The following is a 63,583-nucleotide window of genomic DNA, read 5'->3' on the forward strand; positions in this document are numbered from 1 at the left end:
GTGTTGCAATTTTCATCTCCAAGTTGGTGGCTTGTTTTTTTCTCATTCTATATGAAGTCTCTGGAAAACCAGAAGGTTTTTTTAATATTTATTTGGTGCTCCAGGTCTTAGTTATGATACTCAGGATCTTCCATCTTCTTTGCTGCGTGCAGGGTCTTTAGTTGCAACATGCAGGATCTAGTTCCCAGACCAGGGGTCAATCCTGGGTTCCCTGCATTGGGAGTGCACAGTCTTAGCCCCTGGATCCCCAGGGAAATCCCCAGAAATTCTTAATTTACCTATTTTGTTGTTGTTTTTAAAGGTAAATGCTTTTTTTATACCTTATTTAAGAACTCCTCTATCCTGAGGGCCTAAAATTATTATTCTATATTGTGTTCTAATTTTTGTTATAGTTTTATCATTCATATTTGTGTTTAATCTACCCTGAATTGATTTTTATGTAGGACATGAAGAAGGAATTAATCTTTTTCTGTATGGATAACCAGCTGTGTCAGTATCATTTGTTTTAGTCCATCCTTTTCCTTGTAAATCTTTAACATCTGTTCTGCTATAAATCCAGTTTCCATATATGTCTGTGTGTGTTTCTGGGCTCTCTCATCTGTTTCATCAGACTGTTGGTCTATTCCTGCACCGATACCACCTGTTTTGGTTAGCTTTATCCTGATATCTGGTAGGGCACATCCTTCCTTCTTGTTCTTCCTCAGGAGTAACTTAGGTTTCATGGTCCTGTAGCCGTGCACACAGATTTTGGAGTCAGCTTGTTAGTTTCCTTGAAGCTGTCTATGATGGACTTGGTTCAGTGCTGTGTCAAATGGCTTAGCTGGTCCCCGTGGAAAGTGGTGTTGAATTCAGGGCTCAGTGTTTATCTTTGTGGTCAGCAAGCTGGACTCTCACAGGGGCTGTAGGCAGAGCAGCCATGGTGAGTGGGGATCTCTATTGCTGAGCCCACGCCTCACCTCCATCACTCCCACCCATGGCTATTTTTCCATGAGGGCTGGGGTGGGGGAAGTGTGCTGGGGGAAAAGGCCAAATGATGCCTGTAGAATGGGCTTTCCTCCTTGCTGATGTTGGAGCCCTCTTCTGCTGAGCCACCCCCACGCAAATACGCTCATTTGGAGAGATCTTCTCACACCCCTATATCTTTGTTGCACACTATCCCATCTTATTATTTCAAAGTCCCTGCCCATCCAGCCAAACTGTCAGCTTCTATGAATAAACATAGTATCTATACCACTGGCCCAGTGTGAGAAAGGGGAGGCACGAGAGACTGGGAGAATCCCCTGATTGTAGGACAGTCTGAGAAACTACCACACCTTGCCACCATGACTGTGAAATATGAGTTTGTGGAAAGGCTGTGAACAACTACTTTTACACAACCTCAGAGTGGTAGCTTGTTGAGACATTTTGACGCCATCTCCGACCACCACAAACTTCTGGAAAAAAGTGGCTAATGTTTCAGTTATTTCACCTTATATCTCTTCCACCTTCCAATCTTGTTCAAATTTCTCTCACTGGCAAACTCTAACCTGGGGCCATATTGGGAAAAGTAATTCTCTGACTTACAAGAAGTGAGGATGGTGGAGCAGACCATTTTGCCTCAATTGTATATATTTATGTGGCTTGCAGTAATTTCCATATATAAGTAAGGGATCACTAGCCATCCTGGCTTAGGAATGGCTTCCAGGGATAATAAATACTACTGTTCACTGTGTCGGTTCACCTGGAATTGTGGCATAAGGTGCAGGGGCCAGACATCATACCATGACCAGTCTTACAGTGTTCAGTATTAGAAGTGTGAACTCCGAGAACTCCAGGTGAACTCTGGGAGTTGGTGATGGACAGGGAGGCCTGGCGTGCTGCAGTTCATGGGGTCGCAAAGAGTCAGACACGACTGAGCAACTGAACTGAACTGAACTGATTAGAAGTGTGTGAATACTGAAGGAGAAATGAGGTTCGAAATGCCTGGTACCAGAAGCTAGTCTTTTCAAAAGTATGATAGGGATGTGTTTGACAGTTAATGTTAAAAAGTCATTACATCTGTGTTTAAAGCAATCAATTTCTCTTTGTTTATCCTTTGAATGAAGAGTCTTAAAATGACACTGCAACCTATAACAACATAATTCTGTTCAAAAATGTTCCATTGCATAAGAAGCAATAAGGTAAATTATTAACAGAAGTACCTTCTAGTGCACCAGTCATCTCTTCAGCTGCATTTAATTTGCTATTTAACTCATCCATTGGGTTTTTAATTTCAGTGACTTTCTGTATTTCTCTAGCAGTTCAAGTTAGATATTTTCCAGATATGTTTGTTTGATCCAAATATGTCTGTAAGATCCAAAGGACAGGACCAGAGGACTTCTTTTTCTGTCTTCTTATAACTACAGGAATAGATAATTTATGGAAAACACAGATAAGTAAACAAATGATATCAGTTAGAAATCACCTTAACCAGCACTAAACTACCAGAGACTTAAATGATTTTATGTCTCTGGTCTGAGTCCTCCTCTGTAAAACCTATCCCCCCAATTCATTTCACAAATATCTTTCTCTTTCCTTTCTAACATTCCTTCCTTTACATTGTTAATTATTCAAGATATACTTAGTTTGTAGACTGTGTGTTGTTTGTTCTAGTGGTTAAAGTCTTGGTGATGGCCTGGGTAGAGTGGGGATCAAACCCTATTGCTTATTTTGTCTGAATCTTGCTCACTCATCTTGTGATTTTGGATTATAAGCTCATCTTACTGCAGCATTCTATCTGTGAGAATTATGTGCAGCCTTGGTTGAGGGTGTCCTCTCTTGAGCGGTTTCCTATTTGTTACTGTCAGGAATCCAAGGGGTATCACTGTCCTGAGACTAATGTTACCATGTTACCTTACCATTCTGGGAGTTTCTAGACTACTGGGGTAGGGTTCCTCCCACACAGCTACAGCATTAACTAAAAACTTTATTCCTTTGATATTTAGTCCCCTTTCAATTTCAGCTCCTGAGGAATTTCTTCCTTGAGAACTTGGCTCTTTATTTCAAAGGATGCCTGTTTTACTTTATCCACAGTTTCTAAGTGTTTATTAGTGGGAGGAGCTTCAGGTTATTTAGCAAACCATATTTCCAAAATTGTAAGGCTTACGATTTGTTTTTGTTAATTGTTGTGGCCCTTTTGCCTATCATAATGCCTGGGGAAAAGATAGTAAATAAGTATTCTTTTGTTCTTTATTTGTGTCCCCTGGTAACCGGGATCCTTAAGCCTTTGCCCTTCCCTCAGTGCCCAGCACAGAGCCTGGCGCACAGAAGGCACTCAGGAAACGTTTGTGGAATGAATTGGGAGGACATGTTTTACAAATGAGGACTCTGAGACCAGAGACAAAATGACTTACGTCTCTGGCAGTTCAGTGCTGGTTGAGGTGATTTCTAGCTGATATCATTCATTCATTCACATATCTGTATTTTCCATAAATTATCCATTCCTGTAGTTACCAGAAGACAGAAATCCTTTGGTCCTGCCCTTTGAATCTCATTTTATTGGAGAATATGGTCCTCCCATTCCCTTCTCCAGGATTCAAGACATCAATATGTTTGCCTAAGGGGCTCAAGTCTGATGATCTTGGAGGACTTCTGGATAATAGTGGCTGACACTGTGAGAGATAAAGTGGGGAAGCTGGAGAGGGTGGCCAACCCCCTCTGGCCCCTGTGTGCTTCCACTGCTTCATCTCTGGCCCATGTGCCATTGTTGATTTCCGTTCTCCTCTCCCCAACCTCCCCTCCCTCCACTGGGTTTTTTTCTGTGTGTGTGAAATTTGAACTCTTGGTAAGAGGCCAGTTGTCTTAGCTAAAAATGATTCTCTTGATTTATTCTTCTTGGTGTCAAAGAAAATCAAACTTTGCCGTAACATGAGCCCTCCCTGGCTGGCCGAGAGCGGCAGTTACCCTGGGCAGCATGAGGGTGGTTGTGGAGAGACCCCCCCAAGCCAAAAGTCCAAAGCCCTTAGTTCTTGGACCATCATCACCCCTGTGTGACCTGGGGCAACTCACTTGCCCTCTCTGCACTCAGTTTTATGATCTAAAAAATTGAGAGGATGATTTTTAAAATCCTCTCCAGCTATGACATCTTGAGATTACAAAAGCAAGTAAGGTACTAAAAAAGGGTTTAGGTGCTAGAATACTGGTCTGTGTATTAGGGGTGCCTGACAAAAATCCCCGAGCGTCAGTCTCCATCTCTGCCCTTGGCTCAGGCCTGATAACAAAGTTGCTTGATCATGCAGGCAAACATAGGGGCAAGGGGCTTGACATTAGTGCCACGAGTTTAGAATCAAGGGCCCTATCCCCTAGTATGTAGGTGACACCTTGTGGAGACCTCGAACAAAACCGAGGTTCTGTCGTCAGGAAGAGTTGGCGATGGGGGTTCATAGCGCTGTCCCAAAGTGGGTCTGTTCGTGTCATTGACTTTGATGTGACCATTACGAACAGCATTTTCAGGGCCTTTCTAAAAACACAGCCAACTGGTTGTGCTATAATGGTGAGTGAAAGCACACAGGGCACAGATTTATAGATTCAGAATAAACAAAGCCAGATACGAATGAAGCAGAAAAGACTAGAGGTAGAATAACGGGTGATTTCTCTCTCTCTGGGGAGGCTAGTTTGCTCTGCTCATGGCGTGTGTGTGCTTCCTACTGTGAAACTGTGCCACGCTTATAATGGTAAACGAACTGTATTAAAATAATATTTTAAAGAGTGTTCCGTGTTGTGCTGGAGGGAGATGGGAGAGCTGGTTGACCCCATGTTCACATCTGGACCCACCAGGGACATCAGTGCTGGCGGGCGTCCAGGAAGGGTGTTGGTGATAGTGGGGGAGTTGCACAGCTGACCTCAGGGAGCAGCTGTCAAACGGAGGCTGTGTTGCTTAGAAAAATAAGGACGAGGTCATGATCATGCCCTGAGATGGTCCCAGAGAAAGGGAATTAGACACTGTTGGAGGGGATGAAGAGGGCGGAAGCCGTATGACTGGGGGAAACCCCAGGCTTGCAGGGACCCACCCGGCTTTAGGCTTAATAGAAGTAAGAGTGGCTGGCTTTGGGAATTGTCCAAGCTTAGCACCAACAGCCTTGGGAGGTGGTGAGCCCAGCCTCACTGGGAGGGTTGATGGAGGCTGCTGCCCATGGTCAGGGACACTGCGGTGAGCTTTCCTGCAGTGCCGGGAAACTGGAGAAGAGGCGCTCAAAGTCCCCTTCCATCTGACAAAGGAGAAGGAAAAAGTTGGAAGGAGAGAAATAATTACCATCATGGTTAGGAGAGGGGACCTCCCAAGTGAGTTCAGATCCTGAATCTACTAATTGTCTGTGTGATCTTGGATTAATTTACCGAACCTCTTTGTATCTCAGTCTTCTCATCTGCGAAATGGACATAAAGTCAGAGTCACTGTGGTAGATGCATGAGAGAGTATAAAGGGCTTGGTGCAGGGCCTTCTATACAGTGAGCACTCAATCAATGAGCTGGATGGCAGCAGGTTATTTTTCGGGCCCCCTGCAACTTGCTCAGCACCCAGGTCACTCACTTCCTCACGTGTCAGCCATACCGTGTTTGGCATCAGCCTCTGTGGGTCAAATGTCATGTTCTGTGTTTGGCTGAACTAATTTTATCCCAGATTATTTCTGACAGAGTCAACATTCTTCCCTCTCCCGCCTCCGAATCCCCTCAAAAGGTACACATTCTCTGGGCAGGCTGCTCTCTGAGCTTGGTTTCCTTGGCCTCTCTCCCCACGTCGGTGCCCAGAATGTAATAACGAACCCCGTCTCCCAGCCAGGAGCTGGGTGCCCAGGAATTCCGGCCCCGCTCGGCCAGGTCTGTTTGCCAGCGCATCTGTTTCTAATCAGCACCGTGCGGTGCATTCTTTCTGCCGAGCGGAGCGAGCGTGCAGGCCCGGAGCCTGGGGACTGCGCTAATTGATTGCTAAATGGATCCTGTCATTTCCAAAAGAGGCCTCTGGACTTGCCCTTCACTCTGCCTCTGCTCCCCCTGGGCTGGAGTTAAGACTTAACTCGTCCGGTGCTTTTGGAAGAGAGGCACTGCCAATCTTGAACCTCAGTTGGAGGAATTCAGGAGAAGCCTTAGAAAAGCCCCCACTCTCTGTAAAGAGATTTTCAGCTTAAAAAGCTCTTCCGTGAACATGATCCTCTTTCGTTCTCCCAGCAGCTCCCTGGAGTTGGCCCAATGGTGTTGGAGACATGAGAAATATCCAGGTTTAGGCTGTGAGTTGAGTGGCCCTAGGTCACATAGAGTTAGCGGCAGGGAAGAGACTGTCTTGAACCCGACTTGTGCTGGGTCCAGGTTCTTCCCCGAAGCTCAGCCCATCAGCAGTGTCTGGCCAGGGTTTGTCACTGAGGTTGCCAGGGAGAAATGGGGACAGCCCAGAGTCTGCTGACCGGGCTGCCTGGGACGTCCTGACATCCCAGACAGCCCAGAAGTGCTGTGGGTGTGTCTGGATGGCTGTCCAGGGTGAGGAAGGTGCACATTCAGGGGTGAAGGACAGCTACCTCCCCCCAGAGAGGTCACAGTCTTCCTCCCCCCACAATAGCCGCCTCTCCTCCCACGCCCTTGCTCCAAGGGCCCTAGGCTTCCCCAGCACTTGCTGGAGAAGAAATCGCCGTTTGTGTCCTTATCTGTCCCCTCAGCTTGGAGGCAGGGATGGTTGTCCTTTTGTCTCTAAATCTCCTGGAACAGGGTCTGCTCATAGTAGGTGGTCAATACATGAATGTAGAGCAAATGACTCATCCTGGACTTTTCCCTTTGATCTCATTCTCCTTGCGCTCTTGGCAGAGTTGATCAGCCAGGATGAGATTAAAACCTCCTCTCAGCAGAGCAGTTTCACACTCTGGTGCCTCGGCGCCTGTTGAAAACCCCTGAGCTTCAGTTTCCATCTCTGCCAAGTGGCGACGATTCCATGTGTGTCTACCTGGGGCTGCTTGCGGACCATTTGAGCTAATGCAAGTTTGAATGCTACACTCATGTAAAGAGGGGTGTGTGTGTGTGTGTGTTCATTTTAATCATTAATGGATTCTGGGCTCCACTCTCCTCCAGAAGCTTCTTCATTGGTCCAACTGCCAAAAGAGGTTACTGTAGAAACTGGGGTGCAGAGAAGTTCCATCAGTCTGTAAAACTATGAGCCCTCAAAATAAGTCTTGGCTCAGACTAAGTGCCTCAGAAAGGGAGGCCCTTGGCCCCATGGCCTGGATCCTGAGTCCACTGCTTCTGTCTCCTCTCCTGTATCCTTACCCTCGCCCGCATGTCAATTCTAACCCTGCTTATGAGATTGAAGAGAACTATACTTGGCTCCTGGAACTCCATCTTTATTGCTGTGTGACTTTGGGGAAACCATTTAACCTCTCTGATCTTATAATGTATAAGATAGGGATAACAGCACATCTTACAGGATTGTTGAGAAGAGTTGCTGAAATAATGAACAAGAATAAGCTTGACAGTGGGTGAGTGTGGGCTGTTCCTGCCATGCTGCAGCGAGCTCCTTGGCCCCTGTCTCTTCTCCCCAGACCTCTGCCATCTGGTCCCCCGTGGACACTGCTCTTGCCATGGCCTCCTTTGCGCCCCGATTGCAAAATCCAAAGACTGCTCCATTCGAATCGGCTAGGCCTCCCTGCAGCATTTGGCACTGTGGCCTACTCCTTCCTGAAAAGCTCTTCTCCCTGAATTTCTGGCCTGCAGTACTCCCTTGGTTCTCCTCCGACTTCGCCGCCCGTTTCTGCCCCGTCTCTTCCATGCAGTCGTCTTCTTTCTCGGCCACAGTCCCAGGGCCTGCTCTTCCGTGGAGTCCTGTGTGTGCTTTTCTCAGTCTGCAGTCAACAGAGTTTACACAGAGAAAACGCGGTCCTTGCCCATAAGAGCTCCGAGTCTGACGATAGCCTGCTCACTGCTCCTGGAGACTGGCAGGGGCAAAGTGCTATGCTCATTGCTTCTGGATATTAACCCATTTGACACTTGCAGAGTTTGATGGATTGGGGCTTGAACCCAGCCCCACGGCGGACACTGGAGTGGTGGCAGCAGATAGTCCCTGGCTCGTCTCACCAGCGGGGGAGGAGCTGGGAAGCAGGCCCAGGCTGCACTGTCCATGCCCTGCAGCGCCTGGGGATGGTGTGGGGTGGGCCTGCCCATCAGGCTGGACACAGAGAGAAAACGCTGGGGACTCAGAGCTGCAAAACTAGCATCTGATCTGCTTTGCCGTTTTCTTGCTGTGTGACCCTGGGACAATCATTTACCTCTCTGAGCCTCAGAGGTGTCAGTGAGGCCTCGTACATAAAAGCATGTATTAGAAAATAAGCAAATAATTGTCATTCTTGAAGCCCTTTGGACCTCCCACGTGGTGCTAGTGGTAAAGAACCCACCTGCCAACGCAGGAGACACAAGAGACGTAGGTTTGATCCCTGAGTCGGGAAGATTCCCTGGAGGAGGGCACAGCAACCCACTCCAGTATTCTTGCCTGGGGAATCCCCATGGACAGAGGCGCCTTAATTCCTGGGCTACAATCCATGGGGTTGCAAAGAGCTGTGACGGAAGCAACTTAGCGTGCACAAAAACACTTTCAAGCAGGCGTCCCCAGTCTCTGGGACCTAATGACTGATGATCTGAGGTAGGACTGATGTAATAATAATAGAAATGAAACGCACAAGAAATATCCTGTGCTTGAATCATCCCGAAACCATCCCCTGCAACCTCAGTCCGTGGAAAAGTTTTCTTCCATGAAACTGGTCAGTGGGCCAAACAAGTCTGGGGACTGCTGCTTTAAAGCACATGATCCGGTTGGATCCTGACAGAAAAGGGACTTGCTGGAGAGTCCTGTGAGCCGGAGACCCCCCTGGACCTTCAGAATTCAGTGGGGGACACCATTCCCTCAGTTCCTCAAGGCAGTGGGGTGTGGGGGGGACCTGCTCGTACCAGGCTCTTCAGCTTTGCTATCGAATTTGCTTTGGACAGAAATCCTGGCAACAGTACCATCATGTCCGTTGTCTAAAAAAGAAAGGTCAGGGCCCCCCGAGAGGTTAAATGACGTGCCCGTGTCCACACAAGGGGTGCCTGGGAGCCAGGTTCTGCCCCAGGGCTGTGCTCCTTCCATCTGGCCCCTGCCACTCGAGTTCCTTCCCCCGCTCCCATTCACCAGTCGCCAGCCCATCCACGGGCTGGTTTCCTGAACGCGCCTGCCTCCTGGGAGCAGGGTTAACCAGCCTGGTCCAGGCATTCATTGCCCATGGCCCACAGGGAGAGCTGTAAACAAATTAATATTTGGCGGCACCATTTCCCAGAACTTGCTCATCCCGGGGGGAATTGGGGAAAAAGCAAATGAAAGATGTTTTGAATCCGAGACGGGCTTGTGGGACATTCTGGGACTTTTCAGAGCTCCCCACCCTCCCTGCCTGTTACATCACGTCAGGTGTGATGTATCAAGCACATGTCTCCTGCGCCGAGTGACTTTGTGTGAACTGTCTCACTGAATGCTGACACCGGTCTCAGGTGGCAGGTACTATTTTTATTCTCAAGTTACAGATGAAGAAACTGAGGCTGGAGGGGGCACAGCTAGTAAGTGGTGGGACCAGGATTTGAACCTAGGCAGTTGGGTTCCACAGCCTGAGGTTCGAAGCCCACATCACAGTAGGGAGGATCAGGGAGGGGCTCTGGGGTGCCTCACAACTCTGTGATTGGCTGGACCTCCTCTCTCCACCCATCCTCATTTCCAGCTGGCCTCTTTCTCCTTGTTCTGGAACCTTCCTTCCGTCTCCACTTGGCTGCACCGCAAGAGATGCTGGCGGAGGTTAGGAGGCCACATCCGTGCCTGGTCTGTGCCCAAGCCCCTCTCAGTGTCCCTAGGTTCCTTCTCAGTCCACGGCAGAGTTGGCTAGGAGTTTGTTTACATGTTGAAGATTTATCCTGCTCTCTGAAGCTTCTCTTCCTTTGCCTTGCACTGTTTATTGAAATTGTTCATAGGACACTGTTAAAGACTAAAACAAAAATCAATAGAAAAATATATATGGGCTCTGGTAGGACCACTGCCACATAATGACGCTTGAAGATGGTTCTCTGAGGTTTGGATTGTGCTGTCTCCTGATGCTGGGGGCTGGGGCGAGAAGATGGGTTGCGGGGGGTGGGTGGGAAGCAGGGACCCACTTCTTGGCTTGGTCCTATGGTTTTACACCCTGCTTCCCAAGGATTCAATCTGATGATTCTTGCCGCTTTTGGAGAACTGTGGATTTTCTGAAACCAGGCCTCTCCCAGGCAAGGTAGCTCAGGAGCCAGTTCCCAAGGTCCTTCCCTGGCTTCTTCCTACATGCTCTGTGTTAAGTGTAAAGTCTTCATCATCTCTGGTGTGCAGATGACGCATCCTAGCTTCCCATGTGCGTGCAAGGGTTTCCTCTGCTGGTTATTTCTGTCATAAGCTGTGAGAAGAATTGAAAGTGTGTCTCTGTCTTTTTAAACTTTTGTTTTGGGGCATAGCTGATTAACAACGTGATAGTTTCAGATGAATGGCATGGAGACTCAGCCATACATATACAGTATCCATTCTCCCCTAAACTCCCCATCTGCATAACATTGAGCAGAGTTCCCCGTGCTGTGCAGTAGGTCCTTGTTGGTTATTCATTTTAAATACAGCAGTTAGAAAAAAAAGATGTGTCTCAAACAGCTATGTTTCCCAAATTTTAAGATGCAGGTTTCTAAAAGGAACTGTACTGAAAAAAATTTTTTTCCTCCAATATGTGTCCCCAAGTGGTCCAAGGGGGCCAGGGTGGGCCTGGGGAAGGTTCCAGGGACAGAGTGGTCGCCCAGGGCCGAAACTCAGAGGTGCCAGTGGGCCGAGGCTCTCTGGCCTGAGCTGGGACTCAGGTAGAGAGGGGGAAGGGGGGAGGAGGAAGGAAGCAGAGCTGGACTCACGGGCCTGCAGGTGCCTGCAGTGTGAGGTTCGGACAGGTGAACCTGTGGGGGTGTGGGAGGTGTGTCAAGGCCAGGCAGGACTGTGAGGCCCGTGCTGGGCTTCCTGGTAGGGGCGAGGGGCCCAGCCAGGGCAGGGGGCTGCAGTCAGGGGCCAAACCAAGGACCTGAGTTTGTTGACTATAAACCCAAGTGGAATGAAGTGCATGATTCAGAGGCAAAACAAAGCCAGCGCGGTCTCCAGGGTGCTTCCAGGGCAAGGGAGAGCAGAGCCTTCAGTTCTGAACAACACATTTTAAATATTAAATGAAGAGAAATAAGAGTTACATTCACAGGGTTCAAATGTAAAAACTAAAACACACCAGAGACTTCCCTGATGGTCCAGTGGTTGAGCTGTGCTTCCAGTGTGAGGGGTACAGGTTCCATCTCAGGCTGGGGAAATAAGATGCTGTGAGGTGCAGCCAAAAAATAAAATGTAAAAAAACCCCACACAAACAAGTAAACAGTGAAAAATCTCCCCCTCTTCCCTCTTCCCCGCTCAGTCCCCTCTGTAACGATTGTCATTAGTTTCTTAAATATTCTCTGGACTTATATAAGGCTTACATAAGAGACTATAAATATTTTTTGCATAAATATCTCCCCTTTATATACTAAAGTTGGAAGAATGTACATGTCTCGAGCTTGCTGCTTTATCCTTTTTACATCTGGACCATGTATGTTAACGTCATCACCCAAAGCATCAATTAAACATTTTGCATCTGTGACCGGAACTGTGATAAGCTGGTTCTTTGCAGGGTCTGAACCCCACTGAATCCTCACAACAATCTTATTTGGTAGGTGCTATTTTTATTCCTATTGTGTAACTAAGGAAACTAAAATGAGGAGACGTTAAAGGATCTGACTCACGTTTCCCACCGCTTGAGTGGCAGAACTGGGATTTGAACCTGGGAGACTGGATTCCAAAGTCTGTCACTACCTCCCGTTCTGACAAGCACGTGGCTGACCCTCTCCTGGCAGGCAGGTCGGTCTCTAACATTGGTGGGGCCAGGGTAAAAGTGCTAGTTAATGTTGATGTGCCATGCATCAAAATAGTTAAAAGGTATCAATCAATAATCCAAAGAATCTAAAGTTACAAGTCAAAACTGTTCATATATAACACACGAAGAGCTTAACTATGAATTAACAAACTGTCGTATGAAATATCCAGCCTCCGCTCATTCAAATACATCTTCATAACAATACAATTGACATACAAGTTCAAAATATAATTGACAAAATGAAAAATCAATAGAAAGCATATTCTTTTATTTAGAGAATACTTTATTAGTTTCTGTAATCAAACCCATGTAGGTAAGACCTTACATATTTAGTGTAGTGTGTTACCCCTGACTCCCTGTGACCCCATAGACTGCAGCATGCCAGGCTCCTCTGTCCTTCACTGTCTCCCAGAGTTTGCTCACTCATGTCCATTGAGTTGATAATGCCATGTAACCATTTCATCCTCTGTTTTCCACTTCTTTTGTGCTCAATCTTTCCCAGCATCAGAGTCTTTTCTGATGAGTCAGCACTTCGCATCAAGTGGCCCAAGTATTGGAGCTTCAGCATCAGTTCTTCCAATGAATATTCAGGACTGATTTCTTTTAGGATTGACTGGTTTGATCTCCTTGCAGTCTAAGGAATTCTCAGGAGTCTTCTCCAGCACCACATTTCGAAAGCATCAATTCTTCAGCTCTTAGCCTTCTTTATGGTCCAACTCTCACATCCGTACATGGCTACTGGAAAAACCATATCTTTATTTGTTAAATATCTTTATTCTGTGTGCATTTGTCATAGGCAAGCCCACATCAGGGGCTCTTCTTGCCCATGTAAGGTTGATTCTGGTAGGAGGAGCAGTTTTCAGTTAACGGTGGTCAAGGTTGCAGGACTTGGGATGTTTAGCATGGGGAAGAAATTATCCCTTTTTTTCCTCTGCCTTGTCTTTACCCCTGTATCTCTCCTTTCCCATCTTGTTCTTCTTCATTTCCCCCCTTATTGTCCCTGAAGGGGTGTCATGGACACACTCATCCTATGCTGTTGCAGAAAGTAGGAGCCATACGAGGGAGAGGGCAGTAGATAGAGGGAACTTTGGAGTCAATTGGAGTCAAAGGTTGTAAGTCTGTCTAGCCTGACATTAGATTGAGCAGCTGGCAAAGGAGGTGGGCTCCCTGCCCCCAGAGGTACCCAGTCATGGGTTTCTGGTGCAAAAGGGTTTCTGCACTGGGTAGGGAGTCAGGTTAAAGAGAGAGTCTTTGATTCTGATGCTCCAAGGGGGCCCTCATTCAAGTCTCTGAAGTATCATCCTTTCCAGTCTTGGCATGGCTGCTGAGTGATGGGTTCAGTTCAGTCGCTCAGTCGTGTCCCACTCTTTGCGACCCCATGGACTGCAGAATGCCAGGCTTTCCTGTCCATCACCAACTCCCAGAGCTTGCTCAGACTCACGTCCATTGAGCCGGTGATGCCATCCAACCTTCTCATCCTCTATCGTCCTCTTCTCCTCCTGCCTTCAATCTTTCCCAGCATCAGGGTCTTTCCCATTGAGTCAGTTTTTCACATCAGGTGGCCAAAGTATTGGAGTTTCAGCTTCAACATCAGTCCTTCCAGTGAATATTCAGGACTGATCTCCTTTAGGATGGACTGGTTGGATCTCCTTGCAGTCCAGGGGACTCTCAAGAGTCTTCTCCAATACCACAGTTCGAAACCATCAGTTCTTCGGCACTTAGCTTTCTTTATGGTCCACCTCTCACATCCATACATGACTACTGGAAAAACCATAGCTTTGACTAGATGGACCTTTGTTGACAAAGTAATGTCTCTGCTTTTTAATATGCTGTCTAGGTTTGTCATAGCTTTTCTTCCAAGGAGAAAACGTCTTTATATTTCATGGCTGCTGTCACCATCTGCAGTGATTTTGGAGCCTAAGAAAAGAAAGTCTGACACTGTTTCCACTGTTTCCCCATCTATTTGCCATGAAGTGATGGGACCGGATGCCATGATCTTGGTTTTTGGAATGTTGAGTTTTAAGTCAACCTTTTCGCTCTCCTCTTTCACTTTCATCAAGAGGCCCTTTAGTTCCTTTTCAATTTCTGCCATAAGGGTGATGTCATCTGTGTATCTGAGGTTATTGATATTTCTCCCGGAAATCTTGATTCTAGCTTGTGCTTCATCCAGCCCGGCATTTCACATGATGTACTCTGCATGTAAGTTAAATAAGCAGGGTGACAGTATACAGCCCTGACGTACTCCTTTCCCAGTTTGGAACCAGTACGTTGTTCCATGTTTTGGTTCTAACTGTTGCTTCCTGACCTGCATACAGATTTCTCAGGAGGCAGGTCAGGTGGTCTGGTATTTCCATATCATGAAGAATTTTCCACACTTTGTTGTGATCTACACAGTCAAAGGCTTTGGCATAATCAATAAAGCAGAAGTTAATGTTTTTCTGGAATTTGCTGGAGTGATGGGTAGGGGTATGGCTGGTGGCCATGTTTGAGTGGAGATTTGAAGATTAGCCAACCGCAGACCAAAATAGCCACCCCTAACCTCAGTGCACCTGAACTCGAGGATTGAGATTCCCAGCAATGTCCTGAGTAGGATATGCCCCAGCCTCCCATCTCTGCACCATTTCCTGAGAAGCCATTTGCTTTCCCAGTCAAACCTGCTCCATTATTAATGATCAGAAACTCACTGATAGGAGGCAGCCTGAGTCTGTGGGGAGAGAACTTCCTGCCTCAAAGTCAAAGAAATGGTTCAGTCCCAGTTCTGCCACTCACTAGCTATGTGAACTTGGGCAAGGCAGATATATTTATTGAGACTAAGTTTCCTCTGCTGTCAATGGAAATAGTAACAGCCCCATCTGCTATACAAGGGTGTTGGCAGGGGCAAAGGGGAGAATGGGTCTGAACATGGTTTGTGGATCAAAGGCTATCTTTCTGCTCCCCCACTGGCTATCTAGCGTAAGAGGTTGTCCCTGTCCTATTTGAGAGGACTTTCAGAGTTGATAGGAAGCAGGCCCTCTCTGACTAAGAGAAGCAAAGGTAGAAGATGGTCTCCTCCACTCCCTGGCACATAGGGAAGGCCAGTGGCCTAGATGCCACTCTGCGCTCTTGCCTGGGTCCTTGAATTCTGAAGGAGTGACAAAAAGACCGTTTGTCCTACCAGGGAGAGTTAGAGATTTCTCACGTAGTGGTGATAATAGAGGGGTCTGGAGTCCAGTGCTGGTCACATCAGGAATGGCAACTATGAAAGTCTAACCACAGCAGCACCAATTATGGGTACAGTACACAATTGGTTTCCTTCACAGTACTTATTTCTTTTCCTTCTTAAAAGAATCACAATTTTATTCAGTTACCATTTCTATCCCAGGTGGTTCATGTCATGCCTTAAAGGAAAGCTGATCCCATTCCAACTTTAGGGATAGAACTGATTGATCTAAATTTAAGAAATCTCATCTCTCTTAACAGGGATAATTTCAGAACTCCAGAATAAGCCAATCAATTTCTTTAACCATAGCTATTGGTCAGTGCTGGTCACATGAGTTAGGTTGGACCAATCAGATGAAGAGGGAGACTTTAATTCCATGATTAGGGAAGAGGCTCATTGGACTTGAACACCTAGAATTTTGACAGCATTCCAAGAAGCCCCTGTGTGTACCTTTTCCATTAACAAGCCGCTCCTTCCTCTCAGAAATAACTACCATTCTGACTTCTCTTACTTTTCACTTGATACTTATCTATTTGGCAGTGATGGCTTAGTCGCTAAATTGTGTCCAGTTCTCGTGGCCCCATGGACTGTAGCCCACCAGGCTCCTCTGTGCATGGCATTTCCCAGGCAAGAATAATGGAGTGGTTGCCGTTTCCTTCTCCAGGGAATCTTCTTTACCCAGGGATTGTACCCAGGTCTCCTGCATTACAGGCAGATTCTTTACCGACTAAGCCCCCAGGGACTGTGGCACTCAGAATCTTTAGCTGCTGCATGTGGAATCTAGTTCCCTGACCAAGGATCAAACTTGAGCCCCCTGCATTGGGAGCATGGAGTCTTAGCCACTGGACCACCAGGGAAGTCCCCTTTCATCTGATTTTAACACCCATGTATTCATCCCTAAATAATATCAATATATTTTGAATGTTTTGACATAAGTAAGATTTTTAAAAGAAATTGAATTATGCCAAATGTATTCTTTTGTATTCATTGTTTGTTCAGCATAATATTTGTAAGCTTCATGTTGTCACATATATAGCTGTAGTTTGCTCATTTTCATTTCTGTACAGTACTCCATTTATGAATATATTAAAATTCATTGACATGGAGGTGTAACTTATTAACAAGAAACCTGCTGCGAACGTTCATTTTTCATGACTCTTGCTGAAGAGATACATGAGTCTCTCTAGGTATGCTTGTATTCAGCTTTACCAGAAAATGCCAAGTTGTTCACCAAAGCGGTAACACCAACTTACATGTCTTATAAGAGAGTTCCTGTAGCTGCGCATCCTCCCTAAACGCTTGGTAGTGTCAGATTTTTATCGTCAGTGGGATATATATATAGTAATATCTCGGTCATTTCGATGTGCATTTTCCTGATCATTAATGAGATTGAGCACCTTTTCACATGTTTATTAGCCGTTTGTATTTCCTCTTTTACGAAATGTCTAGAAAAATTTTTGACGATTTTCTATTGGGTTGTCTGTTATGTGTACAGTGTTTTTTATGGGAATTAATTTTTCCTTTTCATTGTGTTAAAATACATGTGGCGTAACATTTACCATCTTAACCATTTTTAAGCTTATGATGCAGGGGTGGTGTTGTGTAGCCACCACTACCATCCACCCCCGTAACTCTTTCCTCTTATAAGCCTGAGACTCTACACCTGTTGAACAATAACTCCCGATTCTCTGCTCCCTCCCAGTCCCTGGCAACCACTGTTATTTATATAGTTTTGATTTACTTTTTTGGATCAGTTCTATGACTTGCAAAATATATCTTCTCTCACTCTGTGAGTGGTCTTTGTTGCTCTCAAGAACAGAGGTTCTTCCCTTTTTAATATAGTTGAGATTACTAATGTTTTCCTTTATGACTTGTGCTTTTGTCCATGTGTTTAAGAATTTCTTGTCTACCTTGTCATCTTGAAGATATTATCCCAAACCATTTTTCTAAACTTGTTGTCTCTAATATTTAGGCTTTGACCCTATCTGGAATTGATTTTTTGTGTATGGTGTGAGGTAGGGGTCCAATTTTCACCCCCTAATCCCCCCCGAAGAACGCTCAGCTGTCCCAGCACCACTTATTGCAAAGTCTGCTCCTCCGCTCATGCTCTGCCAACCATCTCAAGTGTCCATGTAAGCGCACACCTATTTCTGGGCTCCCTCTTCTATTTCATTGGTCTGTCCCTGAGCCAATACCACCCCATCTTAATTACTACAGACTTAGAATAATCGTTATATTTCATTAACCAAATTCTCCCACACTGTGGGAAACATTTGAAGAATGTCTTGATGGTTCTTAGTTCTTTGCATTTCCATATAAAGTTCAGAATTAGCTAATCAAATTCCACAAAAGAAAACAAGCAGCTGGGGTTTTTAAGGGGATTGCAATGAATCTATAAATCAAACTAGGGAGACTGTTGAGTTTGTCAGCCCACAAACACGGTGCATTTCTGCTTTTATTGAAGTCTTTTAAAATATAGCTTTCCCGAGGTAAGACTGACATGCAATAAACTGCACATATTTAAAGTGTGAGACGTGATAAGTTTTGACATCTGTGCGCGCCCACGAAACCAGCACTGCAAACAAGGGTGACGAACAGATCCATCAGCCCCAGAGGTTTCTGCATTTCTGATGGTGATCCCCCCTCCCCGGCCCTTCCCATCCTCCTCTCCACAGTGCTGAACTGCTTTTTAGGTGCTTATTTTCCATCTGTGTATCTTCTTTGGTGAAGTGTCTGTTCACATCCTTTGCTCATTTTTAACTGGGTTGTTTTCTTATTATTGAGTTTCAAGAATTTCTTATATTCTGGATGTAACTCCTTTGCAAAGATCTTTTCCCTCAGTCTGTGGTTTGTCATTTCATTCTCTTAAACAGTGTCTTTTGAAGAACAAGGTTTTCATTTTCATGAAGTCCAATTCATCAGTCTGCTCTTTTATGAGGTGTGCTTTTGTTCTTACATGTAAGAAATCTTTGCCTAACCCAAGGTTGCAAAGGTTTTCTCCTATGCATTCTTTTTGTTGTTTTAGTATTGACATTTAGGCTTATGGTTTGTTTTGAGTTAACTTTTATATATGATACAAGGTATGGATCAAACAAACATGGGATATTTTTGTTCTTGAAGTGAAGTGAAGTGGGGTCCGACTCTCTGCGACCCCATGGACTGTAGCCTACCAGGCTCCTCTGTCCATGGAATTATCCAGGCAAGAATACTGGAGGGGGTTGCCATTTCCTTCTCCAGAGGATCTTCCCAACCCAGGGATTGAATCCAGGTCTCCCGCATTGTAGACAGATGCTTTACTGTCTGAGCCACCAGCGAAGTCCCATTTTTTTTTTTTTTGTTCTTACTGAAGACTTTTAAAAATCTCAATACAGGTTTACAATTATACCACAAAGAGACTGCATATTTTTTGATAATTTTCTTCTCCATAATTAATATTTCTTTGCTTTTGTAAATAGTATATTTTAAAAACATTTTTTATACTTTTGGTTTCTGGTATAATAAACCGATGAATGACTTCACACATACTGATTTTTATATCTAACAATATTGTCAAATTTACTAATTTTAATAATTCTTCTGTAGATCCCTTTGTATTTCCTGTGTGCAAAATTTATATTTGCAAATTATGACAGTTTTGTTTTTCCTTTCCAATTCTTTTACTTCTCTTTTTTGCATAAAATTTGTAACATTTTCTAGGTGAATTAAGCCTTTTTGCCATTATGAAGTGACCCCCTTTAGCTTTCGTAATGTCTTTTAACCTAACTGAATGTTTATTTTGTCTGATAGTAGTAGAATGACTAATAATGAATGCAATATACATAAGCTTTCTTGGGCTTTCCAGGTGGCTCAGTGACAAAGAATCTATCTACCAATGCAGGAGACGCAGAAGATGCGGGTTCAATCCCTGGGTTGGGAGGATCCCCTGGAGAAGGAATGGCAACCCACTCCAGTATTCTTGCCTGGAAAATTCCACGGGCAGAGGAGCCTGGCGGGCTACAGTCCAGGGAGTCTCAAAGATTTGGACACCACTTAGCAACTGAGCTGCTGCTGCTGCTGCTAAGTCGCTTCAGTTGTGTCCGACTCTGTGCGACCCCATAGACGGCAGCCCTCGAGGCTCCCCCGACCCTGGGATTCTCTAGGCAAGAACACTGGAGTGGGGTGCCATAAACTTTCTTAGGGTAGAGTTTACATGGTTTATCTTTTCCTGTCCTTCTACATTCACCCTTAATGTATTCTTCTTTCGTAAACAGCACACAGTTGGATTTTTCTTTTTACTTTACTCATTTATTTATTGGCCATGCTCAGAAGCATGTGGCACTTCCTAACCAGAGATTGAACGCATGTCTGCTGCAGTGGAAGTACGGTCTTAACCACTGGACCACCAAGGAAGTCTGGATTTTTCTTTTAAGCATGTTGATAATCTTTATCTGTAACTGGAGTATTTATATAATTAATATAATATGCATATATATTGGGTTTAAATTTACCACCTTATTTTTGCTCTTTGTCCTGCCTGTTCCATATTGGTTTTTTCCCCTTCCTTTCTTGCCTTCTTTTGAAATAATTATATCTATAAAAAACTTAATTCCACTGTTTAAAAAAACCTCTTTTTCCACTATTTTAATGAATATACTGGAAGGTACAGCATGCATTCTTAACCTATCAAGGTCAAAAGTTAATCTAAACCTTTGCTTTCCTCCCAAACAATAGAAGATTCTTAAATCAGTTAGACTCTGTTCACCCCCTCCCAGTGTAGACTGTTGCCTTGTACATTTGCTCTGTTATTTGTGTGTGTGTTGTTCAGTCTGATGTAAGAGTAGACATCTAGTCATTAAAACGTATGCTAGGCGTGTCAAGTAGAAGATTTAATTGGGAAATTTGGTTATAAAATTGTTGGAAGGCCTGGAGGCGCAAAACTGGGGCTTGAAGGTGAAGGGATAAATCGGGAGTGTGGGATTAATATATACACACGACTAAATATAAAACAGATAGACAATAGGACCTACTGTGTAGCACAGGAAACTATATTTAATAGCTTGTAATAATCTACAATGGAAAGGGATCTGAAAAGGAACAGATCTGTCTATATGTATACACACACACACACACACACACATATATGTAACTGAATCACTTTGCTGTACCCCTGAAATTATCACAACGTTGTAAATTAACTATACTTTAATTAAAAGCTCTGTAAAAACTTGGCCCTCCTATCCTACCCGCAATCGTGAGAGACGGGACAGAGGGTCCTGCTCTCCCTTGGGAGTTGAAATCCAGGCCTTGGCTCCTTGCTTCCAGTCCAGCACTCGAGGACCTTGTAGTTACAGCTTCTGCCCGGCGCCCCCTCCCCACTGGGTCAAGGTGGGGCTGCCCCTTTCTCTTAGGCACTTCTCTCTTGCTGTACTAGAAAGGCGAGGCTGCAAAGTAGGACTGCTTTGTACCGCCCCATCCAGTCTCTTCTCCCATGGCCTCCACCCTTTATTCTGCACCTGGAGTGTATAGTTCTGGGTTAGCCAAAAAGTTCATTTGGGTTTTCCTGTAAGATGTTACAGGATGAACAAAAACCCGAATGAACATTTTGGCCAACCCCATATCAGGCAGAGACTGAGCTGGCTCCAGCAGACAGTGGACAAGCCATGTTCTGGAGGACAAGCCATTCCTCCTCTGACACAGGAATTCACAACTTGAAGGAACTCAAAAGTGCCTCAGTTTGCCCCCAGAGGTGTCATTGCCCCCATGTGTGGGTGAAGATGTAGACACCAGCTCTTTGTGTACTGGGATCAGGGTCCAGGTGAGGGTGTTAGTGGAGGGGAACTTGCTCTCACTTTGTGCTCACCTCAGTGGGATGCCCTTGCCACTAGACCAGTGAGCGGGCAAATTCTCAGCGCTCTGGGCGGCTGCAGCTTGAGTACCTGGGACAGAATGAAGCAGCCAGCTCCTCAAGCTCCATCCTGAGGCTCCTCCCCCAGCCTCCATGGAAACTCTACCCTGTCTCTGTTTTACATCTTAGCCAGCTGGAGCCCACACTTGCTTTCTTTTTTTAAACATTTGTTTGATTAAAAGTCATTTAATTTAATTGCTTAATATACAAATACAAATAGTACAGATAAATTCCCCCTTGACCTTCCTCTCCAGAGATAATGGGGATTCTGTTATCAGTTTGGTGCTTATCTTCCCAAATCCTTTTTTATGACTTTATATACATGCATATGTATATATAACTGCTTTGTCTAATTTGTTAAATAGAAATGATATACTATGCATTGTTTTGCAATCTGTTTTCCCCCCGTTATTTATGTATTTATTTGACTTTGCCGGGTCTTAGTTGTGGCAGCCAGGATCTCCAGTCTTCATTGCAGCATGTAGGATATAGTTCCCTGAGCAGGGGTCAAACCTGGGCTCCCTGCACTGGGAATGTCGAGTCTTAGCCACTGGACTAGCAGGGAAGCCCCTGCAATCTGTTTTTTTTTTTTAATTAGTTTTAGAGATCAGTCCCACCAGTGTAATTATCTTTCTATCCATGTTCCTTTTTGGCGTGCGTGTGTGTGTGTGTAATTGACATATAACATTTTATTAGTTTTAGGTATACAGCATAGTGATTCAATATTTGTATATATTGGGAAATGATTACCATAATAAGTCTAGTTAAACGTCTGTCACCATGCATAATTACATTTTTTGTATGTGTATGGTGATGAGAACTGCTAGGATTTATTCTCATAGCAACTTTTAAATAATATAGCATTATTAGAGTCATCATGCTGTACATTATATTCCCATGACTTATTAGTCTTATAACTGGGAGTTTGTGTCTTTTGACTCCCTTCATCTATTTTGCCTGCCCCCACTCCCTTATCTCTGGCAACCACCAGTCCATTCTCTGCATCTATGAGTTCAGTTTATTTTAGATTTCACATATAAATGAGATCATATGGTATTTGCCTTTCTCTGTCTCCCTTATTCTCCTTAGCACAATGCCTTTAAGGTCCATCCATGGTGCCCCAAATGGCAAGCTTTTCCTTCTTTTTTATAGCTAAGTAATTATCCATTGTGTGTGTGGGGGGTGTGTATCACATTTTTTTTGTCCACGCATCCACCGATGGACATGCAGGTTGTTTCTGTATCCTGGCTATTGCAAATAATGCTGCAGAGACCACAGGGATGCAGTATCTTTTCAAATTAGTGTCTTTGCTTTCTTTGGATAAATTCCCAGGGGTAGGATTACTGAGTATTTTCAAGAAATTGAATATTGTCATTCAATGTTTAATTTTTTGAGGAACCTCTGTACTGTCCTCATTTTTAAAAGATAGTGCAGAGACTTCTTTGGAAAGGTGAGGCTGTTATGGTCTGTGTAATGCTTCCTTTAGCGGGCAGAGTAGGCAGTTTCCAGGGCTTCCTGACCACCAGGCGTGCAGCAGTGACCATCACTGGCTGTACCTCTCTGAGGCTGAGAGTGCCTTCTCCCCTGCTTTGCACTGTATCCTTGCCTTCTTCCGCTTCCTTCCCCACCTCTGAGGCTGGTCAAATTCGCAGCCACATCCAGTAAGATAAAGGCTTTGGCAATTCCTTCATAGATCAAAGTTCCAGTCAATTCTGGGCTTCAAAATCTCCCACTTTACAAGTCAGTAAGCAAATTTCTGGAGCCTTCCATCAGGGGACAAGTTCTAGAGCCCTATCCCCTGACCCCTTCTCTGGCTGGATTCCCAAGGATGCCAGGGCTTTTTTTTTTTTCTGGGGTGGGTGGCAGTCCTGCCACAGCAGAAGTGGGCTATGTGATTCAGGCCAACAAAGCCAGCCACACGACTGGGCACTTATCCCTGACTGTAGTTGACACGCGTCACACTCCTACCAGGATATATCCTTTTCTGCTCAAGTCTTATAAATTTCCTTTTCTCTCATAAAAGGAAGCTGGAGTTGTCACTTCCATTTTTAGCAGTGGATGGGAGTTGGCTTGCAGCGTCTGGGGTGAGGGATTTGGGGAGGGCCAGTTAGACACGAGAACGAGGACGTTATCTCTCGGTAGCTGAGCCAGGAATGAGAAGGAGGACCATAGTCGTAAGAAAAGAATCTTCTACAGTCGAGTGAAGTTACCCAGACGGTGGGCGAACCTTCCAGATGCTGTCCACTAGAGTGGGTGGCTGTGCTATATTTTCTTCAGGGGGATACCCCGTTCATGTGACCGACGTCACAGGGTCCACTTCAGTGGGGAAAACATGGAATTGTGAGTCTGGAGACGTTGGCCTGAATCCATATGACTTCTTCAACCTCTCCAAGCCTCAGTTTCCACATCTGTAAAATAGGGAGAGTATCATCTACCCCCACCCCCAAATAGTTGCTAGAATGGTCAAATGAGATCACTTAGTTTTAAAAAACCTTTAAAAACCTAGCAGAGTGTCCGCGTGTCATATGATGGAACTAGAATCTGATTCATCTGTAACGCAGCCAGCATGAGGTCATGCTGGAAAGATGGGAGTGCCAGGGGACGGGTGAGAAATATGTCCAATGGAGGGAAGGGCCTTGAGTCCAGAGCTCTGGGTTTGTCTTGCTCCCTTTGTTTCAGTTCAAGGCTCACCAGGCAGCCTCTGGTTGCTAGTTTGCTTTCCTATTGACCTTGATCTGGGCTTCAGGACAGGAGCCACCTCTGGGATATTAGGCAGGTTCATGTTGGTTGTTTATGGCTCATCTTAACTCTGCACTATGTCTCATTAACCCCTTTTCGCTAGGGAGAAAACCGAAGCTCAGAGATGCTAGGGGGCTGGCTCAAAGGCACTCTATTGGAAAGCAGAGAAGCCAGGGTCTGTCTGACCCCAGCCTCCCATGTCCTCCCACACCATACTCCCTCCCAGCAGCATGGCCTCAACCTTGGAAAGGCATTACTGTAGCTTCTGAATGGGCAGTGGAGACTTAACCTTGGGGTCTTGTTTCTCATCCCCCTTCTTTCCAGCCTGAGCCCCACCTCTACCCTCTAGTGACTTGAGAAAAATGAAGCTCCTGAATTTCCCAGACCTTGAGCCTGTGTGACTCAGCAGCCCCGAAGGAGAGGGCCCCTGAGGTCCACCTGTCACCCACAGACATTGCTTCATACGGATAGTCTTTCTTAACAGCTATGAACCCCGCCAGCTGACAGGGTCAGGAGCCTGCCAGCTCGGCTGGGGCTGGAGGGCGGACAGCAGCCAAGCCCACTGCTGGGGTTTGTGTAGCTGCCCTGAAAATAGGGTGACTGACTTGTCTTGCTTTCCCAGGGAAGCCCTCAGTCCCTGGAAAATCTGGATGGTTAGTCCCCTCCCTGCAGGCCCATGGAGAAAGATGGTGGACAGGCCAAGGGGGTGGCTCCATTTGCCCTGTAGGCTCTGACCTGGATACTTGGCAGAAATGGGAACCTGTCACTCTCTTCACTCTAAAGACCCATGAATGGGCTCAGAGCATGCAACCATCAGGGGAGTCAGCCCAGCTTGCACTCATGTAGCAGGGTCCGTGGGGACAAGGGAATAACAGTTTTAGGGGAAAGTAGGGCTGGACTTTTTCAGCTCTCTTCTTTTCAAAGACTGTCCATTCTGCCTTCTTGGCCAGGGCCCTGCCCACTTCTGTCTGGCCCTCGTCCAGTGCTCTCCTTTGGCACCGAGAGGTCACCTCTGGCCTGGCTCTTACAAGCACTGCGTTTTATGGTGAGCATGTGGTTGGGGCTCGAGGGGACACCACGACCTTTGTCCTGCTGCTTCAGCCTCTAACGCTCAGAAGGTCGGTGCACGGGACATTGCAGGTCACGCCAATGAGTGGCCAGTGGGAGGAGTCGCTCTCGCTGGCCACTGCTGGCAGCTCAGAGCCTGGACTTTGAAGGGGCCATGAAAAACAGTTTGTTCCCTGATGATGATGAGCAGTCTGGGAGCTACTGTCAGGGTCTCACTCAGGCAGAATAGCAGCCCCTAAAGATGTCCACCTCCCAACCCCAGAACTGTGAGTATGTTACCTTCCATGGTTAAATGGACTTTGCGGGTATGGTAAAGTTAAGGATCTCTGCATGGGGAGATTACCCTGGCTTATCTGGGTGGGTTCAGTGTCAACACTGAGGGGTCCTTTTATCAATAAGAAGACAAGAGGTCAGAGAGTGCAGGCAGTAATGTGACAACAGGCCAAGATTGGAGCCATGTGGCCACTGCTGCCTTCCAGCAGCGTCTAGGAGCTGAATGAGTCAAGGAACCGATTCTCCCCTGGAGCTTCTAGGCGGAACCAGCTCACCAAATCCTTGACTTGAGCCCCCTGAGATTCATTTCCCACTTCTGATCTCCAGAACTGAAAGATGATTTGTGTCATTTAATGCACTGAGTTTGTGGCGCTTTGTTACAGCAGCCACAGGAAACTCATACAGTGTGGTGCAAGTAATGTCTGATCACTGTTGCTGAGGTTCTGAGAACACAGGGGCCTCCCTTTACTCAGTGAGGTGGGGTGTGGATCAACTTAGCATGGAGCCTGGAGCACACACCCAGGGCCCAGTGGACAGGCCCTCCAGACCTTATTCCTATCCTGTTGCAGAGGAACAAGTTGGTACCCTGAAAGGGAACTGATCAGACTTATTTTTTTTTAACGTTTTATTTTGCATTGGAGTAGAGATGAACACAGCTTCCCTTGTAGCTCAGCTGGTAAAGAATCTACCTGTAATGCAGGAGACCCCAGGTTGATTCCTGGGTCAGGAAGAGCCACTGGAGAAGGGATAGGCTACCCACTCTAGTATTCGTGGGCTTCCCTGGTGGCTCAGCTGGAAAAGAATCCTTCTGCACTGTGGGAGACCCGGGTTCTATCCCTGGGTTGGGAAGGTCCCATGGGGAATGGAACGGCTACCCACTCCAGCATTCTGGCCTGGAGAATTCCATGGACAGCATAGTCCATGGGGTTGCAAAGAGTTGGACATGAGAGATTAACAGTGTTGTGATAGATTCAGGTGGACAGCAAAGGGACTCAGCCGTACATATACATGTATCCATTTCCCCTAACTCCCCTGCCATCCAGGCTGCCACATAACAGCCCAAGAATGGATCTGACTTCTGATCTAGGTCCTTGCTACTCAGAGTTGGTCCACAGAGCAGCAGTCCCAGCACTACTTGGAAGGTCATTTAAACTACAGACATACTGAGTCAGAACCTATAGTTCCACAAGATCCCCAGATGGTTCGCACACACAACAGTGCTTGAAAAGCGCTGACCCTGAGGGGTCCCTGGGTCCTCAGATCATCAGTGAGACAGATACAGCTCTTACCACCAACAGGCAGAACAGACAGACAGGCTGAGTGAATTGTTAAGGCACACACAACTGGTGAGCGGAGGATCCAAGACTCACGCGCTGGCAGGTCTGACTCCAGAATCGGTATCTCTGCCAACATTCAGCAAGGTGTGATACAGAAGTGGTCCAGGAGCATTGCCTCTGAGTTCCGCTGCTTCCTGCCCATCCCCTGAATCATGCTCATCCTTTTTTTAAAAATTTATTTATGGCTGCACTGGGTCTTCGTTGCTGTGTGCACTTTCTCTAGTTGTGGCAATGGGGGCTACTCTTCGTTACGGTGCCTGGGCTGCTCGTTACAGTGGATTCTCTTCTTGCCGAGCACAGGCTCTAGGCACACAAGCCTCAGCAGCTGCAGCATGCGGGCTCAGTAACTGAGGTGTGTGGGCTTAGATGCTCCATGGCACGTGGGATCTTCCTGGACCAGGGATGGAACTCATGTCCCCTACATTGGCGGGCGGATTCTTTACTGGACCGCCAGGGAAGTCCCATGCGCATCTTTATCTTTCTGTTTCTCTCACTTCTCACCATTTTTCCTCCCTCCTTGCTCCCCCTTCCTTCCTCCTCCTCCTTCATTTCCTTATTTCTTCCCTTCCTTCCTTTTCTCACTCACTAAGCACTCCTCTGAGCCGGGCCCTAGTATATAGGAAAAGCCTTGCTTTCAAGGGACCCACACCTGGTTGAGCATGACAAGCACCTGGGGCTTCAACTTAAGTTTCTGATACCTGGCCCCACCCCAGACTCCCTGAGTCAAATTCTCATTGAGTGGGGCCTGAGCTTGAATATTTTGACATTACTCCTATGGTGATTCAGATGCAGCAAATCCACAGATGAGAACTGAGGAAAAGTGTGGAGTACAACAGTAAGCAAAGAAAAAGGGGCAATCAACCCTGGTGAAGGAGGCGAGGAGGGTCCACTGCTAAGGATCAGGAGGACTTCACAGAGGAGGTGACTGAAGTGGGTTTTAAGGGATGCCTAGGAGTTTCCCAGGGGGACAGGGTTTGGATGGGGGTGGGAAAGGTTTCTTTGGTCAAGAAAACAGTTTTTGCAAAGGCATGGACACAGGAAATAGTGACATATTTGGGAAACTGTAAGTAACTTAGTGTGGTTGAAAGGTCAGGCAGAGAAGAAGGCTGGAGAAAAGCCAGAGTCCGGTCATGAGGTCAAGAGGAGGGTCTGGAGGTGACCCTGCAGAGATGCGGTGTCCAGACTGTCTCCAAGGGGCACCTTCTCTGGACCAGTGGGCTTCACCTGCTCTGTGAATTCTGGCGTTGTCTCTTGTTATTCTTTGCTTTTGAGCTCCCACCCTCTGTTGGCAGCCTTGTCACCTGGGTGTTAAAGTGAGTCTTCATTTCCACTTTTTATTCTCACAATCATGAAGCTGGTCTACTCCCTGACCTGTGAGAAAACTGAGCCCCGGAAAGAGAAAGTGACTGAAAGAATCCCTCAAAAAACCTGGAGCAAGGCCCAAACTGGAGCCAGGCTGCTTGCTGCTAGCTGATTACGACCTTGTGCACTTGTATGCTCAGGCTGTCCTTCTGTGGTTTTACCGAAGGAATGAGTCAGGAAGCAGCCTCAGACTGTTGAGGGGTGGGACAGGTGAGGGCTTCAGCTCCCCTGAATCTCAGAAGCTTTGTGACTTCTTGGCCTGCCTGTGGGCCAGTGGCTGGGGGTAACTGCTCCCAACAATGGTCACCTGGAGGGCTCAGCCCACTTCCTTCAGGGGTCGCACCACCCTGAGCATGAAATAGGACTGTGTCAGGTGAGCGGGAGTCCTGGCATGCCTGCAGCAAGCCTGCCGAGGGGCAGCTCACAGAGCCTGGGGAGCCCTATGACCCACAGTGCTGACCTTTGCCAGTGAGCTTGGGCCTCAGCCACGGCCTCTCTGGGTCTCCTCTCCTAGCAGCGTAGTCCCAGCTGTCTTTATCTTTCCCCAGATGACCCTTTTTGTCCCTTAATCATCATTTTTTGCTTCTCTGCACCCTTTCCCCAGGTTTTTTTCAAATGTCTCAATCCCACAGGGACCTGTACTCTGCCAGCATCTAAGACCGGAGCACACGAAGCCAGAGCAGGTCATTCAATCCTGAGTCCATCCACTAGCATGACATTTCCCAAGGGGACTGGGCACACTGGTGCTGTGATGGGTAATACAGAGAAGCCACGAGGCTCAGGTTCAAATCCCAGCCCTGCTTCTGAGCTGTGGAACCTGCAGTTGGATACCAAACCTCTCTGAACCTTCATTTTCTTCGTTTTCATATGGGGCCAATACCACCACCCACTCCCCTGGAGGAAGCTGGGCTCTCCCAAGTTTATTTGCCTACCCATGCCCCGTGCCCAGGGTTGTTGTGGGCATGAAGCCAATGTGGGCTCCTTCACCTTCTGAAGAACCTCATTCACTCCCAGCCAGCTGCTTTCGGTGAAACTTGCAAAGCTTCTAATAACATGCTTTTAGTGACCTAATATGCAGCATTGCCACGTAGATGAAAGCCGCATGACTGTGGTCAGGTTCCTTCCTCTCTGAGCCTCTGCTTATTCGTCTGTAAAATGGGGATAGTCATCCCGGAAATGGCTGACCTGGATATGTAAGACCCAGATATGATACAACTGACTGACAGATGTCATCCCTTATATGACCCTGCTTCAAGGCCATAGTGACCCATCCTGGCCAGTTGGAGCCCTTCCCTGGAAACTACCATGCTGGGTTCAGGAGGAGACCTTTCTTCTGTGGGCAAAGCTGTACAGGTGAGAGTCTGAAGGCTACTTGGAGGCCATTTTCCTCTACCATATGGGAACCTGGGTCTGTGGTGAAAGATCAGCTCTACTCAAGGAGCAGTCTCAGAGGCAGAGAGAAAGCCTGAATGCATCTGAGATCCAGTTTCCAGTCGGATGTGAGCAGGCTCTGTCCCTGCCTTCTCACCTTTTGTGCTTGATTATTTTCTGGAAACTTTCCACCATAGTTTCACCCATTTGCTTAATCTAGTTCAAATCATGATTTTGTCTCTTGTACCAGACAGAATGATAGATCAGGTTTGTGCTATCAATCCTATTTTCAAGTGAGAAAACTCAGGCTCAGAGAAAGTTCCAGAAGCTGAGGCTTACCTAGAGTCACTTGGGGAATGAAAGCAGAGCTGGGGTTTGAATTTGGGACCACCAGAGCCCAAAGCCAAGCCTTTCCCACTGGCCCATGCTGTCTCCTGTGGGCCACGTCAGGCTTCTGGGAGGAACACCTTTGTTTCTTTCTGTATCAGCAGGAGTCGGGCAGGAAGACAGAAATCACGGCAGAATTTCTTCAGAGGAAATTTAATATAAGTATTTATATTAAGCAGAAAAAGAAATCTGGAGAAAAGAACTATAGAAAGCAGCTTTCACCTCCTGGGAAAAGGCTGGGGTACTAGAGTCTAGGAGCTTGGAGGGGCCCCTGGAGCTGAAGCTTAGACACTGAGGAGAAAGGCACCTAGCTCTGTGGGTGCTGCTGAGCTGGCTGGCAGGGCTGGTTCTGGGGTGATGAGCCCGAAGTCTGGACTTTGGGCTCCACCTCAGTATATTGTATGAAGGGAGCAGGCTTCCCACAGTCTACGAGGCTGACTCTGGGGTGCTGGAGGAACACCTGTACCCCACCCCAGCTCCCCCAGTACTTTGTCTAGGTCTTCTGCAGAGGCTCAGCAAGCCTGGATAGCTGGCATGGTGCCATCTGTGGAGTTAGCCAGTCCCTGGTCAGGGGTGGGATTCACTGTGGCCACAGGAACCTCCCTGTTCTCTCTGGAGGACACCTTATCCCAGGTGCGTCTGCTCAGACACAGGGGCTGACAGACCCCCTCCCTGGGGCCCCATCCCTGCCCAGGCACATGGGGTCCTATCATTCACTGGGCTAGACTTTGAGGCCTGGGAATCCTCTGGGTCCGGCAGCTGTTCGCCCCCAAAGCTGCTTGAAGCAGCCACTCTCTCCCCAGTCTAGTTTTCTCTTCCTACCCACTTACTTTTCTTGTCTGATGTAGAAGAAAGAAGACGAGATCTGGGCATTAGTCATCCTTGACACTACCACTTCCTGACTGACTACTTGTACTCTCATGAAATATAAAAACCTTGCAACTCTGTGGGCCTATTAACCATGACCCCACCCCAGTTGTCCTATATATCATGTCTACATACACTGCAAACCCACAATTTATTGTTACATGGTTGCTTTACACAGTCACATGTGTCTTAAGAAAAGGGAAATGGGGAATTCCCTGGTGGCCCAGTGGTTGGGACTCTGAGCTTTCACTGCCAAGGACCTGGGTTCAATCCCTGGTTGGGGAACTAAGATCCCACCATCCAAATGGCACAGTCCTCAAAAACCAAAACAAACAAGCAAAAAAAAAAAAATCTTTATAAAAGAAAAGGGAAATAGTTTTTAATATTTACCCAAGTTTACCTGTTCGTTTGTTCTTGGTTCTTCCTTTGCTCTTTCTTCCTTCTGGAGAACTCAGGCTTCCCAGGTGGCACAGTGGTACAGAGTCCTGCTGCCAGTGCAGGAGACATGAGTTCCATCCCGGGGTCGGGAAGATCCCCGAGAGGAGGAAATGGAAAGCTGCTCCAGTATTCTTGCCTGGGAAATCTATGGACAGAGGAGCCTGGAGGCTGCAGTCTGTGGAGTCACAAAGCATCAGACACGACTGAGCGTGAACGCGTGTCTAAAGCACTTCCTGTAGCATTTCTTTTGGATGAGTCTCCCAGTGAGGAATTCTCTTGTCTTTCATGCTTCTGAAAATGTCTTTCTTTCACTTTCATTTTTGAAAGGTATTTTCACTGGACATAAAATTCTGAGTTGACAAAATTTTTCCTCTGGGCTTTAAAGATGTTGTTCCACTGTTTCTTGGCCTCCATTCTTTCTGATGAAAAGTCAGTTTTACACACCATACACACACACAAAGAAAAAACATTTCTCGTTAGTATGAAGTGTATTAAAGAAGGCTGAACATTGAAGAATTGGTGCTTTCGAACGGTGGTGCTAGAATATGTCTTGAGAGTCTTGAAAGAGGTGCTGGAATAAGTCTTGCGAGTCCCTTGGATTGCAAGGAGATCAAGCCAGTCAATCCTGAAGGAAATCAGTCCTGAATATTCATTGGAAGGACTGATGCTGAGGCTCCAGTACTTTGGCCACCTGATGCAAAGAGCCAACTCACTGAAAAAGACCCTGATGCTCGAGAAGATTGAGGGTGAGAGGAGAAGGTGGTGACAGAGAATGAGATGGTTGGATGGCATCACCAACTAAATGGACATGAGTTTGAGCAAACTCTGGGAGGTAGTGAAGGACAGGGAAGCCTGGTGTGCTGTAGTTCACAGGTTTGCAGAGTCAGACGTGACTTAGTGACTGAACAAAAACAACATGAAATATGTTGTTATTTTCTTTGTTTTCAAAATTTTTTCTTTGTGTTTTTTTGTTGTTTTGGTAGTTTGATTATATAAGTGTTTGGCTATAGGTTTGTGTGATTACATGTCTATAGGTATGCATTTTATATTCACAGACTGTTGTGCATAGGCAGATGGGGGGTGCAGAGGCAAGGAGGGAGAAGAGAAAGCAAGCTGCCTCGCTCATTGGTCCACTGAAAGAGGACCTATAAAGCACTGTGAATGAGAAGCAGGAAGTTCTGAATTTGACTCTTGACCCTGCTCTTTCCCAACTGGGAGGTGTCAAATGAGCTTCTGAGCTTCAATTTCCTCATCTATAAATCTGGATTAATCTTGGCCTCAGGGAATAAATGCCAGGTTTAAATCTTGGCTCCACCTCTTGTGAGCCATGTGGGCAATCTACTTGACCTTTCTGGGCCTAGTTTCCTCATCATGGTGATTGTACTTGCTGTAACCACCTCCTAGGGATGGTGAAGGGTCAGAAGACTTAATATCTATAAGGTACTCTGGGCAGTGTCTGAGATGCATAAGTGCTCTCTGAGTGTCTGTTACCTTAGAAGACTGTTGTGAGATTTTAAAAACATGATATACTTAGTAAAGGCTCAAAATGAGTTTCCTTCTCTCCCTGAATCAGACCTAGGCTGAAGGTTGCAACATCTTTCTAAACCTCTCCCCTAAAGCTGGATCCAGGATAAAGTCCCTTGCATGCATGCGTGCTCAGCTGTGTCTGACTCTTTGTGACCCTGAGACTTACCAGGCTCCTCTGTGCATGGAATTTCCCAGACAAGAATACTGGAGTGGGTTGCCATTTCCTCCTCCAGGGGATCTTCCTGACCTAGGAATTGAACCTGCGTCTCCTGTATAGGCAGGTGAATTCTTTACAACTGAGCCCCCTGGGAAGCCCACAGTCCCCTGTGGTGTGCCAAAATAAAGCAGAGATGCTGGGCTGTGTGGATGACCACAGGGATGATCTTCAGCAAAGGTGGAGGTGGCCTCTGGGCCCCAGTTTCCTTAACAGAAATGAAGAACTCCTTGCTGGAAGGACCAAATGAAAAGAGGGTCATAGAAATATTTTGGAGATAGTAAAACTCCTAGAGTTGGAACGTTTTGCTAATGTTTTTCTCCTGGGTCTGTCAGCTTTCACGCATACCTGAAGGGCCTGCAGTCTCTTCTTTCTTTCTGGGAGTCCAAACAGAAGCCCTCCAGGTGCTCATCAATGTCAATATCAGACACTTGAGGCCTCCAGGCCGGGAGTGGAGGAGCCTGGGACCCACTGTCGAGCCACCTGCCAGGGCAGAAGCATGCTAAGCTCTATGAGGAAGTGAGGAGAAGGCCTCATGTCATACTTTGTGGAACGCTTTGAGATACACTCCTCAGAGTGGAGGAGCATTTAGTACCAATGTTATTCAAAGGTTCCGGTGAAATAGCTCTTTGAGCTTTTATTTGCAGCCTCATCTCTGCCTGGGATTCACGCAGGACTTGAACTCACCCCTCCCCTCTGATCTCTGACCCCTGAGTTTCAGTCCCTGAGCAGACTTGAGTGGGCCTGCCGCCTTTTCCCTGTTGGATACAGTATCTCTTTGGATAGAGTCATGGGCAAGCCTGTCCTATTGGTTTATCAGATGTGCTCAGGAAGGTCTACTCTGCAGCAGAAATACAGCCCTGGCCGAAACTGGGCCCGTATCCTTCTAGAATGAGGAGGAGGGGCACAGCCAGTGATGAGCCTGACACAGCCAGTGATGAGCCTGACACAGTCATAGGCCATTGGTGTATGAAACACATAAACAGGAAAAGAAGCCCTTTTGCAGCTAATTAAGCTGACTGTGTGCTTTTCCCTCTGGGGTCCCAGTGTGCAGTGGCTGCAGACAGCAGCCTCCCTGGTAGTGTATGTGGTCAGTTGTCTGTACAGGTCGCCCTAAGGGATCTTGAAGACAACTCTTTCCAGTGGACATTCCTTTGCCAACAAAGGTCCGTCTAGTCAAGGCTATGGTTTTTCCAGTGGTCATGTATGGATGTAGGCCCGTGTCTCAGTAATATTTGTCTCTTGGTGCTGTGGCAGCCTGGGTAGGGGCCTGCGTGATTTTAACTTTGGCTTTCATGGTGGTGTTGAAGAGGATAAGTGGGCCATGGGAGGCAGGAAAGCCATTGAACAGCTCTTGTAATTTTATTTTTTTCTTCTCTGGTTTCCAGCTTGATTTTTCTATCTGTATTATTGGTATAAGTTGGTAAAGAGCAAAAGTATTTAACTTACTGAGGTTTAGGTTAAACTTTGGAAGTAATGTTCAGGCAATCTAGTTTAAAGGTATTTATGTTTTGAAACATGATACAAGAATCCTCTTGATGAATAGTTGTTTAAGTCATTTTAAAGAGCAAAAACTGTATCAGGCATTTAACCCCATTATTTTGCTTGTTCATTTGAAATCTCATACATTGCTATACACATATATTTTTCAGTATTATAAGCAGAGATCCCTACATTGCAGTATTTTTTAAGATTTATTAAAATTTTTTTTTGTTCGGGGGGCACTGTGCTGGGTCTTCCTTGCTGTGTGTGGGCTTTCTCTAGTTGTGGCAAGCAGGGGCTAATTTCTAGTTGCTTGTTGACATAATGGCTTTGGGGGACCTGTGACACATCCAGTTGGAAATGTTGAGATTTCCCCCCTTTTCTTTCCTTTCCTTTCTCTTTCTCTCCCTCTCTTTTTTCTTTTCCTTTTCTCTGTCTCTCTCTCTCTACACAAAAATGGACCAATGTGGCACTCCAGTCTCACAGTGACTCTCAAATTTTTGAGAAAGACTGAATCTGATTGGTCATTGACCAGCCAATAGGTTGGCTCCCCTTGGATTAGGTGACTAACTCTTCTCCAATCAGATATGGCTGGAAAGGAGTGGTGAGTCACTTGGTCTCAGTTCAGTTCAGTTCAGTTCAGTCGCTCAGTCGTGTCCAACTCTTTGCGACCCCATGAATCACAGCACGCCAGGCCTCCCTGTTCATCACCATCTCCTGGAGTTCACTCAGACTCACATCCATCGAGTCAGTGATGCCATCCAGCCATCTCATCCTCTGTCGTCCCCTTCTCCTCCTGCCCCCAATCCCTCCCAGCATCAGAGTCTTTTCCAATGAGTCAACTCTTCCCATGAGGTGGCCAAAGTACTGGAGTTTCAGCTTTAGCATCATTCCTTCCAAAGAAATCCCAGGGCTGATCTCCTTCAGAATGGACTGGTTGGATCTCCTTGCAGTCCAAGGGACTCTCAAGAGTCTTCTCCAACACCACAATGCAAAAGCATCAATTCTTTGGTGCTCAGCTTTCTTCACAGTCCAACTCTCACATCCATACATGACCACTGGAAAAACCATAGCCTTGACTAGATGGACCTTAGTCAGCAAAGTAATGTCTCTGCTTTTGAATATGCTATCTAGGTTGGTCATAACTTTTCTTCCAAGGAGTAAGTGTCTTTTATTTTCATGGCTGCAGTCACCATCTGCAGTGGTTTTGGAGCCCCAAAAAATAAAGTCTGACACTGTTTCCCCATCTATTTCCCATGAAATGATGGGACCGGATGCCATGATCTTTGTTTTCTGAATGTTGAGCTCTAAACCAACTTTTTCACTCTCCACTTTCACTTTCATCAGGAGGCTTTTTAGTTCCTCTTCACTTTCTGCCATAAGGGTGGTGTCATCTGCATATCTGAGGTTATTGATATTTCTCCCGGCAAGCTTGTGTTTCTTCCAGCCCAGCATTTCTCATGATGTACTCTGCATATAAGTTAAATAAGCAGGGTGACAATATACAGCCTTGACGTACTAAACTTGGCTAATTAAGGCTGCCCTTTCAGCACAGGGTAAAGAAGGGGAGGAGCGTTTCCTGGAGCATGCATTGCAGACAGAGAGGCACTGTCCACATATAAGAACCCTGTCTTTAAAATGAGAAGTCAACAAGGTAGTCTCTTAAGGGTCCTTTGGCTCTCAAAGGTTTGTGGGCCCACTTTCATCTGTGAACAAAAAGGACTGATTGGAAAACTGCCCACTATGTGGAGCTCCTTCTGGGCTCCAGACAGTGAGAAACGACCCCTCCCTCTCCCCCAGTGAACTTGGCACAGCACAGGTTTTTTGGCCTTTGCAGGTGAGAAATTCCAGTTTTCAGCTGTTACTAGAATTCACGGGCTTCTACCCTTGGGAGGACCACAAGGGGAAAGCCCATTCCTGGACAAGAGAGCTAGCCTGTGACTTTCCCCAGTGATGGAGTCTACGGGTGACATCATCCTGGTCTATGCTCAGCACAACTGGGCCTTATCCTTTCTGGGTTCCCACCCTACCCATCGCTCCTGTTTCCCAGAGACTTGGAGTCATGGGCTGCCTGCCTCCTCAGCACTTCTTACCGTCATCGTCAGCCCGGTCAGGGAGATTTATGGCTCCGGAATCTCAGCACCTGCTTAGTCTGGCTGCCAGCTCCTAGTCGTGTCACGGCATCTGCCATCAGTTCCCATGCCTGGACCGCTGTCCTCCCCGCTGCCCTGCCCCCCTGCCCCTCCAGAAAGAAACCTGCTCACCCCCATGCCCTCCTTTACTGACCTCTGAGTAAGGACATCAGCCCAGCCTCATGTGCTAACATTTGCTGCATTTTCCTTCTGTGATACTGTGATTTATGATAAGAAATATATATTTGGTCTTCCTCTTGTTTCTGGCACAGAACTTCTAGAACACTTGGAATTTCCTAAATGATAAGAGCAATGACGGTGTCTTGTTATATTAACTAGATGACTTTGGGATACACCCAAGGATGGGGGTTGATTGCCAGTATCCTTATCTCTTGGATTAGAAATGCACATTTTTGGCCCCAGCTGAGTCAGAAACTCCATGGAACCTGGCAGTCAGTGTTTTAGCCAGCCTTTCAATTGATTCTGATGTACACTTGAGCTTCGAAGGCACTGTGCTGAGCGGACTACTCTGGGATGTGAGCTGTGAATGGAGTCTGGTCTGAAGGGACAGCCTCCTCCCTCCCTGAAAAATCAGGTCCTGTTTCCCTTTGACTAGATTTGTTGACTTCCCAGTTTCATCAAACAGAGGTCCCTTGAACATTTGTCTGTTCTTTCTCAGTTTTCAAAAGCTGAGAAAAGCGAAGCAAAAGGCAAAGGAGAAAAGGGAAGATATATCCAAAAGACCATCAGTCACCTTTGTCCCCCTTAATGGTTCCGATTCCCACAGGTTGGCTAGGGCAACATGGTTAGGATCATTGGATTCTAGAGCCAGGTGAGGCCTCCAGGATGCACTAACTTGTCCCCAGCAAAGCTTCTCAGTGGAGGATAATGTCATCTTAGAGAAAGAGTCTTGTCACCTCTCCACTTTACAGGAGTTGAATCCCAGAGAACCAAAAATGTCTTGCCAGAGTCACAGAGCAGAGGGCAAAGCTGGTCCCGGAATCAAGTCTGCTGGCTTCCGGCCCAGCATTCTTCCTACTGAACCAGAGTTTCTGGAATTTTAATGTGCATGTAAATCCCTGGGGAGCTTGCTGAGATGCAGATTCTGATTCTGTGGGTCTGACGTGGGTCCCAAGACCCTGCCTCCTAAGGAGCACCCAGGGGATGCAGGGTACAGCAGATGCTGGTGCTTAGGACCACGTGTTGAGTACCGAGATTCTTCACCACACTGCTTGTCACCCACCCCTCCTCTTCAGGTCGGTTTCTGAGAGCCTTCCAGCCTGCAAGAGTCAACGCTAGCAGAAGAGAAACCGTCCCTTACTTGTGGTCGTGAAGAGAAAGCAGTGGGACTGGTGGGGTTTGAGGAACTGCAAGGTCATTTTGTGCCTCCCCAAGTTCCATGTTCAGCCAGTGCTGCTAGAAAATCTGCTGATTCTGGGCCTCGTCCCGAGCTGGAATTCACTGACATGTCTCTCTACCCCCTGTTCCCAATAGCCCCCCCACCCGCAAGATGCTGCAGTCCCTGTCGAGGGTCTCCCAGGCCCAGCACCACAGGAAGCGATCACCATGGCAACAGACAGTCCCCGCGCCAAGCACATTCATTAGAAAAGCTGGAGAGAAAACAGCCCAGCTCTTCCTGACCCGGCCTTTCCTCGGTGGGGTTGGGGGAGACTTGTAGGACTGGGAGAGAGTCTCCCCACCCCAAACCCCAAGTAAAGAGCCCAGGACAGCCCCTAGAATCTTAGTGAGAGAAGGAATGTTGAGGCTTCACCTGAGTTTATCATTTTCTGAATGATGCTGGGGAGGGCATGTGACTCACTCAAAGCCACACTTCCATTAAGAGCAGGCTGGGGTGAGACCCCGATCCCTGAACTTCCAGCAAGGCCTCTATCCCCCTGAAGGAAGCTCACTGAAGGTCAGTGCCACGGTCCAAATCGTATCTCCCTTCATATGTGGAAGCCATTACCCCCACCCCACCCCCTGGCAGTTTGACTACAGTGAGTCCCCTACATACAAACCTTCAAGCTGTGAACTTTTAAAGAGGCAAATGTGCGTTCACAGGTCCAGGCGTTCACATGTGCAGGCACATAAGTTAGTTCACGTGACTGGTGTACATTGTTATGTGTGTGCGTCCTCTACACGCAATTGTGGTTTCATATAGTTTACAGTGCTGTATAGGGTACCATAGTACAGTACCTTTATTTCAAGCCCAGGGTACCCAGAACAAGGGTAAAAGCAGTGGTGACTGAGCTGGTACTACGGTACTTTGCAAGGTACTGTACTATAAGATTAAATTTTTTTAATATTTTGTGTATGTGTTTCTCTCTATTATTTATGTGAAAAGTGACGCATCTCCTCTGTCCATGGAATTCTCTAGGCAGGAATATTGGAGTGGATTGCCATTCCCTTCTTCAGGGGGTCTTCCCAACCCAGGGATCAAACCTGAGTCTTCCACATTGCAGGCAGATTCTTTACTGTCTGAGCTATCAGGGAAGTATTATAAACCTGTTACAGTACAGTACTATATAACAGATTGTGTTAGCTGTGTACCTAGGCTAACTGTTGAACTTATGAACAAACCGAACTGGTTCATATGTAGGGGACTTACTATGTACCTAGAGACAGGGTCTTTAGAAGGTAATTAAGGTTAAATAAGATCATAAGGGTGGGACCCTAATCCAATAGGACCCTGGCCTTATAAATAGAGGAAGAGAAGGAGATTGCTCTTTCTCCCTTCCTCCACAGTGTGAGAATACAGTGAGAAGGCAGTCATCTACAAGCCAGGAAGAGAGACCTCAGTAGAACCCGACCATGTGGGCACCTTAATCTTGGGCTTCCAGCCTCCAGGACAGTGAGAAAATGAGAATCTCTTGTTTGAGCTACTCAGCCTGTAGTATTTTGTTATGACAGCCTGAGCTGTCCAAGACAGCCTTTGAGTCGGTCACATTCTCCTTTAGCTTCCCTGGAGGAACATGGCCCTGCTGTTCTTCAGGGCACTTCCAGAACTCATTATAACAAACCCTTCTTCTCCCCGGCCAGCTGGCAAGTGACCTGGCTACCTCTGCCTTCGGGAGTGAGTCTGTTTGGCTTGACTGTGTTAGGTTGGTCCAGGGAGGTGAAAGCAGGTTGTACTGGTGTGGATGAGTGTGGGACAGGGGGTCTGGGGGCAGAGGGGAGGGAACGAGAGCCTCAGTCCGACCTCTCCTGCAGTGTCTGCACTCGGCTCTCGGCACGGCCCCACTTCTACCTTCTCCTCCCCCAGTCCCCTCGTCACCAGCTTCATCCAGTGTCTTGTGATGTCCCGCTCTTCCAGCCTCTGTGCTTTCCTTCCTGTTCCCTTGGCAAACCCTCAGCCACCCTTCAGACCCAGCCCAGGGGTCTCCTCCTCCACAAGCCTCTTTCGCCAACCTTCCTTGATGCCCATTCCCTTGTAAATAAGCAAACGCATAACAAATATTAATATATATAGTTGTGCGTGCGCACGTACACACAGATGGTTCTTGGTTACAAACAACAGAAACCAGCTCTGGCTAATTTAAACAGAAAAGGGCTTTTAATATTTAAAGGATATTGGATCATCTCCAGGATGAGGAGAGCATTGGAGACCCAGGTTCCAGGCTATCAGCCAGGCTGCATGCTATGGCACCTTGGAACCAGTGTGAGACACCATGGGCTCTGGGGCTGGTACTGTCAACCCTGCTTGCATTGGCCCCTGGCGCTGGACTCTGGCCCAGTGGATCCAATTGGCAGTACCTGGGTTGCATCCTACATCCTGGTGTAGAGTAGGAGGTGGGCTCCATGCCCTGCCAACACCTCTGAGGTGCAGGAGGCAAAATCCCCTAAATTACAGAAGGAGGTTCAGTTGCTGGGTAGCCAAAAATTGTAACATTTTTTTCTTAGATGTAGAATATCCATCTATATATATATTTTTTCATCATTCATGGTAGCTATGCTCTAAGTTGTTACTGATACTAAAGTAATGAACGCTGGGGAAGTCCCTGGCAGTCCAGCGGTTAGGACTCTACCATTCCACTGCAGGTGACACAGGTTCGATCCTGGTTGGGGAACTAAGATCCCACATGCCTTGCAGTGCTGCCAAAATATATAGATATATATAAACAAGTGCTTAACCATTTGCTTCTGGGGGAAATACAGAGTTCATTGCCCTGTGCACCTCTGGTGACATTTTGCTAACTGGTTAATACACAGTCTTGTTTTATGCATGTTTCTGATTTTTTAAAAAATATTTATTTATGGCTGTGCTGGGTCTTCTTTGCCATGTGGGCTTTCTCTAGTTGCAGTGAGCTGCTGGGTCTTCTTCGCTGTGTGTGGGCTTTCTCTAGTTGCAGTGAGCTGTTGGGTCTTCTTTGCCATGTGGGCTTTCTCTAGTTGCAGTGAGCTGCTGGGTCTTCTTTGCTGGGTATGGGCTTCCTCTAGTTGCAGTGAGCTGCTGGGTCTTCTTTGCCGTGTGGGCTTTCTCTAGTTGCAGTGAGCTGCTGGGTCTTCTTTGCTGGGTATGGGCTTTCTCTAGTTGCAGTGAGCTGCTGGGTCTTCTTTGCCGTATGGGCTTTCTCTAGTTGCTGTGAGCTGCTGGGTCTTCTTTGCTGTGTGGGCTTTCTCTAGTTGCAGTGAGCTGCTGGGTCTTCTTTGCCATGTGGGCTTTCTCTAGTTGCAGTGAGCTGCTGGGTCTTCTTTGCTGGGTATGGGCTTTCTCTAGTTGCAGTGAGCTGCTGGGTCTTCTTTGCTGTGTGGGCTTCCTCTAGTTGCAGTGAGCTGCTGGGTCTTCTTTGCCGGGTGGGCTTCCTCTAGTTGCAGTGAGCTGCTGGGTCTTCTTTGCCGTGTGGGCTTCCTCTAGTTGCCGTGAGCTGCTGGGTCTTCTTTGCCGTGTGGGCTTTCTCTAGTTGCAGTGAGCTGCTGGGTCTTCTTTGCCGGCTGGACTTCCTCTAGTTGCAGTGAGCTGCTGGGTCTTCTTTGCCGGGTGGGCCTTCTCTAGTTGCAGTGAGCTGCTGGGTCTTCTTTGCCGGGTGGGCTTCCTCTAGTTGCTGTGAGCTGCTGGGTCTTCTTTGCCGTGTGGGCTTTCTCTAGTTGCAGTGAGCTGCTGGGTCTTCTTTGCCGGGTGGGCTTTCTCTAGTTGCAGTGAGCTGCTGGGTCTTCTTTGCCGGGTGGGCTTTCTCTAGTTGCAGTGAGCTGCTGAGTCTTCTTTGCCGGGTGGGCTTCCTCTAGTTGCCGTGAGCAGGGGCTGCTTTCTAGCTGCAGTTCTCGGGTTTCTCACTGTGGTGTTCTCTTGTTGTGGCGCGCAGGCTCTAGAGAGGATGGGCTTCATAGCTGCAGCTTACAGGCTTAGTTGCTCCACGGCATGTGGGATCTTCCTGTACTAGGGATCAAACCCGTGTCCCCTGCGTTGGCAGGCAGAGTCTTAACCACTGGACCACAAGGGAAGTCCCCACGTTTCTGTTGAAAGATGCCTTATTTGAAACACACAGTTGATTGACTCACGTTGAACCATGGGTCATGGCTCTGTAACTGATGCCCGATTGAAGCTGATCTAACATATATTTTCTCTGTAAGACCCAGCACAGCCTTCTTGCTCTTAGAACTACTACCAGCACTTCAGCCCTACACTTGGGAGCCATTTTAAGCTGTGAAATCACCCAAAAAAGCACAGAAATGCAGAAAGGATATCACTAAGCAGACTGTGAGAAGGACTCTTGCTTGTAGTATGAGCCTTAAAACAAGAAGGCAGAGCATCACCTCACTCACCCTCAGCTGGGGGCATGGTGGGGAGCTTAAACGTGTTGCCCCTTCTCTTTCTGTATATGACTGACAGCCTCACGAGTATCGACTTGAGGGTTATTGACGAATTTTATCAAGTGGGCAAATTTGGAAGTACAGAGCCTGTGAATAATGACTATAAAATTGTGGTATGAATAATGACTGTGAAATTATGGTAGATACCTATATATTTTATACTTGGAAATATGATTATATACACTTTTTTCCATATGGTTTCTGCACCTATAAATCTTTCTAAAATTATTATTGAAATATAATTGATTTACAATGTTGTGTTAGTTTCAGGCATACAGCAGAGTGATTCAGCTATACATATATATATTACACTTTCTTTACATTCCCTCCTATCGTAGGCAGAAAGTGTAGGGCATGCAAAGAATTGGACATGACTGAGCAGCTGAACTGTACTGAACTGTTGTAGGTTATCAGAAGATGTTGAGTATGGTTCCCTGGTGCTATTCAGTGGATTCTTGTTGGTTATCTGTCCCACTTCCCCTTTGGTATCTGCGAGTGTGTTTTCTGCGTCTCTGAGTCTATTTCTGTTTTGTAAATAAGTCCATTTGTATCATCTTTTTTAGATTCCACATACAAGCCATATCACGTGATTACTCCACTTAGTATAATAATCTCTGGATCCGTCCATGTTGCTGGAAATTGAAGTGTTTCATTCCTTTCTTGTGGGTGAGTAGTATTCCATACAATGGTTCGCACCACATAAGATGGTGCAGGAAGGTCTGAGCGAACTTTCTGGCCAACCCGATATACATGTCATCTTCTTTATCCATGCGTATACCAGTGGGCTTGCTTTCTGCATTTTGCGTTTCTTTGGACGCCGTGAGAAGTGAAGGAAGGAGCCGACGCTGGCTGTTCCGTGTTGTCATCTCTATGATGCACCATCCTCGTGGTTTATTTACTTTGTCCTCAGTTGAGCTTGGGCTTCCCTGGTGGCTCAGACGGTAAAGAATCCACCTGCAATGCAGGAGACCCAAGTTCAATGCCTGGATCAGGAGGATCTCCTGGAGAAGGAAATGGCAACCCACTCCAGTATTCTTGACTGGGAAATCCCATGGACAGAGAAGCCTGGCGGGCTACAATCTATGAGGTCACAAAGAGTTGGACACGACTGAGCGACTAAACAGCCAAATAGCAAGGTAATGAGCCTGCGAGCCGGGCACCGTGGAGAGCAGTAGTTTTCCTCCAGTCCTCTGGCACAAGAGGCGTCTCGCATGGAGGACTCCGTCTTCACTTCCTCTGTGAGCAGGTGGACTCCAAGGTCACTGCTCTGGGGCAGAGGGGGTAACGAGCCCTAATAGGACCTCTTTCAGTTGCTGCCTGGGATAAGAAATGTGTAAAGAGGTATGGAGACCCTCAGAATATCAAGCTAGTGGCTGTTTATTCAGCATTTGAATCTGTAGGATGGAGTCTTTTTCGTTGCTAAGTCTGAGCTGGCCTGGCTCCCTAGGAGGCTCATAGGAAAGGTACATCAGTTATAGAGAAAGAAGTGATGTTTTCTTTCCAAATCTGAGTATAGTGTGAGTATGTGTTCAGTCCTGCTGCACATTAATCCAGGAAACCTTTGGATGTTTAAGTGCCAAGCACTGTCCTAGGTGCTGGAGATGCATCGGTAAGTGAAGTAAATGAAGATGAGATTTGCATCTTGTTCTTTTTTCTTTTTTTAATTTGGCTATGGGAAGATCCCCTGGAGGAGGGCATGGCAATCCACTCCAGTATTCTTGCCTGGAGAATCCCCATGGACAGAGGAGCCTGGCAGGCTGCAGTCCATAGTGTCCCAAAGCGTTGGACAAAACTTAGCACACATGTGCCTGGTCTTAGTTGTGGCATGTGGGATCTAATTCCCTGACCAGGAATCAAACCCGGGCCCCCCTTCATTGGGAGTGCAGAGCCTTAGCCACTGGACCACAAGGGAAATCTCTTGCATCTTGTTCTTAAAGGAATCTTCCGCCCTGGGCTAGCTGGAAAGTGGAGGTCAAACCAAGGTGAAGGGAGATGAAACTTGGCTTGTTTGAGCATCTGTCCCAGGGACAGCTCTGTACCAGCAGCCTGGGGCTGTGCCAGGAAGTGGGGTTATCCCTGCCCTCACCGTTATAAGAAGATGGCACGGATGAGAAAAGGATCCAGATGCGTATGTGAAAGTGTAGAAAGATGCAGACAACAGAGCAAGGTCTCATGCCTGGGGTTCCAAGGGACCAAGTGCTTACTGGTGACTGAGGATCAGTGGGATGCAAGCCAGACAGGCTTCCTGGAGGAAGAGACTTCAGAATGGCCATCAAAGTTCAGGGTCTTGGGGAGAATAAGCCATCAGGAAGCACAGTAGGGTGAAGCTGCATCAGTTAAAGCTGTCCAGCTTTTGGCTACAGGCCCTCTTTTAAACAGAGGGAAGCACTGACATCTCTGGTTCTAAATCCTGCCTACAGGGAGCAGCTTTTATCCAGGGGGAGCACCCAGCCCCAGCTTCTAGGCAAGAAGGGGCTCAGAGACTGGCAGGCTTCAAGATGTGGGATCATGGGATGTAGGACCACTGGGCCACCAGTTCACTAAGGCTGTTTTGTGCTTTCCAAGGTGTGTTACCCAAGTAGCTGAAAGATTTGTTCCTAATAAGTGAGTTGAAAACTATCCTCTTTCCTGGTTACAGAGGCATAGACTGACCCTTACCAATGACATTTGCTCTCATCAGCCCTGTGGTCTCCAGCCAGGGGTCTGCCCTGTGGACCAAGGCAATCTATTTGCAAAGCGCTCTGCTTCCCACAATCTTCACTGGGCATGGGAAGGGCAAGTTGGGGGAAAGCGAATGGTCCAAGACAGTCTTGCCGTGCTAAGGGGTCTTCTATCCTTAGAACAGAAAACACACACCAAAAAAGGGAGAAAAATGTCAACGATGACAAAGTGAAAGAAAAAAAAAATAGTAAATTTTTGTATAGCCAAGAAAAAAAAAACCCTCTAGTTAAAGGAAATCAGATTGTTGTTTAAAATGTGATTCCAAAGTCCTTGAGAGTCCCTTGAGAGCCAATGAGCTGTCTCCACAGAAAGACCCACTAGGAATGGACTGGAAGGCATTGCTCACCCCTTGGACCATCATGTTAGAGTTCTAGGCCAGACGGGTGGGGTGGAGATAGAGGGGAGGGTGCGCTGGTTTGGAAGTTTGCAAAAATATTTCCAGCCATTAGCTCATTTAATTGTCACAACAGCTCCTGGGAGGTAAGAAAGTCAGTAATAGTTACTCTGTTTATTTGATCATTAAGCAGATGCTCAAAGAGGTGAAATGACCCATCATGATGCTGGCTAGTAAATTCCAAAACTAGGACTTGCCATCAGGGTTATCTGATCCCCCAGCTGCTTCTTGGTGGGAAGGGTCGGGATGTGAACAGAGTGGCAGCATCCCATGTTCTTTAGATGCACTGTGTGACCTCCGTTAGAGTACCAGATTCCTATATTCAGCTGAGGAAGAAGGCTCAGGTGTCCTGCCCCCAGGGGCTTGTGCTAGGTGTGTTCCCAGAAGCTGGCCTGCCCTTAAGGGGACCCAAGGCCGTGGAGTATGTCACCATCCGCGCTCTGGGCAGAGGAGCCAAGGAGCCTGGAGCATGTAGGCTGGGCTTCAGGGAAAGGCAAGCCATCTGGGGTGGGGTCAGGCCATTCTGACTGCAAGCGTCATATCACTCTGCCCCGAATGCTTGGCGGTGTCCCTCCGGGTTCTGCACCCCCCCCTTCCTGACAGCTCACCCCACTGCAGGCCTCTGTCGGCCAAAGTTCCACTGCGCTAAACTCTGGGACTTAGAAGGTGGTAGCATTCTGTCCCCACCTCCCCACCAGGCTGCTGCTGTGTCCAGCCTGTCTCCTTGTCCTCAGCCAGGCAACAGCTAGGGCGAGGACCATGGATGCTGGACTAGGTGTCTGTCCTAATCACATCAGTGCTCCAGAGGTGACTCTTAATTAAAACTGAAAGTCTCAAAGAGTTGGCTCATGGACTGTAGCCCACCAGGCTTCTCTGTCCATGGGGTTCTCCAGGCAAGAATACTGGAGTGGATTGCCATGTCCTTCTCCAGGGGATCTTCCTGACCCAGGGACAGAACTGAGCTTTGTCTCATTAGGTCTCCTGCATTGCAGGCAGGTTCTTTACCTCTAGCGCCACCTGGGAAGCCGAAAGTTCACGGAAGGAGCAAAGTCAAATCAAGCCCCTCTGGGCACTGGGCTCTGGTGACCCAGTGACATGGTCCTTGCCTTCAAGAAGTCTAGAGTCTTCCAACTGAAGTGCTGGCTTAGAGGACACTTAGAAATGCCTGGGGCATCTGGGTTGTCCCAGCGAGTGGGGGCACACAATGGGCTGGGGCTAGGGATGTTAAATATCCCATAATACACAGAATAGTCCTTCACAACGAGGACACTGCCTGCCCTCAGGGCCAGCAGCCCCTCTGATGGATGTCTGGCATTTCTGCCCATTTTGCAGATGTGAACCTTGAGGCTCAGGAAGGTTAAGGCCCTAGAACTGATCTGGTCATACCAGACTCTGCCTCTCCTAAGCTTCTGGGTAAAATGGAGCTCTGATTGTACCAACCTCTTTAGGATGTCAGCAGGCTCCTGGACATAGTCCCAGAGCAGCAATCCCCAGGCAAATGCTAAGAGTTATCAATGGCCTTGGGAAGAACCTAGGATGACTGGCTAGGAGGTGCAGGCTGTTCTGTGTGTAGCTTTGGGAGAGGGAGGAAAGGAGCAGAGTGGGTCTCTGGACATTGTCTGTTTTTCTTAAAGCAGCAGTTCACAGAGTCCTGCTGGAGGCTCACTGGGGCAGATGACTATCCCAATGGTCCACCTACCCCAGAAATAGCCCGGATCCTGAAGAACAATAGAAAAGGTCAGAACTCCTTCCGAGCTGACCCCTCCCCACTGTGGGCCTTGGAGAATCATAGTCAGCTGTTTCTTTGGTCCAGGGTTTCAGATGATCAGGAGGGTGTGCAGAGGAGGGGAGTGGCTGGTAGGGAGGAAGGACCTGCCTCCACACCCCTCCAAGCCCCTGCTCCACTGCCCTGGCCTGGGAGGATGCTTTTTGGTATCCTTCAGACACTAGATCCTCCCCGGGAATCTAACTGCCCCAGGTGCCCAAGTGTGAACAGTCTGTAGACATTCTTAGGTCCAAGTCCTCGAACCTGATCAAACCTCCAGACTGTGCGCCCAAGCAAACCAGGTGGGGTGTTTCTAGGTGGAGCTGCTTCCTGGCGGGGCTGATTGAACTGCATGAGGGACTCAACACTGGGTGGCAGAGAGGCCATGGGGACATGTCGTCACATGCTGTGTGACCCTGGGGAGAGCACTTAACCTCCCTGAAACCAAGAGAGGAAGGAGAGTCATTCATTCATCCTCCCTTGCCCCCTTTCTTCCTCTCCCCCTTGCCTCCTCCCTTCCTCCCTTCCAGTATTTTTTAATGGAGTAGTTCTAGCATCAGAATAATAAGCACCCCTTGTCCACTTTCCTGTTCTGCTAAGTTTTTTACATTTTACCAGATTTGCTTCCGATTTTGAAGAAGAACAACCTCACAGATACACTTGAAGATCCTCATGAGCCTTCCTTGATGTCACTTCCCTCGTTTCCACCCTCCTGCCCTTTCCAGGGGAGACTGCTATCCTGAATTTGTTGTTTATCATTCTACGTAAGTGTGCATCCATCCACCCCCGTGACTAATGGGGATGCCGGCCTTATTCTGCTCGCCTAATGACTTTAGTATCAAATTGTTCAGGAAGTTGGGGCAGAGAAGGAAAAGAAGAGGAAGGCGTTCTTATTGATTTAAAAAACTCTGTATATTAAAGGCATGGATCCTTTGTGAATCACCTATGCTGTATTTAATTTTCCTAGTTTGATATTTGCCTTTTCAATTTGTTAATTTTTAGTCAAAAATAACCTTATGAAAATAAGTTTGTTTTATTTTTGGCCGTGCTGGTTCTGTGCCGAGAGGGCTTTTTTCTAGTCATAGCGACCGGGAGCTACTCTCAAGCTGTGGCATGCAGGCTTATTGTGGTGGCTTCTCTCGCTGCAGGTCATGGTCTCGAGGGTGCTTGGGCTTCAGTAGTTGCAGCACATGAGCTCAGTAGCTGTGGCTCCTGGGCTCTGGAGCACAGGCTTAGTAGTTGTGGTGCGCAGGCCCAGTTGCTCCTTAGCATGTGGGATCTTTCCAGGTCAGGGATCGAACCCAGGTCTCTTGCATTGGCAGGCGGATTCTTTACCACTGAGCCACCAGGGACGCCCCAAAATAACTTATTCATTTCAATTTGTACATGTTTGTTATAGAAGAGTGATAAAATACAGAAAAGCAACAGAAACCACATTCCACCACATATAAAACACCTGGAGACAAGCTCATCTTTTTATCTTTCCAGACACTTTTCTATAATTCCTTTTCATTTTTGCTTTGTTTGTGTTTTCCCTAGAGTTAAAAATATGTATTAAGTAATAATACATATAATATATATTATTATAATAATACACTTATAATATGCAGGTTGAGAGTGAAGAGTACAGAGATACATACATTTTGTCCTTACTTTCCAGGAATTTATCATCTAGTGTAGGAAACGCCTTTTAAGACAATTAGAATGCAAAAAAGCAGTAATTATGAAACACAGAATTTGAAGAGTTTTCTGGATTGTTGGGCAGCACCCCTATACTATCTCATGAACTCCTAAGGGCAAAATTAATGATAATCAATGTGCTACTAAAATTACTGTTTATTTTTTTTTTCAATTAACTTTCTTTTTTTATTTTTTATTTATTTATTTTTTACAGTTTTTAAAAATTATTTATTTTTTTATTTTACTTTACAATACTGTGTTAGTTTTGCCATACATTGACATGAATCTGCCACGGGTGTACATGAGTTCCCAATCCTGAACCCCCCTCCCACCTCTCTCCCCATATCATCTCTCTGGGTCATCCCAGTGCACCAGCCCCAAGCATCCTGTATCCTGTATCAAACCTAGACTGGTGATTCATTTCTTACAGGATTGTATACATGTTTCAGTGTCATTCTCCCAAATCATCCCACCCTCGCCCTCTCCCACAGAGTCCAAAAGTCTGTTCTACACATCTGTGTCTCTTTTGCTGTCTCGCATACAGGGTTATCGTTACCATCTTTCTAAATTCCATATATATGTGTTAGTATACTGTATTGGTGTTTTTCTTTCTGGCTTACTTCACTCTGTATAATCGGCTCTAGTTTCATCCACCAGAGATAAATCCACACACCTATGGACACCTTATCTTTGACAAAGGAGGCAAGAATATACAATGGAGAAAAGACAATCTCTTTAACAAGTGGTGCTGGGAAAACTGGTCAACCACTTGTAAAAGAATGAAACTAGAACACTTTCTAACACCATATACAAAAATAAACTCAAAATGGATTAAAGATCTAAATGTAAGACCAGAAACTATAAAACTCCTAGAGGAGAACATAGGCAAAACACTCTCCGACATAAATCACAGCAGGATCCTCTATGATCCACCTCCCAGAATACTGGAAATAAAAGCAAAAATAAACAAATGGGATCTAATTAAAATTAAAAGCTTCTGCACAACAAAGGAAACTATAAGCAAGGTGAAAAGACAGCCTTCTGAATGGGAGAAAATAATAGCAAATGAAGCAACTGACAAACAACTCATCTCAAAAATATACAAGCAACTTATGCAGCTCAATTCCAGAAAAATAAACGACCCAATCAAAAAATGGGCCAAAGAACTAAATAGACATTTCTCCAAAGAAGACATACGGATGGCTAACAAACACATGAAAAGATGCTCAACATCACTCATTATCAGAGAAATGCAAATAAAATTACTGTTTTAATGACTTTTCTATTGAGCAGTTACCCTTGGGGAAGAAGTCCCCAAGGTTTTCCTATACCTTTGTAGACAAAGGTTTTTTTGTTTTTTTGGGTTTTTTTGTATACAAACCTTTGTATACGGAGTTTCTCTGCTGCTGCTGCTAAGTCACTTCAGTCGTGTCCGACTCTGTGCGACCCCAGAGACAGCAGCCCACCAGGCTCCCCCGTCCCTGGGATTCTCCGAGCAAGAACACTGGAGTGGCTTGCCACTTCCTTCTCCAATGCATGAAAGTGACAAGTGAAAGTGAAGTCGCTCAGTCGTGTCCGACCCTCAGCAACCCCATGGACTGCAGCCTTCTAGGTTCCTCCCTCCATGGGATTTTCCAGGCAAGAACACTGGAGTGGGGTGCCATTGCCTTCTCCAGTGGAGTTTCTCTATACCTTCGCAAACAAACACCGGTGAGCTCTTTGGAACTGGCTCTTCTCAGTTCAGGGTATCCCACACGGCCTTCCTCAGGACCGCCTGTGTTGATGTGCGTCACCACTCCAAATGGCTGGAGGTGTTCCATTGTATGTTGTTCAGTCACTCCATTCATGTCTGACTCTTTGCAACTGTGTAGATGTATAATATTTATTAATATATCCATTGTATATTTATAATATTTATTTTATTGATATCCCATTGTTAACTACTTCAGTTGTTTGTTTTGATTGTGTCTCAGCAATTTTATACCTTTATATAGAGAAGCCTGTAAGTCTATTTCTCTGTGGGTTTTTCCCTTTGACATCAAGCTTAGAAAGCTTTTTCCCAGTCTGAGACACATTCATTTAACAAATATCTATAATAAAGTTTCCACCAGGTGCCAGGTTCTGTTCTAGGTGCTTTGGATATCCCTGCTTTGTCCTCAGTTCCCCTGGAGCTTTGTGGGGGTAGGTAGGGAAGTGATGGGGGGTGAGGGGGCAGATACTATACAATAAACATAAAAAATAAGTAAATTAAGTGTTAGAAAGTGATGAATGATATTGGGGAGAAAGGATGGAGCAGGGTAAGCACACAAGTGGTGCTGGGGAGTGGGGAAGAGAGGGGAGTAGCCAGATACAGGGCAGTCGTGTCTTTGGGGCTTTGTAGCCAGGGTGTACGCTGAAAGCCATGCATAGAAGGGGGTCTGGCTTCTGCTGGACACATCGTCTCTTACTCACTCAGCACAACACAGTCCTTCCTCCGTTATGGTCATGGATCCTGGTTTCTTTGGTTGAGCTCTGGAAAAGGGATTGGCTTACATCAAGGCCACACTGGAAGAAATATCAAGTTGGCCAAAAAGTTTGTTTGGGGTTGGAAAACCTGAATGAACTTTTTTAGCCAACCCAGTACACGTGCCTTTACATTTTTGGAATCACATTCAGCTCAACAAGATGCTGACTTGTATACTTGTCACTTGGGGTCTGAGAGCAGCTGATGGGGCAGACTGTTGTCCCTGAGCCCCCCCCTCACCCCCACCCCCCCACCATCACATGATCCCAGTGGTTCACCAAGGGGAAGAGAAATCAAAGTGTGCTACTTAAAACACAAGTACTTGTTTCTGAAAACACAGCCTGCCAAAATGTAGAGAATGCAGTGAAAGTTCTTAGAGGAAAAATTATAGCTATGAACACCTATTTAAAACAAAAAAGAAAGCTCTAAAATCAAAAATATTACAAAAGATTTTTTAAATTTGTTGACTCAAAATTATATAGCAATATAAAGTTCAAAATGTACAAAAGACTGTCATGATATAAAAATTGCCCACCCATCCCTGTTTTCCAGAACCTGGTTTCCTTCTCCATAGATGATTGACCTCTGTTGCCAGTTTCTCAGGCTTTCTTTCAGAGATACCCTGAAAGAAACAAGATGTGCTTGCTTAATACTTTTGCCCAATCGTGTCTGACACTTTGCGACCCCACGGGCTGTAGCCCACCAGGCTCCTCTGTCCAGAGGATTCTGCAGGCAAGAATACTGGAGTGGATTGCCATTTTCTCCTTCAGGTTATCTTCCCAACCCAGGGATGGAACCCCCACATTCTGGAACCCGTGTCTGCTGCCTTCCAGGGGGATTCTTTACCATTGAGTCACGTGGGAAGCTCCCTTTCAGAGATACCATATACGTGAATGTGTGGTATGTGAAATGTGCAGGCTTTTCCTTTTTAATTTTACTAGATATTACTAGATCATCTTCCAAAAAAGGCTCCAGCAATTGACATTTCCACCAGCAGATGTATGAGTGGCTTAGCTACCCTCATCCTTACCAAGACTGAACATTATCATTTGCAGGGGGGTTGTTTTTCTCTTTGTTTTGCCAATCTGATGGTATCTCTCTCTGTTATTTTCATGTCCATTTCCTTGACTTCTGGAGAGCATGAACATCATTTTAAAAAATATCTTTATTAGACATTTGAGCTTCTCTTCTAGGAATTGCCTACTTACATTCACCTATTTCTATCAGAATATATTTCTTAATCAATTTTTGGAGCACTTGAAATGTTATGGATTTGATCCTTTATCTGCCATATGTATTGCAAAAATAGTTTCCCCCAACTGTCATTGACTTTGTTTATGATTTTTCAACATGTGCAAAATTTAATTTTGCATAGTGAAATATAATCTTTATTTTTCCTTACAACATTAAGAATTCCTGTCTTGTTAAAATTATAGTGTTTAAATTTTCTGCTAATTTAATTTTTATTTAAAATGTTAATCCAACTGGGATTTATTTTTTGTTTTTAAAAATATTATTTATTTAACTGCATCAGATCAGGAGGTGGCTGAGTGGTAAAGAATCTGCCTGCCAAGCAGCAGACGGGAGTCCGACCCCTGGATCGGGAAGGTCCCCTGGAGAAGGAGATAGCACCCCACTCCAGTATTCTTGCCTGGAGAGTCCCATGGACAGAGGAGCCTGGCGGGCTGCAGTCCACGTGGGTCACAAAGGAGTCGGACAGGAGACTTGGCGACTAATGCACACACAGGTCGAGGCTTAATTGCGATGCTTGGGAGCTTTGTTACATCACGTGTGCATGGCTGTGTTGAGTGTGCATAGTGGTGGTGCATGCTCCAGAGCACCTGGGCTCAGAAGTTGTCGTGCATGGGCTTGGCTGCTCTGCAGCATGTGGGATCTTAGTTCCCTTAGACCAGGGATCAAACCCACATCCCCTGCACTACAAGCTGGATTCTTAACCACTGGACCACCACCAAGGAAATCCTCACATTTTACTTTGTGTCCTCTTGTCCATATATTTTATTTTATAAATTTATTGTGGGTTGTCCTTGTCTCTTGGTATCATAACTGATATTCTTGACTGTACTCCTACCAATCTTATTTTATACCTGTTCTTCATTTTACTTTTTACTATTTCTCCCCCCCCCCTTTTTTTTTTCTCATTTTCTCTCAGTCAAACAAGTAGCTCTTCTTGAACTGATAGAAGTCACATGAGAAAACTAGGCAGATTGGTTACTGCGGAAAATCAAATTAGTGCCTTGGAAGATCAATGAGTAGAAACACCTCACACAACAGGAGAAAAATAGACATAGAATCTCTGCAGTTCTTTCCTGCCTCTCGGTTGGGAATATGCCTATCCTCTCAACTTTTGCTTGTATCCTTAAAATATCTGAGTTTGTTCAAAGTTTCCCAGGATAGACATGTTGGTTTCTTTAACTGGCTGTCTTTACCCCAGAAATGTCCAAGCTTGTGTGTAGAAATTGTTTCACACATTCCTCCACATGTTTTATGACCCTTCCCAAAGTTAAGGCAGTGTTGCACGTCCTAGTCTCTGCTGTGATCACAAATTTTGATACTTTGGACCCCCAAAGTGGGGAAGAAGAGAGAAATGGGATGAGAAGCCAAGTTATAAATGCTATCCCCAAGAAGACTGAAAGAAAGGGAGAAGTCATGGAGATAGGGACCTGGAATATGAGCCTGACTCTGCCAAGCACTGTGTCCTTGGGAGCCATTGTAAGTTCCCAAATCACATGATCCTTTTGAGAGACAGTGAAGTCGAATGGAAAAGCGTTAGAGCTGGAATCAGCCCCATCTGGGATCTAACTCTGCCTGTACAACCTCAGGTGAGCCGTTTTACTTCTCTAGGTCTTATTTTTTTCATGTAAGATGGATTTTTATTATTTCCAAATTTTTCCTGCCCTTCTCTCAGAGCACTATGCACCTCCACCCCATTGCCATCAGCTCTGGTCACATGACTTGCTTTGGTCAATGAACTGTGAGCTGAAATGACATGTTTCAGTTCTAGGCAGAAGCTTTACGAACCAGTGTACTTCACAAAGCCTATCTTGTTCTTCTGTAGCCAGAGTGGTTGTCCACAGTAGTCTAGAGCCTTGCAGGGGTACTTTAGATCTGTTGAGGTGGAGGGAGAGTGTATGTGTGTGAAAACACTGATTAGGATTAAACTGTTTATTTTAAATCATAAAATAACAGTGGCTTAAATAAGATAGAAGTTTGTTCTCTCAAATGTTTACTTCTTTTACAAAGTTCAGAAGTAGATAGCTCAGAGCTGGCGTGGCGATGTCACAGGTTATCAGGGATGTAGGCTCTCTCCAGTTCTCTGCTCTGCGATCCCTAGGAGGTGGCCCTTGTTTTCATAATCCAAGATGGCTGCCAGAGCGCCAGCTATTGCATCTGTGTTTTAGGTAGTGGAATGGAGGTGGGGGTGGGGAAAGGAAATTCTTCCTTCTTTTTAATGAGATCAGAAATCATATACAACATTTCCATTTATTTCTTACTGGCCAGGATGTAGTAGTCACCTGACTGTACATAGCTGCCAAGGAAGCTTTGAAAAGAGTCTCTTCTTTTCTAGGCAGCAGTTTGCCCAGCTTAAAATAGGGCTTCTGTTAACAAAGGGGAAAGAGGGGAAACGATGATGCTGTGGACAAGTGGTAGGCCCTGCTGCAGAGGGAGCTGAGACCTTAGGAATCTGAATTCTTCTTTATTTTAACCAGAGCTTACTTTTATCTGCTTAAAAGGCTGGTGTCACTGTAAGATTTAAATGAAAAAACTCTGCATTTTAAAGATAAAGAATCAGAACCCATCGTGCCAAAGCAAGAGTCCCTAGCTTATAGAACAAGTGAACAGAAAAAATATATAGAGCTCCAAATATATGTCCAACTGCTTTGTGGGCCTAGGGATGGAGCCAAGGAGGAGGTGGGATCCAGATTCATGGTTTCCATCTCCTGGAGAACCTCTTGTGGAAGAAGGACTGCTCCCCTCTGAGATGAATCCAAACCTTTCAAGCCAGGAAGGAAAGGCTAAGCCAAACTCTGGAAGATAAATGGCAGGATTGTGTGTCAGTTAGGGGAGCTTAAGCTGTGGAACAAAGACGCCAAACATTCAGTCACTTAACCAAGAAAAGGCTTCTGCCCCTCACATAAGAGTCCAGGGTCAAGCCTTAGGTTGGGATGGCTCTTCGCCATGCTGTGGGGTCCATTGGTTAGTGTGAAGTCAAAGGAAGAAGTATTTTAAAATACATATATTGTATTATGGAAGATTTCAAACATCTACAAAAGTGGAATGGTATTATGATGCATTTCCAGATAAGTCTAGACTGTTCCCCTTCCACCTCCTTCCACAAGTTACCATTGTTGCTCAGTCACTGAGTCATGTCAGACCCTGAGCAACCCCATGGACCGCAGCATTCTAAACTCCTCTGTCCTCCACTGTCTCCCAGAGCTTGCTCAGACTCATGTCCATTGAGTCGGTGATGCTCTCCAACCACCTCATCCTCTGCTGCCCCTTCTCCTCCTGCCCTCAATCTTTCCCAGCATCAGGGTCTTTTCCAGTGAGCTGGCTCTTTGCATCAAGTGGCCAAAGTATTAGAGCTTCAGCTTCCGCATCAGTCCTTCCAATGAATATTCAGGGTTGATTTCTTGATCTTGCAGTCCAAGGGACTCTCAAGAGTCTTCTCCATGACTGCAATTCAAAAGCATCAATTCTTTGGCACTCAGCCTTCTTCATGTTCCAACTCTCACATCCATACATGCCTACTAGAAAACCCATAACTTTGACTATATGGACCTTTGTTGGCAAAGTGATGTCTCTGCTTTTTAATATGCTGTCTAAGTTTGTCATAGCTCTCTATAGGTAATCATTCAAAGAAAACTGGTTACTATCCCAGTTAAAAATGCTCTGTGTGTGTTTACACATGTATACATGCTGTCTCCCTCCTTTCTTGAATAAATGGCTATATACTAAACATACTTTTCTCCACCTTTCCTTTTTTTTTTTTTTCTTTTGGGTAGAAGAAGGGAAGCCTTTATTCCTAACAGTTTGTCTGTTAGTGGCTTGTCAGAAGCATCCCGTATGAAACAGACAGAGGCGCTGAATGCTTCTGACTCCTCTACTCAAATCACACTTTACATACCATTAACTCAGTCTGCTTGCATGTTTCCGATTTAGAATCTCCCCCATGTGTTTGCTTTTTAACTTTTTAATACTTCTTATTGAAGTGTAGTTGTTTTACACTGTTGTGTTATTTTCAGGTGTACAGCAAAGTGATTCTGTTTCACAAACATATATGTGCATATATATATGAGTTTTCAGATTCTTTTCCATTATAGGTTATCATAAGATATTGAATATAGTTCCCTGTACTGTACGGTAGGTCTTTGTTGTTTATCTATTTTACATATAGTACTGTGTATCTGTTAATCCCAAACTCCTAATTTATCCCTCCCTCCCCATCCCATTTTCTGCTTTGGTACCATAAATTTGTTTTCTGTTGATGAGTCTATTTCTATTTTGTAAAGAAGTTCTTTCATATCACTTTTCCAGATTCCACATCTAAGTGATATCATAAGATATCTGTAATTCTCTAACTTCATTGACTTGGTGTGATAATCTCTAGTTGCACCTGTGTTGCTACAAATGACATTGTTTCATTCTTTTTCATGGCTGAGTAATATTTCATTGTATGTATATGTGTGTGTGTATATATATATGTAATTACATGTATCCAGTAGTTACATTCCATTGTATGTACGTGTGCATATATATATACACACACACACACACCCCCCACATCTTCTTTATCCATTCATCTGTCAGTGGACATTTAGGTTGCTTCCATGTCTTGGCTATTGTAAACAGTGCTTCTGTGAACACTGGGGTGCATGTATCTTTTCACATTAGAATTTTCATCTTTTCTGGGCATATGCCCAGGAGTTTTTTGAAGAACCTCCATACTGTTTTCCACAGCGGCTTTACCAGTTTACATTCCCTCCAACAGTGTAGGAGGGTTGTTTGCCCACACGGTCTCCAGTGTTTATTATTTGTAGACCATTTGATGGTGGCCTTTCTGACCAGTGTGAGCTGATACCCCACTGTAGTTTGGGTTTACATTTCTCTAATAACTAAGGATGGTGCGCATCTTTTCGTGTATTCGCCACCTTACTCGTTTTCACTTAACATTGTAGCTGGGAGATCACCCCAAAGCAGTGTATCTAAGTGGTCCTCACCATTTTAGCTGCTGCTTGGAACTCCACTGCATGGACGGACCATAGTTTACTCAACCAGTCCCCAGCTGATGGGCATTTGGATTGTTTCCAGCCTTTTGCTGCCACAAACCACACTGCAACAAGCAGCTTTGTGCATATATCTTTTCTATTTTGCCATTGTGGATGTTGGACAGATTCCTAGAAGTTGGATTGCTGGGTCAGAGGGTAAATGCATATGTAATTTAACTAGATACTGCCAAATTCCCTCCTATAGGAGGTCTACTGTTTTGCATTCTTGCCAGCGATATAGAAGCACACTCAGAAGAACTACTCTCCCAATCTTACGTTTTATAGATGAAAGAACAGAGTACAGGACCATTAAATAACATGCCCAGGTCACGGAGCCATTAAGTAGCAGAGCTGGAACTTGGCCCCAGCCAAGAAATGTTTCCCCAGTGGATGAGATGTGTGGCAACAGGCTGGGACGACCTTATTCTCTGCCCTTTGGGGAGAAGGTTTAGGGAGGTTAACCCCTCCATAACCGGCCTCCTGGCCTCCTGTGACTGGCTCAGTCTCCAGTAGTTACATTCCAGTTCCGGAAAAGCTCTGTATGTTTCCCACCTTTGGGGCCTCTCAGGATGGGGGTGTCATCCCACCAGGGTGACCCCTGTTAGAAGCAGCCTTTCCTTCCTGTCCCATGTGAGTCATCACTGAGCAGCCAGCAGTCTGGAGCTCATGCTTCTTTCTCTCCTAATTAGAGCATCTATTTTCATGCTCAGATGTGATACATGCATGCAAAGGGGGAACAAATGTTCCCGACGATTAACTGCTTCTCTGGAGACAGAGTCATTTCAGGGAGCGCTTACATTTTTTAAATTTTGTAATGAAATGACTCAGCGTCCCTCAGAATGCATGGAGAGGATCATGCCACCAAGGACAAGAATAAAGGGAGGTGCAGAAAGCTTGACACGCAGAGCCCAGTACATTCTTCACATCAGTAACCCTCACACCATTCTTCATTGTGGGTATTGTTACTTTCTTTTCACAAAGGAGTGAACGGAGGCTCAGGGAGGTTGAATGAGTTGCCAGAACTCACAGAGCTGGCTGATGGCAGAGGTTGTTCATGTCTAGCTACTCCGGCACTGTGTTTTTCCCAGGGCTTTCACTTCCTCTTCAGTAGAAGACCCAGACCATACACAGGAAGACTTCTGGGGCTGCTGCCTTCAGCAGCCACAGCCCCCTTCCTCTGGGTCCACTCACCCCCTGGTTCATCCACACTCTCTTCCAAGGCGATGGTGTCTAGCACCACGTCTGTTATATCCACTGGGTTGTGTTGAGCTGCAAGAAACAGAGGTCAGAGCCCAGTCTGGTTTAGATCCTTGGGTGGATTTCTTGTCTCACGAAACTTTGATGCAGAGTAGGCTTCAGAGACTAAAAGGCCTTCACCTTCCAGTGTCTCGTGCCTTCTGCTCTACCTTCCGCCGTCTCAATCCGTCATCCTGCAAACTGCCCCACCCCCACCCAGCTGGCAAAATGGCTGCCAATGGCTTTCAGATTATTCATGTTTCAGGGAGAGAGGGGAGGTTTCTTCCAGAATATTCTCGAGAGGGCCAAAAAGCCTTAACACTTGCCTTCTTTAGTTTCATTGACTCAGATAGGATCCAGTGCCCACTCCAGACCAGTCACATGGCCAGAGGATGGGGCCCACTGCTGCTTAGACTTGAGCATTGTATTCCGTTCCTAGTGCATAGATGGAGTTATTCCCCCCAAGCACAGGGAGGTGTCAACAGAGTATAAATTAGGGAGTTATCATGAGAAAGGGTATGGGCATTGGACAAGCAATCCCCGTGTCCACTACTGTTCTCAAACTCATACCTCTACCCTGACCTCTGAGTTCCAAACTACTAAACCCCATTAGCTATGCAGTATCTCCACTTGAACATCTAGCGTGCACCTAAGGGTAACATGACCAAAAAAGGACATCTGATTCACTTCCCACCAGCCAGCTCTCCCTCAGTCTTCTCCATCTCAGTAAGTGCGTAAACCGTTCACCCAGCTGCTGAAGCCCTAAATGCATCCATCTTTTATCACTCACGCCTTCACAGCAAGCCCTAGTCACATTGGTATTGTTTGGGTTCCTAGAATTGTTCCCACCTCAAGACCTTTGCACGTGCTATTCCTTCTGCCTGATAGACTGACGACTTAAGCTTTCATGGCACACTGGGGCTTATCATTCAGGCCCTTGGTCAGGTATCACCTTTCCTGGTCACCCTATCCAAATTCAGTGCCCACCCTCTCCCTCACCTGTCACCGTCTGTCATGTCACTGCTTCGGTTTCTTCTAAGAACTTATTACTATGTGAAACAATCTTGTTCATTCATTTTGTTTGCTTGTTTATTTTCTGTCCTCTTTCTAGAAGGAAAGATTTATGCCATCAAAGACCTCGCCTGTCTCGTTCAACTCTGTTTCCCATGGATCTATGCAGATATCTATCTGTGTAATGCCTGTGTGAATATCTACATCCACACTGCTCCCTGGAGTTGTACAGCATCGCAGCCCCACTTGTATCCCAGAACCTAGAATATGCCTGGTACTTAGTAAATGGCTAATATATGCAGATAGATAGTTGAATGGATGCGCAGGTAGATGAGTGGAGGGATGAGTGGAAAGATGGTTATATGGGTGTACGGGTGGATGAATGGATGGTTTGATGGATAGATGGGGTGGAGGGTATCCTTAGTTATAATCCTGCCTGTGAGTAGAGAAACTATATGTTCAATAGGTTCTTATGGGGCCAGAGATGTTCTCTGGAATCCAGAACCCAATTTATTGCCTTCCCTCTACCATTTCATTCTTCAGTTAGGTTTTGAGTGGGGGGAGCGTGTTAGCTTTGAAACCCTGAGTGATTTCAATTGTCCATTCCTATCAGTTTCAGTTCAGCCACTCAGTTGTGTCTGACTCTTTGCGACCCCATGGACTGCAGCACCAAGCTTCCCCTGTCCATCACCAACTCCAAGAGCTTGCTCAAACTCATGTCCATCAAGTCAGTGATGCCATCCGACCATCTCATTCTCTGTCATCCCCTTCTCCTCCTGCTTCAATCTTTCCCAGCATCTGGGTCTTTTCCAGTGAGTCAGTTCTTTGCATCAGATGGCCAAAGTATTGGAGCTTCAACTTCAGCATCAGTCCTTCCAATGAATATTCAGGACTGATCTCCTTTAGGATGGACTGGTTGGATCTCCTTGCAGTCCAAGGGACTCTCAAGAGTCTTCTCCAAAACCACAGTTCAAAAGCATCGATTCTTCGGCACTCAGCCTTCTTTATGGTCCAACTCTCACATCCATACATGACTACTGGAGAAACCATAGCTTTGACTATATGGACCTTTGTCGGTAAAGTAATGTCTCTGCTTCTTAATATGGTGTCTAGGTTTGCCATAGCTTTTCTTCCAAGGAGCAAGCGTCTTTTAATTTCATGGCTGCAATCACCATCTGAAGTGATTTTGGAGCCCAAGAAAATAAAGTCTGTCACTGTTTCCATTGTTTCCCCATCTATTTGCCATGAAGTGATGGGACAAGGTGCCATGATCTTAGTTTTTTGAATGTTGAGTTTTAAGCCAGCTTTTTCACTCTTCTCTTTCACTTTCATCAAGAGGCTCTTTAGTTCCTCTTCACTTTCTGCCCATAAGGATGGTATCATCTGCATATCTGAGGTTATTGATACTTCTCCCAGCAATCTTTATTCCAGTTTGTGCTTTATCCAGCCTGGCATTTTGCATGATGCATATTTATATGCAGACACATAAGTTAAATAAGCAGGGTGACAGTATGTAGCCTTAATGTACTCCTTTCCCAAGTTGGAACCAGTTCGTTGTTCCATGTCTGGTTCTAACTGTTGGTTTTTGACCTGCATACAGATTTCTCAGGAGGCAGGTAAGGCAGTCTGGTATTCCTGTCTCTTTCAGAATTTTCCACAGTTTGTTGTGATCCACATCATCAAGGGCTTTGGTGTAGTCAATAAAGCAGAAGTAGATGTTTTTCTGGAATTTTCTTGCTTTTTTGATGATCCAGCGGATGTTGGCAGTTTGATCTCTGGTTCTTCTGCCTTTTCTAAATCCAGCTTCAACATCTGGAAGTTCACAGTTCACAAACTGTTGAAACCTGGCTTGGAGAATTTTGAGCATTACTTTGCTAGTGTGTGAGATGAGTGCAATTGTGTAGTAATTTGAACATTCTTTGGCATTGCCTTTCTTTGGGATTGGAATGAAAACTGACCTTTTCCAGTCCTGTGGCCACTGCTAAGTTTTCCAAATTTGTCCATTCATATAACCCCATGTGATTCCCAATCCAGTAGTGCATTTTGACCCAGACATCTCACTGCCACCCAGACAGGCTGCTTGTTGCTCATTACTCTGCCTTAAAAAGTGTCAAAGGAATAGCATCCTAGAACTAAAATAATAGCTATTATCATAATAACTAACATCTGTATAGCACTTTATAGGCTGCAAGATATTTGCATCGATTATCTCAATTATTCTTCACAATAAATCTGGTGCTATTGTCATTATTATTATGTCATTGAGGCTCAGAGGGAACCTTATAGATGATCTAGTCCAGAGATAGCAAACTCTTGACACACAAGCCATCACCCTCTAATCTGTACCTGTGGCAGACATTACTGATTGATCCACTGTTTTCTATTTAGCCCAGTCTGAACCCTGGAATCCTTCTGAATATTGCAGCCCAAGCAGCCACCTCCAATCAATCAGACTGATACACATGACAGGAAGTGTTTTCTCTGTGGGCTAGTCCATGTCCCTCATTTTGCATGTGTGAAACTCAGGACTAGAGATGCTGCTCAATGGGTTAGTGGCAAAGCCAGTGTTAGAACCCTGGACTCTTGGCCCGCATGCACATAGTCAGAGGTCTTCCCAATGACTCCTGCACATGATTCAAGATGATTACGATTCTGATTTAACCGAGCATTGGGGGCTTTTAAAGGTCCTTAGGAGGCTCTAATTTGCACCCAAGTTTGAAAATTACTCAAGTTTTCTCCATCTATAACAGTGCTTGTCATATTTTCCTGATGTTAAGAAGTGCCTGTGGCCACTTGTTATATGTATACTGTGTATTTGCAAATACACAGGTCTCCCTGCAGGAGAATCGGATTCAGATCTGGCACGGGGCCCAGGAATCTGCATTTTTACAAGCATCCCAGGTGATTCTGATCAGCCGGGAAGCTGGGCCATGCAGCTCTGGGCATGCGCACCCATGACTGTCTTTGGGAACCCTGAGAATGAGGCCAGTCAGCTCCTGAGTGGCAGGAGCTGAGGAGTGGCCTGGGCTTTGGCTCTAAACAGTGGCAGAGATTTCTGTCCATTTACCAGGCGGTTGCCTTTCTTTTTTGAAGTCTCCAGTCTAGATTATTATGTAATCTATCTGAAGAATTTATAGGAATAGTATCACCCTCATGCCTGGCTTCTGTAGGCAAAAGAACAGCAAGGAGAGAGAGAAAGTAGAACACAGAAGTAAGAATGAAATGAAAATTAGTTGTCTGTTTTAAACAAGTAATTTTCTCTAATGTTCTGTTCTCTTATGTGGTTGTCCTTCTGAGAGCTCAAGGGCTTTTTAAGGTGGGGCAAATCCGGGGGTTGTTCTTGAGAGACACAATTAGCCTTGGGTAGCTTGAGAATGTGGGCAGGCCTTGCTGGGATCAGAGCCAACATGTGGGCCAGGAGACCCCATCACCCACCACCCGTCCCCGAGGGATGGGACAGCACAAAAGTGCTGAGACAGACACTGTGTGTCAGACACTGAGCTGGGTTCCTTTTACCTCCAGGAAAATCCTACAAAGTACTATTAATAGCTCCAATTTACAGATGAGTAAACTGAGGTTCAGGCTTCCCTGGTGGCTCAGTGATAAAGAATCCACGTGCCAATGCAGGAGACATGGGTTTGATCCCTGGGTCAGGAAGATCTCCTGGAGAAGGAAATTGCAATCCACTCCAGTCTTCTTGTCTGGGAAATGCCATGGACAGAGGAGTCTGGCGGGCTACAGTCTCTGGGGTCACAAAGAGTCAGATGTGACTTAGCTACTAAACAACACCAGCAACAATAAAACTGAGGTTCAGTAAATGACCATGTTTGGGGCTTGACCTAGAAACTTTTCACTCTAGAAGGGAAAAACAGCATTTAATCCAATTCCCAGTATTATCAGGAAGAGCCAGGCACACTGGAATATCAGGGTGAGAATATGCTTGG

At 46.1% G+C, this 63,583-nt stretch overlaps 1 long non-coding RNA gene and 1 other non-coding gene across 2 annotated transcripts; both read left to right on the plus strand.

Annotated features, from left to right (window-relative positions):
- The first annotated feature begins 24,992 nt into the window (after nt 1–24,992).
- LOC128065409 (uncharacterized) lies at nt 24,993–47,726 on the plus strand. Its single transcript, XR_008201061.1, has 3 exons — nt 24,993–25,110; nt 42,606–42,708; nt 47,541–47,726. It is a non-coding gene; the product is annotated as an uncharacterized LOC128065409 (long non-coding RNA).
- Nucleotides 33,621–33,755, plus strand: LOC128065718 (small nucleolar RNA SNORA70). Its single transcript, XR_008201099.1, has one exon. It is a non-coding gene; the product is annotated as a small nucleolar RNA SNORA70 (small nucleolar RNA).
- Nucleotides 47,727–63,583: the final 15,857 nt, after the last annotated feature.

This window comes from Budorcas taxicolor, chromosome 19 (genome assembly GCF_023091745.1).
Source record: "Budorcas taxicolor isolate Tak-1 chromosome 19, Takin1.1, whole genome shotgun sequence".
Taxonomy (NCBI): Eukaryota; Metazoa; Chordata; class Mammalia; order Artiodactyla; family Bovidae; genus Budorcas; species Budorcas taxicolor.